The sequence below is a fragment of the Rhineura floridana genome, chromosome 7 (assembly GCF_030035675.1).
Source record: "Rhineura floridana isolate rRhiFlo1 chromosome 7, rRhiFlo1.hap2, whole genome shotgun sequence".
Taxonomy (NCBI): domain Eukaryota; kingdom Metazoa; phylum Chordata; class Lepidosauria; order Squamata; family Rhineuridae; genus Rhineura; species Rhineura floridana.
Genome location: NC_084486.1, coordinates 67,554,415 through 67,626,503, shown reverse-complemented (window position 1 = coordinate 67,626,503; position 72,089 = coordinate 67,554,415). Strand labels below are relative to the sequence as shown.

Below are 72,089 nucleotides of genomic sequence, written 5' to 3'. Positions count from 1 at the left end.
GCAAATTATAAAGCCTACAGAAATATGGACCTCCCCGCATTGCCCTTGGAATACCTAGCATTGAAGAGGGAATATAAGTTAATGATTAAGGCAAAAAAAAGGTCGGTACAGATCCAGCAATGGACCTCCTTAATCCAGGCATCCAGGGCTAATGATGTGGCCACCTTTTGGCAGCTTGTAGCAAAGGGCTGGCCAAAACCGCCCTCCAATATGGACTACCATATTTCTGTCCAATCTTGGGAGACGTATTTTTACAATATCTACTCGAGGGGACAGAAGTGAAGTAAACATACAGCAGATCTGCCAAGCGATCTTCCCAACTGGCCCCCGGTTTCAGTCAAGGAAATTTCATCTCTTATCACAAAGCTGAAATCGGGCAAATCACCAGGGCCGGATAACATCCCTCCCGAAACATTTAAGTTTAATATTGAGTGGTGGGCGCCAGTCCTTGCTGCACTCTTCACGAGTATTGACCACACGGCCCGTATCCTGGAGGACTGGGGTTTAGCTAACATCATTCCAATCTACAAGAAAGGCACCCGCTCCGATCCAGCCAACTATAGGCCAATCAGCTTACTAAACATCGTTAGTAATAATAATAATAATAATAATAATAATAATAATAATAATAATAAATCTTTATTTTTAACCCGCCCTTTTTCCAAAACTGGAACTCAGGGCAGCTTACAAATAAAAACTACACATAGGTAAAAAAACATAGAAAAATATACAATTAAAATAGAATTAAACTATTTGTGACATTAAAACCATGAAACATACACTTAAGATACTAAGACAATTTAAAACATTAAGAATAGGACCATAGAACAATACAACAGACCTTATGAGGCCCTATCTTAAACATCTTCTAGTCCAAAAGCCTGTCGGAATAAAAAAGTCTTCGCCTGCCGACGGAAGGATAGCAAGGAAGGGGCCATTCGTGCTTCCCTAGGAAGAGAGTTCCAGAACCTGGGGGCAGCCACCAAGAAGGCCCTATATCACGTCCCCACCAATCGCGCTTGCTATATGCTCGTTAAATTACAAACTTGGCTGGATCAGGATACCATTTTGGCAGAGGAACAAGCTGGGTTTAGAATGGAGCGCTCCACCTTGGACCATGTACTAGTTCTTCAACATCTGGTAGAGAAATATTCATCGAAAAAGGGGGGGCTTTACATGGCTTTTATAGATTTCAAAACAGCTTTTGATCTCATTCCCAGAGATAAGCTCTGGGAAAAATTCGAGACCACAAGTATTGACAGACACCTTCTAACCCTCATTCGTTGCCTTTACGAGAACACCAGATTATGTGTTAGGTGTAACAATGCCGGCCAATTGACCAAGCCAATCTCCACCTTTAACGGCGTCAAACAGGGCTGCGTCTTAGCCCCCACTCTATTCAACTTCTACATAAATTCCCTGGTAGGAGCGCTGGAGCAGGTTCTTTCCCATCCCCCTACTCTTGCCAATAGACCTCTATCCATATTACTCTATGCGGACGACACAGTCTTGCTCTCGCTAACAGGTATCAGTCTGCATCGCCTCCTCCAGGCACTTGATCACTGCTCTAGGGAATCACTAATCATCAACCACACCAAGACGAAGGTACTAGTGTTTACCAGGAAAAAGGAGGAACGTAGCTGGCACCTAAACGGACTTTCCCTCGAGCAGGTTTCTGCATATCGCTATCTGGGAGTGACTTTCCACTCTTCTGGTGCATGGCATTTGCATGCCAAGAATGCCGTCACCACCGCCTCAAGGAATTCGAAGGCCCTACTGTCATTCGTTTACAACAAGGGAGGGCAACATGTCCCTTCCGTCATCCAAGTCTTTGTGGCGAAAGTCATCTCACAAATGCTATATGGCTCCCAGGTGACGGTCTACTCCTGATCCTCTTCTTGAGAGGAAATTCTTGAGAGCCATACTGGGAATAATTCTTGAGAGCCATACTGGGAATTCTGACTTGTGTCTCCAATAATATTTCTCTGACACTTGAAGCAGGTTTACCTTCCATAGAGGCTTGCATTTGGTCGCTTAAAGCGAGGTTTTGGTTAAAATTATGGTTTTCCCCTGTGGGATTGGCCCCTCTTGTACTCTTTGATTCATACCAATCTACTTGGCATAAATTACTAATCAGGAAACTTTCTAGTCTAGGCTTCTCCCTTTCTGCCACCTCCCAGCTCGGCTTCCACAAAGTGAGCCAAGATATTCACCAACGAATCCTGGATGTAGAGCTCCAAAATCACCATGCCCTGGCAGCGACCGTTTCTGGCCCACCCCATTCCATCGGGGTTTTTGTCATGGCGCGATATCTAAGCTCTCTCATCTCCCCTAGGCTTAGAAAGGCATTCACCTTGGCGAAGTTTAACGTACTTCCATCAGCTCTCCTAGATGTCAGATACCACAAGACTCCCTTGGATGAGTGCCTTTGCCCCTGTGGTGCGGGCAGAGTGGAATCTGTTGCACACGTTCTTTTAGACTGCCCTTTTTACCAGGATCTTTGCCTTTTAATTATATCTCCGATCATCCAAACAATCCTGGGCAGGGATCCCGCATTTTATGCTACCTATCTTTTATCTGACCAACACCCCCAAACAACAAACAGGGTTGTGAGATTCGGCGCCGCAGCAATTGCCCACTGTAGAGCACTGCTAGCTCAATTGCCCGCACAACCTTGAGCGCTGGTATTTTAATTTTGTTTGATTTTACTCCTGCAAATGATTGTTGTTTTAAATTGTTTAGTATTAATTGTGTATTTTGTGGCTTTGTACTGGTCTCAGACCGTAAATAAATGAACTTTGAACTTTTATGTGGATTTGCCAGATTCCAGTATCGAGGGAATTCTGATAACTTCAAAGATGCAAAAAAATTCAGACACCAAGCAGCAAGTCCAAGCCATTGCTTGTACTGTAATACAAATGTTTTGTTTTGTTTTTTAAATCTCTTTTTGGTAGACACTTTAAATATCTCATATGGCGAAGAAATTCTGAGATAGAAATTTATTATAAATAAAATAACTCCATAGCTACTGGAATTCCAAAGCCACAAACTGTCCTCATCAGCTTACTGCAGCTTGGGTCTAGAGCCTTACATGCCACAGAGGAAGAAAAGAGAGAACAAACAAACTCCTGGAGACTAGGAGGGAAGCAGAGGGTAAAACAGCTTACAGTGCCAACAGAAGGTTTTTAGAATGCTAAATCAGCTTGCCAGCCAAAATCTGGCAAGTTTACAACCAAACAAGTTAACCCACCTTTTTCATTTACCCCAGTAATATTTGTTAGGATTTAGTATAATGTAACCTCTGTGTGTACCATAGCAGACACAGAGAAGGCACTACTAGACTGGGGCTTGCTTTTTTATTTTGTGCTTTTTTATTGCCTCTCAAAAAGCAAAATCTTGTTTCTCTCTTTCCTTTAATAATTTCCTTTCTTTCTAACATATGCACCAAATTATTTTCCTTACTCCAGCAAATATCTGTCAGTGCCACTGGTCTGTTTGTTTTGTTCTCTGTACCCATGGGATTTAACTATTTTCTCTTGTTCTGGGTATATAGTCAAACCCATATCTTATATGAGACAGTGCCTTACCCCTTACATACCAAGTATGCATTCTGCAGGAGAGTCTCTCCCTGAAGTTCCTAAAATATCAGAAGCCTGCTCCACAACAACTTGGAACAGGGCTTTCAATGTGGCTGCCCCCATCTTGTGGAACAGCCACTCTACTGAAGTATAACAGGCACTCATGGTTTGATATTTCTGTAAACAACTGATTTTTTTCCAGATGAAACAACAATTAGGTCTCTGCCTTGGGTGTTTATGTTTTATTGTACGGTTGTACATCACCTTGAAATTTATATGAAAGTGATTCATAAAAAATAATGAATTAATAATAGTTTCCCTTTACTTTCAAATATTTTATTTTTATAATAATCTGCAACTGCCTTTTGGCGTATTTTGTTTTAGCCAGCTGCCTGATCTCTCATTCAAGTTCTGCTCTGTTTTGGGTTACATTGTCCTGTAGTTTCCAGAGGATTTTTCTTTCCTTTCTCGATAGCATTAGCCTTGCAGAAGCAAGTTATTAATAGTGAAATAGCAAGGTCACAGCCTGCTGTCTTGGCAAAGGTGATGGCTAGTAAATTCAGTGTGCTCAGAATGGTCTTGAGAAGCTGGACTTCAAAGGGGCATGATTGTCAGAGATGTCTACAGCTCCATAAAGTATCTCCCATTCAATTTTTGTGTCTAAAAACAGAAGACATCTGGTTTAGATAGCAGGCACTTCTACAAGGCTGTTTTATCATTAATGAATGAGAGAAATAGGCATCCTCCAGAGCAAAGAGGTATGCTATTTTTTCCCCTTGAAAACACTTGGTGGAAAAAATACTATACTAGTTAATCACTGATTCACTCACATCATAAAAGCACTCAGTACTTTAAAAAAATCCTTTAAATTGTTGGCAGCTTCACATATTTTAAAAGCTTTGATGTAGATCACAAACCTACAGGTAGAAATATGAGCAAGTTTGTGTCTGCACTGTCTGTAAAAACAGTAACAATGTTGGCACAGTGGCTGCCAGTTTTTTCCTGACTGGCATATTATACAGCCACAAGAGTGGCTGTATACTATAGCCAGCATGGATTTTTCACATTCCGCAATGTTAAGTTGAAAATACCCCCATGCCATTCTGATGCTTCCAATAAGCTCATTTCAAATCAAAACCTTACAAAACTTATAGTCCTGAACTCAGAAATGCTTGCTTAACAACCCTCTAAATTTTCATGGCGATACACAAAACAGTCAGAGAGAATCGAGAGTTCAAAGTCTAAAAAGGGGGGGGGAAACCAGACCCCTTTTGGACTTTATTCTCTTTGAGAGTTCTCATAAATCTCTTGTAATTCATTAAAAATCAGCCATGTTCACAGAGTACCTGTAATCCTAATACTGACCTTGCCCCATACTCTGACCTTCATCTTCTGCAGTTTAAAAGTTTAAAAAATACCTGGCTGATTTTTAATTAATTTAAAAAATTTTGGCTGGAAGCCAATGATAATTTGGGCATGCTCAGTAAGAACCAACTGTCAGTGTTCTAAAAGCCTCACAGCTGCTGGGATTGGCTAATCAGGGGGCCCCACCCACACCAGACTTTGATTTCACTTTAGACAGTCATGGCTTCCCTCAGAGAATCCTGGGAAGTGTAGTTTGTGAAGGGTGCTGAGAGGAGACTCCTTTTCCACTGACAGAGTTCCAGTGGCCAGAGTGTTTTAACAGTCAGCTGAATGAAGGTCTGTGAGGGGAACAGGGTGTCTCCTAGAAACTCTCAGCACCCTTCACTAACTACACTTCCCAGGATCCTTTGAGAGAAGCCATGACTGTCCAAAGTGAACTAAAGGCCTGGTATGGATGTGGCAAGGGACAGCTTTGGTTTAAATTTGGGTGGGAGGCTACATGTGCCTGTTGTTGTAGAATAAAAAGGTGAGGGAAACGCTGAAAAGCAATGATACTGTTCACAATGTTTTCCTTTTGGAAAGGAAAGGGTCTTCCCCTCTGCCCAGTGCCCACCCACCCAATCTCCTCCCCTTCCCCTCCCCTCGGTCAGTGTTGGACTACAACCTGGGAGACCAGGGTTTGAATCCCCACACAGCCATGAAGCTCACTGGGTGACCTTGGGCCAGTCACTGCATCTCAGCCTCAGAGGAAGGCAATGGTAAAACCACCTCTGAATACCGTTTACCATGAAAACCCTACATAAGTTGGGATTGACTTGAAAGCAGTCCATTTCCATTTTTAAACATGATTGCACAGAAATAAATCCTATTGAACTAAAAATGTATGCAAATGATGAAACCTACCCTTCCTTCTCCTCTCTCCTATCCCCTCCCTCTTGCCCCTCCCCTGCCCCTTCCTTTGCCCCTTCCTACCCATCCTCCTCCCCTTCCAATCCCCTCCTTCCCCCTCTCCATGGAAAGGAAAGCTCACACATCACCCTCATCCACCTGACAACAATAAGGTTCACCCTCCACCCCAGTTATACTCAGTTGTACTCCTCCTGAATTCTGGTTTCACTCTAAGTATTTCATAGTGGCTGAAGGACAACCACCAGGCAAATCATCAGTATCATAGTCGGAGAACTGGACACTGTATCATCTCCAATGAAGGAGATGCATCTGCAAATGGGTCCTCCATCATACATGTTTCTTGGAGTTGAATAATTCAATCCAGGAAGCAGATAGATTGTCTTGAATAGCATCAAATGCCTGTTTGAGGGAAAAAGAGGCTGTCTTTCTGGTCAGTGCCCCTCCAAGGCAGCTTGCAACAAAACAACCAACATGTTGCATTACAAAATGCCAACAATGCATAGGCTTGTCAGAAGAAATATGTCTTTAAAGCCATCTGAAAAGCATCTGAAAAGCCATCTGAAAAGCATGAACCATGACAACCCATCACAGATCCATCAGCAGCTGCTGCTGTGGTTCCCTCTCAGGGTGTGCACCGCTATCGCTGTTGCTGTGGCTTTTGGTTGCTATTATCATCCCGTTAGAGACAGGTTGCTACTGCCGACGTTTTTGAACGCGGGCGTTGCTGCTGCTATTGCTACAGTTCCCGGCTGTTGCCATTATCCTGGCCTTATTACCATCTTGACCAAGCCGGCCACTGTTGTCCCGCCTGCCTGAGTGTTGAATGCTTTAACGTCTGCTGCTATTGTTTTAATTGTGACTGTGTTTAGTGTGAATGAGTTTGAGTTTTTATATGAATGTATTAGTCTCAATTTTTGTGTGGCTAATTTGTGGATTGTGTTTAGTGTGAATGAGATTGAGTGAGTATATTACATGAGCGCGAATTTATGTGTATTTTATCATGTGCCTGGGAGAGAGGGCTTTGCTCCGACCGGGGGGATTTTCAGGGCCCCCAATCAACGTAGTGACGGGTAATGGGAGGTATGGTGTTGTGAGAAGAACATGCCAGATAAGGGGAACTCGTCCCAGACAAGTCGTGTCTGTACCTTGTTCCGGTCCTTCTCACATCCGCAGGACTGTTGGTTGTCCTATCAGCCAGCTCTCAGATCTCCAGGTGCTGCTTTTAAACGCCAGGTCGGTACATAATAAGATCTCCCTCGTCCACGACTTAATTGTCGATGAGGGTGCCGACCTGGCATGCATAACCGAGACCTGGGTGGGTGATCAGGGAGGAGTTACTCTTTCCCAGCTTTGCCCACCTGGGTATACGGTTCAGCACTGTGGTAGATCCGAGGGCCGGGGAGGTGGGGTGGCTGTGGCCTATAGGAGCTCTCTCTCGCTCATCAAGCACCCTGTCCAGGTGACGACTGGCTTGGAATGCCTCCACCTTGTGCTGGGTCAAGGAGACAGATTGGGAATTCTGTTGGTGTACCGTCCACCCTGCTGCCCAACAGCTTCCCTAACTGAGCTGTCAGAGGTAGTCTCGGAGGTACTGTTGAAGTCCCCCAGACTATTAGTACTGGGAGACTTCAACATCCATGCCGAGGCTGCTTTATCTGGGGCGGCTCAGGACTTCATGGCCTCCATGGCAACCATGGGGCTGTCTCAATTTGCCACTGGCCCAACACGTGTCGGGGCACACTCTTGATTTGATCTTTGCCACTGGACATGGAGATGGTGATCTGGAGGTGGGGAGTTTTTTATCGACCCCATTGTCATGGACAGATCACCGCTTGCTGAAGTTTAGGCTTACAGCCACCCTTTCCCTCCACAAGGGTGGAGGACCTATTAAGCTGGTCTGACCTCGGAGACTAATGGATCCTCTGGGTTTCCAAAGGGCTCTGGGGGATTTTCCGGCTGATAAGACAGGTGCTCCTGTTGAAGCCCTGGTCGAACTGTGGAATACAGAAATGACCCAGACCGTGGACACGATCGCTTCTGCGTGCCCTATCCCATGCAGAGCTCATGCAGCCCCGTGGTATACCCCGGAGCTGAGAGCGATGAAGCAAGAGAGGAGAAGGCTTGAGTGCAGATGGAGGCATACTCCTGACGGATGCAATTATGCCTTGGTAAGTGCCTCCACTAACTTGTATACAGAAGCGGTGAGGGCAGCGAAAAAGCGATACTTCGCTGCCACCATTAAATCATCTCTCAACCGCCCAGCGGAGCTCTTTAAAATTGTCCAAGGGCTTTTACATTCTAGTCCTCAGGATATTATAGAACCTTCAGAAACCCGCTGTAATGAGTTCGCTGGGCACTTCCAAGATAAAATCTCATGCATCCGCCGGGACTTAGACTCCAGTATTATGGCAGTTAAACCTAATGAGGTATCCGGAGCACGGTCTTGTCCTCATTTATTGGATGAGTTTCAGTTGGTACAGCTTGAGGACGTTGACAAGGTGCTTGGACTGGTGCGTGCAACCACCTCTGTACTGGATGCTTGCCCCTCTTGGCTAGTGAAAGCTGGCAGGGTTGGAACAGCCGGCTGGGTCAGGGAAGTGATAAATGCCTCCTTGAGAGATGGAGTGGTCCCTAGTTGCTTAAAAGAGGCAGTAGTGAGACCACTCCTGAAGAAACCTTCCCTGGACCCAGATAATTTGAACAACTATATACTGGTAGTGAATGTTCCATTCCTGGGCAAGGTCTTAGAACGGGTGGTCGCCAGCCAGCTCCAGGTGCTCTTGGATGAAAACGATTATCTAGATCCATTTCAATCCAGTTTTAGGCCCGGTTTTGGCACTGAAACAGCCTTGGTCGCCCTGTACGATGACCTATGTCGGGAGAGGGACAAAGGGAGTGTTACTCTGTTGATTCTCCTTGATCTCTCAGCTGCTTTTGATACCATCGACCATGGTATCCTTCTGGGGAGACTCACGGAGTTGGGAGTTGGAGGTACTGCTTGGCAGTGGCTCCGCTCCTACTTGGTGGACTGTCTCCAGAGGGTAGGGCTTGGGGAGCATTGCTCGACACCCTGGAGTCTCCATTGTGGAGTCCCGCAGGGATCGGTCCTGTCCCCTATGCTTTTTAACATCTACATGAAGCCGCTGGGTGTGGTCATCAGGAGCTTTGGAGTGCGTTGTCACCAGTATGCTGATGACACGCAACTCTATTTCTCCTTTTCATCTTCTTCAGGTGAGGCTGTTAATGTGCTGAACCGTTGCCTGGCCGCGATAATGGACTGGATGAGAGCTAATAAACTGAGAATCAATCCTGACAAGACTGAGACCCTATTGGTGAGCGCCTTCTCTGACCAGATGGTGGATGTTCAACCTGTTCTAGATGGGGTTACACTCCCCCTGAAAGAACAGGTTCATAGCTTGGGGGTTCTTTTCGATCCATTCCTGTCTCTCGAGGCGCAGGTGGCCTCGGTGGCACGGAATGCATTCTACCACCTTCAGTTGGTAGCCCAGCTACTTCCCTATCTGGAAAGCGACGACCTCGCTTCAGTTGTGCATGCTCTGGTAACCTCTAGATTGGATTACTGCAATGCGCTCTACGTGGGGCTGCCTTTGAAGACAGTTCGGAAACTACAGCTAGTGCAAAACGCAGCAGCTAGACTGTTGACGAGGACTAGGCGGTCCGAACATATAACACCTGTTCTGGCTCGTTTGCACTGGCTACCTATCTGTTTCCGGGCCAAATTCAAAGTGCTAGTTTTGACTTATAAAGCCTTACACGGCGTGGGACCACAATACCTAGCGGAACGCCTCTCCCGATATGAACCTACCCGTTCACTACGTTCAACATCTAAGGCCCTCCTCCGAGTTCCGACTCACAGAGAAGCTCAGAGGGTCGTAACAAGATCTAGGGCCTTTTTGGTGGTTGTCCCCGAATTATGGAACAGTCTCTCCGATGAGGTGCGCCTGGCGCCTACACTTTTATCTTTTCGGCGCCAGGTTAAAACCTTTTTATTCTCCCAGGCATTTTAATTCTATCTTTTAGCTTTTAATGGTCGTTTAATTGTTTAATATGTATGCTTTTACTGTTTTTGTGATTCTATTGTATTTTATCCTATGTTGTGTACCGCCCTGAGAGCCTTCGGGCTGTGGGCGGTATAGAAATCGAATAAAATAAATAAATAAATAAATGGTCCGTTTTACCTATCTTAAGCATGATTGCATGGAAATACCATTAAGCATGCAATGATCAAACCTGCCCTCCCCTCCCCCTTCCTATGTCCCCCTCCAATACGCTCCTTCCCCTTCCCGCTCCCACTCCTCCTCCTCCATGGTCAGTTTTCCCTATCCTAACTATTATTGCATAGGAGTAAATCCCATTGAACTCAGTAAGCATGCAAATTATCAGACCTGCTTTTTCCCTTCCTCCTCCCCTCTTCCTTCTTCCTCCTCCCCTGCCCACTCCAGCCCTCCCCCCCCAGTCACTGTTATCTATCCTAAGCATGATTGCATAGGAGTAAATCGCACTGAATTCAATAAACATGCAAATGATCAAACCTGTCCTTCTCCCCCCCTCCTCCCTGCTCCCATCCCAGTCCTCCCCTCTGCATTTCCTCCCCTCCCTCTTCCTCCTCCTCCGCTCCCCATCCCATGGTCAGTTTCACCTATCCTAAGCATGATTGCAGGGGAGTAAATCCCACTGAACTCAATAAGCATGCAAATGATCAATCCATTCTCAGCAAACTTGCACAGGATCCCATTTCTTACCTCCCGGATTAAAAAGCAGGGAAATTTACTAATAGGCAAAAACCCTTGCTGTTTAAGAACGTACCTATAGCCCACAGATATTTCAATCAAACTTTAAAAAGCAAGCTACACAGCTACTGGACTGGACTGTGAAAGAACAACCCAAATTGTGTTTGCATTTTGACAAATTTGTAGGGCAGTACAATATCTCAGAGAGGAGGTCAGGTCTCCTGGTGCATTCACTATAGCTGTGCAATTTCCCTGCTTTTTAAAGTTTGATAGAAATATCTGTGGGCTAGAGGTACATTCTTAAACTGCAAGGTTTTTTTGCCTGTTAGTGAATTCTCTTGTAGGTAAGCATACATGCAGCATAGGCCAGTAAAGCTTCTATTAGTCTGTACTGTAATATGTATGATGGCATTAGAGGTGAAGCCTTTGGCACCAGTTCGCTAAAGTACTATGATTTCATGGAATTTTAATAAACAGCAGCCAAATTTTCTCCGTAGTCAAACAAGGAGAAAACTGATAGGTCAGATACTTGAGGAAAAGAATGCTCACATAGACAGAAGGGGCTGTGTGGAAAATATAGGTACTTACCTGGACGATATGTGAGAAAATCTTGAACCAGTGCTCTGACTGGTCACCAGTTAGCCATCAGTGCTTGAGTGGCCAAACTCTATGCATTCTAGACAGAAAGCAAAGAGGGCGGACTTGGTGAATGCATATCATGATGGGGTGGGCCATAGCTAATTTGTCAATTGTTCACATGTAACATCTGCATATATCCTTGAAAACAAAAGATGCCAAACTGTAGTTGAGGCATGTTACACTTCAAGTGATGATATACAATGAAAAATAAAGCACCTAAACTGGGATTTGTTCGCACTACTTACCTTTATTGAGCGAGCTCTTGTGTGCAGGGATATGGTGCTGTGAGAGTACCCACAATGAATCTCTGTACACAAACTGCCCATTACATAGAAGTAGCAACTACGGGGAGCTATTGACAGGGGGTGTAAGACATTTTTTTCTTGCTTTCTGTTCTTTAGTATCTTATTATCTCAGCAAATATAGAAACTAGTACCTCTTTTCAATTTTCAGTTGAATGTACTGAGGCCTTACGAAGTTGCACAATGTCACCCACTCCCATGCTTAACCTCCAAGCAAAAGCAAACATTTATAAAATACATTTTCACAGGAAGTTCTAATTAAGGCACACTCACTGGATGACTGAAACCTAGTATGTAGAATGTGGGCTTCTCCTTTGCATGACGTTCAGTCATTAAATAGATGACACTTTAAGAGCCCTTTCAAACATCTACAGTAAGGTTGAAATCAATTGGTAAATCAGGCAAAACTCCAAAGGTGTATAAAATACATGCTGTAGACATAAGCGCTATCACAGAAACCAGGAATTAGCTGCTGCATTATAAACAGGGCTTCCTTAGGAGTTTGCAGTAGCATGTTTGCTATTTAAACTACCATATGCATGATAGTAAACGCATGGTAGAAAAAAAGTCTAATCTATGAGAGATCCTCCATGGCGCAGAGTGGTAAGCAGCGGTAATGCAGCTGAAGCTCTGCTCACGGCCAGAGTTCGATTCCAATGGAAGGAGGAAGTCGAATCTCCAGTAAAAAGGGTTGAGGTCCACTCAGACTTCCATCCATCCGTGGTTGGTAAAATGAGTACTCAGCATATGCTGGGGGGTAAAGAAAGGCTGGGGAAGGAACAGGCAATCCCACCCCATAATACGGTCTGCCTAGTAAACGTCGCAAGACGTCACCCTAAGAGTCGGAAATGACTCGCACTATAAGTGCGGGGACACCTTTACCTTTATAAGAGCACTGCTTAGATCATCTTACAGAATGGTTATTATTTATTTCTTATAGAGAGCACCACAAAGTATTTGACTAGTAATATCGTCTAGTTTACAATCTATTACCAATACCCAAGTGTAGAAGGGATGGAGTAGGGTGAATGAAGTAAAACAAAACACGCACATGCTGCTACATCTGGAAGATCTATACACAGATCTTCTCTTGACAATTTGTTTGCTGTTCTTAGGAAAATTGCTGAAAGTACTTCAGCATCTTTCATTGCTTTATTAACTCAGTGCATATACTTTACAAAAAATAGAACACCTGATCCCAGTGCCATATTACAAACTGTTTTTGAAAAGACTGCATTTTAAAAACAGATTGTAACATGGTAAAGAATAGGGAGAGTTATTCAGAGAAATAAGTCTAAAGCCCTCTTGGGTTCATGTAAGAAGAGTCACAGCTGTTTGAATCCAAGATCACAATCTTTAACCTATATCTGAATACCAAATTTGCCAGATTAGTTCAGGTGGGCAACCATGTAATGACAAAGAACTGCACTAGATCTCAGTTTGTTTCAGGACTTAAGGCAAAATACTTAATGCAACACCTTAATCCCATGCTCTCATGCCTCCTCCCATGCTCTCAAAAAGGACACTATGTCACCACTTGAGAGCACAAAGGTCTTTTCTATTGTTGATCCAATAGTCTCTTCCTAGGTTACTTTGTCAAACTATTTGAGCTCAGGGTTCTCTTCTAGACTTCATCTGCCTTCTGTAGATCCCAACTCAGTCACCAACCACTTGCTTCATAGTAAAGGATGCAGATCTTCTATACAGACATAGGTATAGAATCTCCTGCTGAAGGGAACTGTGGATTGGGGCACTAACCTAACACTATTAGTAGAGGAATTCAAATGGAACACCTGCCATCCCCTCACACACAAGAAAAACACTTGTAAAAAACTGTAAAATACAGCAGCAATTAATTCTCCCCAAATTAGATTGGGATGTCAGGCAAGTATGAGAAGTAGTCATGCATGCAAATCCAAGGTAAATCAATGATTATACTCTTCTGGGACCATTCAGTCCATCTAGGTCTTGGGTTATGGCTGGAAAGCAATTTCATGTGTTTCATCATAGTCCTTTCCCTCATTGGAACTTTGCATCCCCTCTGCAGGTTTCACCTCACACTTTGAGATTTATTCATTGAGGACTTTTAAGAAGTGGGCAAAGTGCACAGTTATAAGATGGAGGATACTTGGCTCAGCAATACAACGATCTTGGGATTGTTGTTGATCACAAGCTGAATAGGAGCCAACAGTGCAATGTGGCTACAAAAACGGCAGATGCTGTGTTAGGTTGCATTAACAGAAGTATATTTCCAAATTGTGTGAAGTTCTAGTTCCCCTCTATTTGGTACTGGTTAGGCCTCATCTTGAGTAGTGCATCCAGTTCTAGACACTGCATTTTAAGAAGGTGGCATACAAACTGGAACGGGTTCAGAGGAGGGCAATAAAGATGATCAGGGGACTGGAAACAAAGCCCTATGAGGAGAGACTGAAAGAAGTGGGCATGTTTAGCCTTGAGAAGACTAAGGGGAGATAGGACAGTACTGTTCAAGTACTTGAAAGGTTGTCAGAGGAGGGCCAGGATCTCTTTTCAGTCATCCCAGAATGCAGGACATGGAATAAAGGCTCAAGTTGCAGGAAGTCAGATTTTGGCTGAACATCAAGAAAAACAGCCTGTTACAAGAGGTACGACAATGGAACCAATTACCTAAGGAGGTGGTGGGCTCTCCAACACTGAAGGCATTCCAGAGGCAGCTAGATAGCCACTTGTCAGGTATGCTTTAGGTTGGATTCCTGCATTGAGCAGGGGGTTGAACTTAATGGCCTTATAGGCCTCTTCCAACTCTATTATTCTACAATTCTACCAGAATAGTTCCAGTATCAGCTAAGGGGAGTTAAGTCTTGACAACTAAAGCTTTCATGGTAATTAGAAGTCTGCTGTAGCACTCAAACCAATGTTTAATGCCATTTTTTAATTCAGAAGTCTTGTATGTTCCTCCATTTAAGAAGATATATTCAAGTATGAAAACATTTCATTCTCAGTGCTAAGGCCTACATAGGTTAACAAACTTTTTCCAGAGGATCAGTGTCTTCCCACCTTTGCAAGCTATGACAAGGCAATGCCGTTAGCACGTTCCACATTAGACTGTTGCTGCAATGATTTTAGAAACTGGCTAGCCTATGAGGAAGTTGCAAGCCACAAAGTCCCTTACGTCCCAGACCACCTACCATTAAACGATGGCTACAGAAAGTACTAAGGTTGATGCAGCAACCTTTGTTAAAGCTAAGCAGATCTGGGCAGTGCCTCAGTGGGAATCCTGTGTATGTCACTTTGAGCTTCCTGGACTAAAAGCACAATCCAGTGTCCGGCTGTGGTTGCCGCTGTTGCTCTCACCTGCTTTAAGCTACCCAAGCATATAAAGAGAACTCAGAGAGGGTCTCTCTTGTCTCACATGAATAAACACACACTTCCTGCTCTCCGAGGCTTCTGACAGGAGAAGGCACTTTTGCTTTGAAATCATTCACAATATAGTTGTGCCAGGAAAAGTTTTCTGGTCACTAAAGGTAACTAGATTTGTGGAACTCAGTGTAATATATTAAAGTAAAATATAGCAGTTGTTCTATTTATTCTCCTGCTACTTGACTTTAGCTTTCAATATAGTGAAGGCAGCTGTTGCTTTATCCTGTTTTCTGCTTTATATTCAAGTGAGATCCTACACGTGTGGTGTGTGTGCATACACACATACATATTCTTCATGTTGCTTAGCTCTAGAGCAGTGATTCTTAACCTGGGGTGTGCAACACTTTTTCTAGGGGTGCAAGGCATTGTTCAAGAGATTTTAAAAATTCATTTATCTTAGCTTAGTTAGGCTAAAACGCACATTAAAATATATATATATTTTTTTTAAATGAAGAGTTATTTTTTCAGGGGTTGCGAGAGCATATTTCGGAAATCCAAGGGGTGCTGGCAGTGGAAAAGGTTAAGAACCACTGCTCTAGAGTATATCCAGAGTAAATGTATTGTTACCAATACAGCTTAGGTATCAGAAATATAACACTCACAGCTGCTGGTTTTAAAAATGTTTTCAAGCACATTGCAGAGTTGTTTTTTAAATAGGTAGAACCAGATTTAGTCTTGCTTAAAAACACCCACTGAAATCCATGGGAATTCAATTAGACATGACTAACTTAAATGCCACTGATTTCAATCAGTTTATTGTTCTAGATCAGGGGTTGTCAACCTGTTTGGACCAGGGAGCACATTTCAAATTCTGAGAGTCCTGAGATGTGAGTCACAAAACGGTTGTCATGGAGCGTAGCATAACACAAAATTAGAGAGTGAAGCCATTGCTGTTTCTCTCCCCCTCCCTTTGCATGCCCCCAGACAACTCATTTACTAGAAGTCAGTTATGACCTGCTGGTCCAGATCACGGAAATACAATTTTTAAAGGCACAAAAACCCTGCTTTCTCCAATGCCAATCATAAACCAAAGCCTAGGCTCCATACGCACTTACCTGGGAATAAGCCTCATTAAACACAGAGAGACTTACTTTGGAATTAGATGTGTATACCAGTATAGTTATGCCTGTATAACTATAACAGCAGATTCTTAATGAGTGCCTGGACATCAGCTCCTGCATAGCAGGAGAGATACCTAAGCCTCCTTGCAAAGTCTTCACACTTTTCATTTACTATTTCATGTGGAAGGATTATTTAACATCAACCCACACTTACTGTGCAGTGGTATTTGCAGAAAATAGCTTCTGGGGAGAGCCTGATCTCAGGCAAACCAACCGCAGGAAAGAAGCATCCTGGTTGCTAAAAAAAAAAGGAAGGGCAAACTGGAAATTCCAAGGACTACTAGAAAATAAGATAGATGTAGAAAAAGCACACTAATGGGGAGGGGGAAACAGCAGCTCTTTAGAACCCTAGGGATTCCTCTTGCCTGATGTCCAAAAAACTCACTTTGTCAATCACAGCTCTGACTTCACTCATTGACTAATTATTACACTGACAGGCAGGAGCAGGCAGGCTGGCTCATTTCACAGAAATCACTTAGAAAACTTCATAAGTTCCTCTCTGTGGCAGCTAGAGACTGACATTTTAAAAAAATGAAAGCTCAGAATCTGGAGGTCCCACACGAGGGCACCAAAGCAGGCTTTCACAGGCGCCAGCTTGGTGATCCCTGTTCTAGATCTAACCCAATATGATAAATATGGGAGCATAACAGCAAATAAGTCTCCCCAGATTTCCTGGTTTTGAGGTTTCTTTGTTTTCTTAGCCATTCCAAGGTTAAGGGAGTTTTTTCCATGTGGAGGTTAATAAATGTTAAATTGGTCAACCCAGAGTAGGTTTAATTGCAGCTTCAGTGTTTATATTTAAAATCCTCTTCATAGTTGCCTACAGCTGATGCCTTGCTCCAGAGGATTGGTGGAACAGTTTTTTGGGGCATGCAAGAAGCTGGTAGGTAGAGAATTGAAATGGAAAGCTCCATCACACAAGTGGATTTCTGTTGCCCAAGCAGGTGGACATCATTGGATGCTGTTCATAGTATGCAGGTTAGATCCTTTATCTTGAGCATCTCATCTTAGGTTAAGGCAGGGATAGGGCACCTATGTGCCCTCCAAATATTGTTGGAACCAAACGTCCATCAATCCTAGCCAGCATGGCCAATGGTCAAGGATGATGGGAGCCTTAGTCCTGTCCCAACTTTAATGCTGGGAGAGTTCAAAAAGAGGGTGGCAGGATGAAAAATAACTCTTCTGCACAAAGAAAAAAACAAATGCTTCCATTCTAACTAAGAAATGCTCTAGCAGAATGTATTAAATTCATCACTTTGAAATAGGACACACACATTTAAGAATGTTGCTGAAAATGTACATATGTGGCTCCAACATATTAAGAAGCAGTTCTGCATGGCTACATTGTTACAGGGAAAACGTGAGAATGCAACATAAACCATCAGATATTTTGCTTTACTGAAATGTTGATAAAACCTTGGCTCAGGTTATAGCATGCACTTTGGGCAGCATCATGCTTTTAATCAGGATTCGATATCCTAGTGGTGTGAGTTTGGTAGTGGTTGATCTCTGCAGCCTGAAACCAGGTGAGATTATAATACAATATGATCAGGAGGGAAATAATGTGGCATCAAAACTTTTTGCTGCCACCACCCCCAACTCTATTGAGCTGGTGAAATATTTAAGAAAGCAACAATTAGTTGTCAAAGAATAAAACTGTCACAAATCAAGTCTCCCTGGTCTACGATATAAAAAAGTAGTATCTTGTGGCTTGAATAAACTTGAAAAGAATTTAGTTCTGAAGAAAAATAGTTCCAAATAAAGTTTGTTCCATCTCAGTGGGTTAATCTAGGACTTGTATGTTTAGTGGTTTTCCCATCTTCTTCTCAGACAAATTCATGTGTGTGTTAAAAATTGTGTAAGGGCCTTGGTTGGTATCACAGAGTGAGGTATACTACTGAATCCAAGTACAAATCTGTTTTTTAATATGCATCACTTCTGAAAAATTAAGTTGCATTACCTTTCAGTTTATTGCTACACTCATATTGTAAAGCAGAACTAGAGAATACAACCCCTTTCAGGAGCAACTGTAGGTCTACCTATGTCATGGATTCAATGATGAACAAAATTTTCTTTAACGAGAGAGGCAATTTTATTCTATCTTCTTGGTAAATAGTTCATAAGTATTGTTTTCTGTCTTCCAATCCTTAACACAATTTAGAAATTCAGAACTTCTAAAGATTATTTCAGATAAAGCACAGGCTTTAAAGAACTGCCTGCTGCTAATACTAGAAGCACCTGCCTGAGTTGAAAAAAGTCTCATGTTCATTGTTACCCAAGTATCAAGGTGATATTAATTTAGCCAGAAGAAAAAACACTTAACTGTCTCAAGCAGAAAACACATGAAGCCCCTTTCAAATTGTTCTAGATCTGTAAATGCAAAACATTTGTCATAGTCACCTATTACTCAGCATTAATATTTAAGTTGCAGAGTTCCTCATATTTTTCTAGAACTGGGAGTCCACTAAAATGCAAGTCTATTTCTTTTATTCATTGGAATGGACTATTTAGCCAAGTGAATGGCTTCAGTATGTTCAAATTCAGAGATGAAGCATCTGCACCCCCTAGCTGTAGTAGGTAAGACAAACAGTTCTTGTATCTAACTTACATTCACTTTCAACTTAAAATTTATTGAGGCAGTTGTGTCAGTGTATCCATAAAGTAAGTGAGAAATAACCCAAGTATACCATTTGAACAACTTCATGATTTATCCCAATAATACTCAGTGCACAAACAACCCAGCCTCTGTACAGGTTTTGTCACATGCAAGCCACCCAAAAATACAAAAAACATTTTAACTAAGAATAAGCCACAGCTCAGTATACTTGTCTCAACTGCATTTCTGTTAACAAAATGGCACATTGAGGAATTTCTAAAATAAGGTATTTTAACAATCTGGTTAAAAAAATTCTTGGGCTAAATATTTCTAGACTTAAAAAAATCCCAAGGTTTTTTTTAAAACACTCAGATACTATACAACTTATAGGAACCTTCAAGGAGATATACAAGGTTGTCAACCAAGATATTTACATACTGAGTAACATAAAGCAAAATAATTCAGGTTTCTAATGACAGGAATTGAATTAAAGGTTTATGAATTTTAAAATTAAGGCTCTTTGTATAGCTATGTCACTTTACATTGTAGCCAACTTTGGAAGTGTCTATTTTGTACATTCTTGTCAATCTACTGCAAATGGAGCAGCAGAGCATATTAAGTATTACTTTGAATAATTACATTGCTACTTCTATGCCTGACCATGCTTTTGTAACATTGAAGTTAGGTACAAACTTTTATGTAAAAGAACAAGTATGAATGCTTAAGCACCATACTTTGAAAAAAATCGCTTATCTAAAATTAAATGAAATTTTGCACTTCAAGCAAACAAGATTTGAAAAGATTTAATATGCTCCTGAACGTGGATAACAAGTGTTTGCTCAAGTATTGCAGACAGCACTGTTTTTCAGCAAAGACTGAAACATTTATACCAGACTCCAGTTTCTTCAAAATTAATTTGCAAAAAAGCTATTTCCATGAGTATGTCTTCTGAATGATGGCTTTGTGGTTAATGTAGAAAACACTGTCTTCTTTGATGTAATGTTTGGTCCACAGCCAAAACGTCAGGATTTAATGTTCAACTAAAAGCATCTTTAATGTCATTTTTCTTAAAATCTGTGATGTAAAAGACTGAAGACAAAAAAAATGGAATGGTAATCTAAGAATCAGATTGTTAAATATTTCTTCCTAACATACCAACATTTGTAGTCAGAATTGTCTTTATTGACTTTATTTTAAATTTTGTACATAAAGAAAACATGTTCATATCCATCATGAACACAAAACTTAAAAAGGCATAACTAGAAGACATTTGTGTCCTTCACCAAAGCAAACGCTGTGCTAAAGGTTCCAAACATTTTCAATTTTCAAAATAAATATTCTCTCTCCTCCCCCACCCCACCCCAATGTCTATATTCCAGTCTTCAGAATAATCACTGGAAATTGAAACCTATCTTGAAATCACACTTCTAAATAGAGTCCCAGCTCACTGTGTTTGGTAACTTGCCATACCATATCCAGCCTGATTAGGTATTACAGGAGCAGCTTGTCCCTGGGCAGGCTGGGCACCAAATCCACTCATCCAGGCTGCAGATGGTGTTTGACTTTATTTTAAAATAAAAAAAGAAAAGAAAAGGGAATGAATTATTCAATGGGACAACTAAATAACTAGGTAGTTTCTGTCAGTGACACAGTATCTTTCAATCAATTAGCAGTTTTAATTCCAACAGCCACCTACAGAAGATGATGTTATAGGACATTGTTCTTTGACCTTAGGTCTCCAGATGTTGTTGGAGTACAACTCTCGGCATCCCTACCCATTAGCTAAGCTGTCTGGAACTCATGGGAGTTACAGTCCAGCAACACCTGGAGACCCAGTATAAGTTAACTTACATTGTTCTTCTCAGCCACAGTTCTACCTGTAGAAGCTTTGAAAGAGAAATTATTTCATCTGTGGCCTTTCTGGATATACCAACAGGTAAGGTATCCTGGTAAGCATCACTTGGATAAAATACATCAACAGCCTACTGTGATAAACTGCAAGTTTAAATGTATTTAATATTCCTGCATTTACTTCTATCAGCTGCATATTTAGTCAGTCTAAATCCATTTCATTAATTCAATGACACATCTAGAGCACAAAAAGTTAAGTTTCTCCTATGAGAACATAATTCTTGGAGATCAACCATAAAATAATTTTGGCAAGTGTATGTTTTGGTCACATCAACTGTAAAGCATTAATTTATCTGTATTCACTGTTCTGCTTACATATGTTCTAGTTTTAAACACCAACAGAAATATTCTACTCCCAGGCAATGGAAAATCTTTCAGTGTATTACTTTGATCACAGCATACATTATCTGTGAAGTTAAGTGTCTGAATTTTAGTTAATTGAGATGAATCCCAAAAGACTGGTAATACAGAAAAGCATTGTCCATCTTCTCCTTTCACTGCCTTCCACACGTTTTGTTGAGAATAATAAATGAAACCCAGTGTTTTGAACAGTGTCAACTTGGGTTCAAATCGCCAACCATTGCTATCTTTTATTCCACCCCATTTCAGAGGTATTTGATTAATTTTTAAAATATAATCACTCTCTTGGGTAAAAATCCAATGCTCTTGATCCAGTAGAGGCATCTGCTAACATAAGAGAACAGAAGGAGATTTTCTAAGATTTCCCCTTCTTGCTGTATCTTCCACACTGTCCTCTAGAACAGATCTGGGAGGGCAACAGGGGCCTGCAGAGGAAATCTGAGAAACCATCTCCCCTTCTCTTATGTTAGCTGTTGCTTCTGCTTGATCAAAACCTGTTCCACACAAGCAGAACAATAACACCAGATTCACCCCATGTATTATTCCATTCTTACAGTAAGAAAGAAATAAAACTGAAATTTTAAGAATTTGCTTAATTATAACAGTTCCAGGTATACAACAATACAGTCTGTAAACAGCTGGATAAATCTGTAGGAGGCTAGAATTTGGTGATCCTACTTTGCAACTGATATTTGACAATTTTCAACTTCTCTTCAAACAGCCACCTTAAAATTCTAAAATAATATGAATATAAAAAGAAAATGCTATTCCTACAAAGCATCTGATTCAGACTATGGCTGCATTCAGACCTAATGGCAAACCAACTAACAGCAGAAACAGTCAGGTTTGTATTCCTTTTCTACCTCCTGGTTTGTAGGCAAACCAAAGTTTGAACAAACCAAAGTTTGCTGCACTTGTATGCACTGGCAAACAATGTCCCTGAGAAGCCTGAAATTTTGGAATAAAACTGTGGCAGGGGGTTGAACCCAAGGCTCACAGCTGCTCATTTTCATAGCGCTACAGTCGTTAGTATTGAAGACTAACACATCAACACACACCCCGCCTACTTTCATGGAGATCGAAAATTAACATTGATATCACGTCTGAGAGACTAGTTTAGAGACAGAAAATTAAATATTTACCTTAACAAGAACAGCGATGCCAAATAAGACACAGAGAAAGATTACAGATCAGTGTTTACATCGCTTCAGAACAATGTATGCAAACAGTAGTTTGAGAATCGAACTACTTACTCTACACCAAATCCCTGTTGATTCCATGCTTGTCCATACATTCCATAAGATGGCACTTGCCACCCATTGGCTACATATTGCCCATACTGCTGAGGATTCCCATACACTTGACTCCAATGCCCCCACTGACTGTAATCCACCTAAGCGTTAAAAAAGGATTAAGATTTAAATAAACATGAAGCAATAGAGTGCATACTGAATATGTAAATAGAGGCAGACTATATCAATTAAATTACCAAAATTTTGCCAAGTAACAGAAAACCTGTACACAAGTTTGGCACACTGGCAAAAGTACACACACTGGGGAAGTAGAATTGTAACTTTCCACTTCTGTAAATAGTGCATTCACATCTAGATTCCATGCATTGACTACATTCATTTGGTCAGATACATGCAGAGACTGTAAGGAACACTACAAACAATCCAATTACCTGTTGGAAGTTTTTAGTTATATCTGGCGATTCTTTACCCCAATAGCATTTAACAACATGTCCTTCAATTGTAGTTCCGTTTACTGAAACGATAGCATGTGCTGCACTTTCATGAGTTGAAAACCTGAGAAATAACACGTGAATATGAAGTGAGATTTTGCCACCATATGTACAGGAATGGTGCAACTAACATACATCATTGTCTAGAGCAGTCTTCCCCAACCTGGTGTCCTCCAGATGTTTTAGAGAACAATTCCCATCAGCCACAGCAAGCACAGCCATGGTGTGGTGCAAAAATAAATGAAGGGCACCATGAAAGTTAAGAGAGAGTTCAGAGAACAACATAGGAAGGGCAAGCAACTCTTTTGCCCATTAATATGATAGACATAGCATCAATGTACATGGTATTTTGTAAGATAAACACAAACAAAACAAGCCCCTTTCTTGAGGAATTTACAAACTGAATTTCAACAGTGGAGGAGACAATTGCCCCAATTTATAGCTGACTGGCAGTAACAGCCCAGTGAAACATTAGGCAGAACCTGAATCATCAGCATTCAGGGATGTAATTCTGAGAGAAAAGGTGGGATATAAATTTAATAAATAAAAATAATTTAGTGGTTTAACTGTTCAAAACCCTCTTAGCACAGATATCCTAAACTCTAGAAGAAATACGAAAAGCATCTTCTACACCATTCAACATTGTATCACTTCTTTTGACTAAAGAAAGTTGCTTCTAAATGCTCCTTCATATCTTATTTTAAGAGGCTCAATTCCTCCTTCTCTTTAAGCACAGCAGATTTTGGGTAGCATTTTCCATATTTTATCCTGTAAATATCTTACCACATTATGCTCCAAACAAGTAATAACTATCTTACCTCACAAAGGAATAACCTTTTCCTGGAAAAGCTCTTGTTTCCATGATCTGTCCAAAAGGTGAAAACGTCTGTCTCATCAACTGATCTAAAAGTAGTAACATTTTCTGTTAGTAATGTTTGCGCTCAACAGCTTCAATAAGAATGTTACAAAGACAAATGTGATTCCTACCTGTTAATCCAGATGCAATTCCTCCACAGTAGACTGTACAGTTTTTGGGGCTTGACTGATTTACTACATCTTCAAATCTCAGTTGTTTTGTGCTATCTGAGAGACAAAACACACTTTCAATAACTGCTTTTCAGTTATTTTTGCAATCTACATTATCCAACACAGGTCTGAAATTTCACCCCAGCCAACCTCCATTAATTCACTTACTTTCTTGTGTACTTTTAGGGGCAGGTGGCTTTCGTGTTGCCCAGTTAGTTCTGATTTGACGACCTCCTAACCACTGGCCTCCCATGTGCACAATTGCATTTTCTGCATCCTGACAGGAAAAAACTCGGTTGTTTTCATAACATATAGAACATAAAACATAGCCTTGTGAGACTGAGCTGTGTTCAAATTAAAAATCTAAAGCCTATGTCCAGTGAGTTTATTTGCAGACTGTATTTTAATTATTTACAGAACCATAACATGGCCAATTATCTTATCCCATGACTGCTAAATTTTCTTAGGAAGTGGATATTGTTTAACGCAGGGTTGGCCAACCTGCAGGCCAAATCCTACTCACCAAGCCATAAGTGGCCTGCCAGTTGCAGCAGATTTATTGCCCAATCTGACTGGGTGATAAAGCTCTCTGTTCTGTAGAGAGTGATCTCAAAAGAGCAGACAGAGCTCTTTATCTTCTGATAAAAAGATAAAAGATCCCTCTTGCTGCCCTTTAGAAAGGATGTCTCAAAGGCAGCCAGAGGGATTTGTTATCTCTGATCTCAGTGCTACGCACCACAGCACCAAGACCAGAGAAAAATCCCACTGCAGTGTAAAAGGCAGCATTTTCTCCCACTCTAGGAATGAGTGGCTGGACACATTGCCTTTTACACTGCACAGAAGGATCTGTGCAAAGGAAAAGGCAGCATTTTCCAATCACCCCCATTCCAGTGCTGGAGTGGGGAAGCCTGGAATTGCTGGGTTTGTATGTGTGTGCTTATGCCTCTGCATGTGTGTCTGTGTGCAAGAATGTATGTATGAGTGCTGATATGTCTGCAAGTTTGCATGTCTGGTGAGTGTGTGTGCTATATGTGTTTGTTATGTGCTGTGTGTGGATAATGTGCATGCATAGAGAGAGAGAGTGTGTGCACGTGCGTGCGCGTGCATACATTGGCTACACCCACTGCTGGAATATTGCTCTCAGAGGGCTGGCAGATCATCAGTGTTGCTCTCAGACTAAAAAAAGGTTGGCCACTGCTGATTTAACAGATATTGTCAGATTATTTGTGAAAATTTAGGCATACAACATTTGCTATATACCCTTCCCTACATACCCGTAAGCAGCAGAATCATCATTAAAACACCTTGTGAAAAGAAATTATGCACAGCTACTTCACTCAAAAACCTTCATTTTTCTATCTAAGGACTGAAAAAAGTCTATACAGTCAGTAGTTACACTGCCTTGGGATAAAAATCCTGCATGAGGAAGTATTCTGTACACTCCATGAGTTCTCATCCTTCATTTTGAAAATAGCAAATTGGGTCATATGCAAAGGTATTCTCTCATTTGCTTTGTGTTTCTTCCAATAATGCTATTTTAGAGTCATTCTTTTCAGGAATTAAACTTGAAGTAACTATACGTATTTACCTTTACATATATTCTGGCCAGGTATCTCCAAAGCAAGCATGCTTTCTTGTTCCCCAAACAGCTCCTTGATCTACATTAGAAGTTGCTCCTGGAAAGCCCTACTACTTGTGGCAGCAGCTTTCTGAGCTGCATCAGATGTCACTTAGGAAAGAAGTGGCTCTCACAAGCCTCAAAGGCTGTCTATAAACAGTCCCTGAATCCAAAGCTCAGCACACACTTCTCTTATGTGCATTACACAGATGTGAATATAATGTATGAAGAAATGTGTCAGCTTCATTATTATATTATTACTTACTATGTTTTGTGGATTGGTTATTTTCTGGCATGGGTGTTACTGTAAGACACTATGGCCTTTTTTTTCCACAGAAGAGCAGGGCATACGATTACAAAATATATAATGCGAGTATCAAATTTGTTAGGTACTTCCAAACACCTAAAAACCTAATGCTCCAATATTTAAAGAAGTCTTATACTGGGCCATTTTGTTCCTACTTCACATATCGGTAGCAATCACTACCTATACCAATGGGTAGATGCTTGGGTGTCGCTCAGTGATGGGGATAGCAAAATTGCTGAATTATCTCCTCAACAGACAGAGCATTTCAATACTGTGCACAAGAAAACAAACTGAGCTGAGTTCCACTCATGAAATGAGGTTTTCCTGCCTCCCCACAACATAGTTTTCCTTATAGCAGCAGACGGAAGCTGCATCTCACCTCTCTACAAGAATACAAGGACTTGGAATTTTGCCATTCAATCACCAATGGGTTACAAAAGAGGGATCTGCAATGGTATCCAGGAAGTACTTGCCTTTGTAATATCATGCACATGCATTTTTATATTATTACTTCAAATTGACATAATGTCAACTAGTGTTTTTTGATTACTTACCAATTTATTATAAAATGATACAAAGCCATATCCTTTTGATTTTCCTGTTGCCATATCTTTAACTACCCGTGCATCCCTGGGAAGAGAAGCACAGTTATATGAGGAAAACTTGAAAGGTTTTCAAAATAAAAACTAAAAGGAACCACACACACTGTATTGTGAGCATAATTTCCCTATTATAAACTCAATACCCCTATAACTATAACCATTCCTAAACTCTCCCTAATGCTTCTTTACCTGTTAGAAAAAAGCAGTAGGACAAAAAATAACATGTAATAAACATGCAACCTATCATATAACCTGCACTTGCTATAACTAAGTTCAGATCTGAAATTTTTTAAAAGGAACGAAATTTCCTTTTCTAATATTCTATCAGCTAGGGTCCTCTAAGGTTCACTGTTCTATAAATTACTGTAACATTTCTAACTATTTTTACCATGCATTTTCTAAATAAATGCCCTCTGCCTAGTGATATAAAATATGAAATATTAAAAAATTGAAAAAGAGGAAAAAAATAGGAATTAAAAGGCATACATGGCCTGTTAACAGATTTCTTTATTTTTCTTGGTCAATTCTCTACCATCATTTTGGAGTTTGGGCAGCTGTAAATTTTGAAAAATTGACATTTTCAGAAATTTAAGAAAGGAGAATAAAACTAACAACAATGCTAAGCACACCAGTACGAAAACAACAAATTTTACACATAAATTTTAGTGAGTAAGTTAAAATGATTGGAAATATAGAACTGCACTGAATATAGAATGTTAAAATGTAAATACTTATATGTATATATAAATAATGTATAATAAGAATAAACAGAAATGAGAAAAAAATCTACAACTGAGTTCCAGTGTGCACAGTTCCTTGCAGTTAGCTTCAAGATCCTGTCCATTCTTATGAGCAATTCTGCAAAATAATCAGAATGCTATTACTTTTAATTGTGACTTGGACTTTAGAAAAACTGCAGGTGTCAGGTATAAATAAAGACTGAGAAACAGCAACCTATATTAAACCTTTTATATTGGCTCGCAAACAGTACTACTTACCACACTGAGATAAAAAGCAAAGTAAACAAAATAGACAAAATAAGATTTATGTTCATATTTTCAAATTATACAGAATGTATAGCGAAAATATTTTTAGCAGAAATATACTCCTGTAAAGTAACACAAGATGCTCAAGTTTTGTTTTGGTGTTGTTAAAAGGATAAAGAAAACAATAGACGAAAACCTCTGAAGAAGCTACATTATGCACCACAAAAGACAGACATGCTATAGCACTTACAGGAACATTTGCAATGTTTAAGATGTTCAGTTAAAAAGCTATTTTTTGAAATCTAATCCCAAATTTCTATTGTCTAGCTAGAGAGAAAAGGTAGTTTAGACAGGCACACACTTGTGCACCATTGTAAACAAAAGCTGCTGTACTTAAAAACTTACCAGAAGGTTTGGTTTAATTTCCAAATTCATGAACTCTAAATATGATACCACTTCTTTTCAAAAGGATACATGCACACAACTAGATTTTCATAGATTGCTACACTATCTTGTAAAATTTGCCTGCAGTTCAACACTACCTACATAATTATCAGATACATAGGATATCTTAATGCTTCTAACACACCGCTTTACATGAATCCCAAAAACCAAACGTTTTCTTGTTCAATTGCCAAGCAGAGACCTTGTTAATTTTTGTGTGAGATATTGTAATGCAAACACACACAAGAGAACTATACACAACCCACTGCCCATTATCAAGAAAACATTAAAGAAACAATCTGAGCAAAGTGAAAGACATTTACACTTTAAGAAAAGAACAACCTTGTATTATGACTTGTTCTGTATTAGTGATTTAAGATACAAACTATGGTACTTACGATATTTTGCCAAAAGGAGCAAATGCTGACTTGATGTCTTCTGTTGTTATTTCTGGACTTAAATCTCCCACAAACACATGAAAGTGATCTAGGGGGGGAAATAATCAAATATACTGCTGTTATCCAGTAATATAGCTCTTTTCTACTGTCAGAGTAAGAACAGGTATATGATTAAAACAATCTTATGTTTAAATTTACAAGTCACATCTGGAGAATTATAAAAATGATATAATTCAGCTAATATATAGGATAAAATGTTGTAAGTGCATATTAATATTTGATTTTGGTAGGATTATTTCAAAGCATTAGGCATTGCTTACTTGATGTATCTTTTTTCTGGCTACTTGGTGTTGTTGCCCAGTTAACCTTTACCTCCTGAAAATAAGAAAAATATCAGTACACACATAATTTTAGAACACATAAATTAATTTAATCAAGATATAGGCTCAATTTCAACAAAAAGGCTTGTTTCTCTTTATAGAAACATTAATTTTCAAGGCACTTTTAAGTAAGAACATGGTCAAAAATGTTTGCTATTAATAATAAGTTAACCTATTCACTTCATTTGCTACATGGCATTCTTTTTTTGATGCAACGTACCTTTCCCAAAATTTTTCTCCCATTCATAGCAGCTAATGCAGCAGCTGCATCCCTGTGTTCATAAAATTCCACAAAGCAATAAGGGTCATTGCTTGTATGCTGCAAAACAGAAAATCCAACAGAAGAGTTGACCCTTCTGCTATCGGGTTGCTGAGAAGAAAATCCAGGAAAATATATTACTTAAAGCTAGAAAAGGAAGTATTACTACCAATGCTTATAAAATAACCATAAGAATTGTTGTCCATCATGTCACACTAATTGTTTAAAAATCAGTATTCATGACATTGCACTTGTGACCTCCAAACTAGAGATCAACACATAGCAATGGACTGCAAATTCAGAGCTGCACATATTGATTTCTCTTCCCAACAGACAGCACTGTTGGCAGAAACATACTTGATCATCTGCTGAGGTGGAGGGAGGTGTAGATGAATCAGTCTGTGACCAGTCTTGTCAGAACTGATACTGCCAGCTAAAGAAAATCTTTTAATTGCTTTTAGTACTGAATTTTAGACTGATGTAACCTATCCTGGGACTTGTTGGTGAAGGGCAGGCAATAAATATAACAACAACATGATAGTGGGTACAAATGACACCAAGCCAACAAAATGGCAATGAGTGCACAGTACAGGATACTGGATATTGTGTTTATTACTTTTTTCACACATTACTAGATCCAGAAGAGACATGTGCACAAAAGTCTGTTCTGACACGAAAATCACCTTTACTAGATTGTGATATGAATGTATATGTTTTATGAATGTATATGTTTTACAATTGCTCATTCCTTCATATAATCTTTAAAAACAAAATTCTTAAACATGATAGTTATGAAAGAAAAAAGACCTGGTTGATATCTCAGACAATTTCCTTTAGGTAGCTAGGTAGGACCGGATATAAACACACACCACCTCAAGTAGTTGTCATTCCCAGAGTCCAGATTTTGGGTGGGTGGAGGGACAATCTTTCCTACCCTTTACAAGGCAACATTAAGAATCAGAATACAGACTAGAAGTTTGAACGTTCAGGTTTTACAGCGAAATAAACTAAATGAGCAATCTGCAGAAGGGGGAGAGATTCTGTGGTGCAGCAACCATCACATTCATCACTCTGCCTGCTCACTGCAGCAAGAACATGGAGACAGGTCCCCTCCCCCCATTTTCTCTCCCATTGACTTCATAGGGCTGGTACAATTTCACATCCTTTTTGAGGTTGTGTGAGGGGAACAAGAGCACCAAGGGTAGACCCATGCCCTCACCCAAAACCACCAATTGAAACCACTGGTGTGTGGGGACATCTACATTGCCAAAACTTTCCACAAGCGTACTAGGAGGCCTCCAATGGTACCATCCTGCTGGCAGGCTTCTCTCTGCCAGTGCAATGGAACTTATGCTGCCTTAGCTAGTCTTTGGCCAGCTGTAGGATTTCACCCTAAATTATTCAGATACATTTGCTTTGATATCTGCAACTTTAAATAAAAACAATCTTATGTCATTTATAATAATTCCTCATGTGCTAAATGAATGCTACCAGTTACCTACTAACAAGCAGCAGATGAACTAGCTACTAGGAAAGCAGCAGCAACAACCCCCAATATCCACTACAAAAAGATACATATAGTCTGCTCTCTAAGGCTACAACTCAGTATAGGGAAGTCACCTACATACCCATAATTTTTCAATTGTTGGTAGCATACAGAAAATCCATCATGAGCATTAAAGATTCTGGATTATGGTCCAAATTTCTAATGAACTTTAATGTTCCTGCCACTTAGCAATTAACTTGTTGACAACAGAATAAAAATTCAAAACAGGAATCCTTTTCTAATTGCCATTTAAAAAAATTAATCTGGAGTGGGGTCAAGAATAGTCCTGCTTATATCAATATATTATAGCAACAAATATTTGAAGTGTTAGTAAATGGAAGAAAAATCAATAAACCAAAGGGATTAACAGAAACTATATTGTTAAATTCTAGAAATAGATCACTTTATTTTGATTCTTTTAAATAAGCCTTAATACTGGGAGTAAAAGTACCGTCGGTTAAGGGGGAAAAATCGGAACAAGTTTCTGAAAAGAAAGGGATACTTGGACAGACATGTAATTTACTTAGCCACACAGAATTTGGAGAAAACCGTTTTTTTAAGGCAAGAGATATGAAACATGGATCTTTGTTTGGAATAATATTCCTCAATGTTTATTATGGGGAAGTTTTCTTAAAATTTCTGTCTCTCCCCATTCAATATTGGTAGTTCTAAACACCTTATAGGTTACAGAGGATATGTCAAATATATGGTGGATGTTAAAAATGTGACAACTTCCCCACATATGGCAATAATGTCCCTTAGAGGAAATCTGGAAGAAATAAAACCAAAGATATGACTAGTTATTGTATTACTAAGAAATTTCAGAGTACAAAATGAAATATAAAATTCATCAGAAGTGTAACTTTTATGCAAATTGCCATCACATTAACGTGCAGCACTAAATGATGAATAGCACATAGGTTGAACCAGAATGGAACCAGACTGCTGGCACTTAAAATTAAAAAGGTGGCAGAGCAGCTTTTAAACTGACTGAGGGGGGAAACCCGACAGGAGCTGAGAAAGGTCCGGTTCGGAATAAACCTCCCCCCTGGGATAAAAACCAAAGAAATGATGAAATTTTAAAAGGGGTAGGCCTAGAAGTAGGCATTGTGAGAGCAGGGGCACAGGATATAAATTCAGAAGAGCAAAATTACCACAGGCCTAACCACAAGTGCCAAAGACACTTGAAGAGAGACACTGCTTACAAGTGCCTGTACGCTAATGCTAGGAGCCTGCGAACCAAGATGGGAGAACTGGAGTGCTTGGTCTTAGAGGAGAGCATTGATATAGTGAGCATAACGGAGACCTGGTGGAATGGAGAAAACCAGTGGGATACGGTTATCCCTGGATATAAACTATATCGGAAGGACAGGGAAGGACGTATTGGTGGCGGAGTCGCTCTATACGTGAAAGAAGGCATTGAATCCAGCAAACTCAAAACCCCAAAAGAGGCGGACTCCTCCACAGAATCGTTGTGGTGGTGATACCATGCCCCAGGAGGGACTTAATACTGGGAACGATCTATCGTCCCCCTGATCAAAATGCTCAGGGAGACCTTGAGATGAGATATGAAATTGAGGAAGCATCCAAACTAGGAAATGTGGTAGTAATGGGTGACTTCAACTACCCGGACATAGACTGGCTGCATATGTGTTCCAGTCATGACAAAGAAGCAAAGTTTCTAGATATTCTAAATGACTATTCCCTAGACCAGTTGGTCATGGAACCGACCAGAGGGACGGCAACCCTGGACTTAATCCTCAGTGGGGACCGGGACCTGGTGCGAGATGTAAGTGTTGTTGAACCGATTGGGAGCAGTGACCATAGTGCTATTAAATTAAACATACATGTAACTGGCCAATTGCCAAGAAAATCCAACACGGTCACATTTGACTTCAAAAGAGGAAACTTCACAAAAATGAGGGGATTGGTAAAAAGAAAGCTGAAAAACAAAGTCCAGAGGGTCACATCACTCGAAAATGCTTGGAAGTTGTTTAAAAACACTATATTAGAAGCTCAACTGGAGTGCATACCGCAGATCAGAAAAGGTACCGCCAGGGCCAAGAAGATGCCAGCATGGTTAACGAGCAAAGTCAAGGAAGCTCTTAGAGGCAAAAAGTCTTCCTTCAGAAAATGGAAGTCTTGTCCGAATGAAGAAAATAAAAAAGAACACAAACTCTGGCAAAAGAAATGCAAGAAGACAATAAGGGATGCTAAAAAAGAATTTGAGGAGCACATTGCTAAGAACATAAAAACCAACAACAAAAAATTCTATAAATACATTCAAAGCAGGAGACCATCTAGGGAGACAATTGGACCCTTGGATGATAAGGGAGTCAAAGGTGTCCTAAAGAACGATAAGGAGATTGCAGAGAAGCTAAATGAATTCTTTGCATCTGTCTTCACAGTGGAAGATATAGGGCAGATCCCTGAACCTGAACTAACATTTGCAGGAAGGGATTCTGAGGAACTGAGACAAATAGTGGTAACGAGAGAGGAAGTTCTAAGCTTAATGGACAATATAAAAACTGACAAATCACCGGGCCCGGATGGCATCCACCCGAGAGTTCTCAAAGAACTCAAAGGTGAAATTGTTGATCTGCTAACTAAAATATGTAACTTGTCCCTTGGGTCCTCCTCCGTGCCTGAGGACTGGAAAGTGGCAAATGTAACACCAATCTTCAAAAAGGGATCCAGAGGGGATCCCGGAAATTACAGGCCAGTTAGCTTAACTTCTGTCCCTGGAAAACTGGTAGAAAGTATGATTAAAGCTAGATTAACTAAGCACATAGAAGAACAAGCCTTGCTGAAGCAGAGCCAGCATGGCTTCTGCAAGGGAAAGTCCTGTCTCAGTAACCTATTAGAATTCTTTGAGAGTGTCAACAAGCATATAGATAGAGGTGATCCAGTGGACATAGGGTACTTAGACTTTCAAAAAGCGTTTGACAAGGTACCTCACCAAAGGCTTCTGAGGAAGCTTAGCAGTCATGGAATAAGAGGAGAGGTCCTCTTGTGGATAAGAAATTGGTTAAGAAGCAGAAAGCAAAGAGTAGGAATAAACAGACAGTTCTCCCAATGGAGGGCTGTAGAAAGTGGAGTCCCTCAAGGATCGGTATTGGGACCTGTACTTTTCAACTTGTTCATTAATGACCTAGAATTAGGAGTGAGCAGTGAAGTGGCCAAGTTTGCTGACGACACTAAATTGTTCAGGGTTGTTAAAACAAAAAGGGATTGCGAAGAGCTCCAAAAAGACCTCTCCAAACTGAGTGAATGGGCAGAAAAATGGCAAATGCAATTCAATATAAACAAGTGTAAAATTATGCATATTGGAGCAAAAAATCTTAATTTCACATATACGCTCATGGGGTCTGAACTGGCGGTGACCGACCAGGAGAGAGACCTCGGGGTTGTAGTGGACAGCACGATGAAAATGTCGACCCAGTGTGCGGCAGCTGTAAAAAAGGCAAATTCCATGCTAGCGATAATTAGGAAAGGTATTGAAAATAAAACAGCCGATATCATAATGCCGTTGTATAAATCTATGGTGCGGCCGCATTTGGAATACTGTGTACAGTTCTGGTCGCCTCATCTCAAAAAGGATATTATAGAGTTGGAAAAGGTTCAGAAGAGGGCAACCAGAATGATCAAGGGGATGGAGCGACTCCCTTACGAGGAAAGGTTGCAGCATTTGGGGCTTTTTAGTTTAGAGAAAAGGTGGGTCAGAGGAGACATGATAGAAGTGTATAAAATTATGCATGGCATTGAGAAAGTGGATAGAGAAAAGTTCTTCTCCCTCTCTCATAATACTAGAACTCGTGGACATTCAAAGAAGCTGAATGTTGGAAGATTCAGGACAGACAAAAGGAAGTACTTCTTTACTCAGCGCATAGTTAAACTATGGAATTTGCTCCCACAAGATGCAGTAATGGCCACCAGCTTGGGCGGCTTTAAAAGAAGATTAGACAAATTCATGGAGGACAGGGCTATCAATGGCTACTAGCCATGATGGCTGTGCTCTGCCACCCTAGTCAGAGGCAGCATGCTTCTGAAAACCAGTTGCCGGAAGCCTCAGGAGGGGAGAGTGTTCTTGCACTCGGGTCCTGCTTGCGGGCTTCCCCCAGGCACCTGGTTGGCCACTGTGAGAACAGGATGCTGGACTAGATGGGCCACTGGCCTGATCCAGCAGGCTCTTATGTTCTTATGTTTGGGAATGTAGAGCTAAGGATGAAGCTGATAAGATTTGAGTTCTGGAGAAGTGATGGCAAATGTGCAATGCCTCAGTCTCTGGCATTAACAACTAGAGAACAAATAGGAGAAAGTAATTCCACAGTGCTTGGAGCATCTCAAACAAATGCAGGTCTCAAAAATAATGTATGTTTCAGAGGAACAGTAAATTAAAGTAGAGCTCTCACATTACTCACAGAGGTAAAGCTCACTGACACTGAATAATCAGTCACACAACTGGTACTATCTAGGAAATGTTGATCAAGACTAATTCCCATTCCATTGTTTTCAGTATTTGCTAGATTGTACTAATCGTAGTTTCAAGTTGCTTATTAATAAACAAACAGTCTAGAATGATTATTTGGAAAAATAAAATGGTTCATTAAAATGCAAAAAGTTATGTTTTGCCATGTTTAAGGCAAGCCTTTCCCTGCAGTTAAATTTAAGCCAGAAACGAAGATATAAAATAGGAATCTCTTGTAGTCCCTAGCTTTCGGAGCCCTGCTTTCTTGGCTCATTCAAAGGAGCCCGGCTTTGATCCCTCCTTCTTTTCAAATGGTCTTTTAGTGGAAAAAAAGATCAATATTCAGCAGTGGGAGAAAGCGGGGTGGTGGTGGAGAGAGTGAGAATCAGCAGAACATTTAAGAACAAAAACTGGTATTTTATAGAAGTGTTTGCATGATAAGACCTTAAAATCCTGATCTTATTCTTCTTTTCACAGCATCACTCAGGGAAAGAGATCTTTCTCATTTTAAGATCAGAGATTTTGGACAAAAAACATAACTTGCTCAAAGCCACCCAATGAATCCTAGGGCAGATAAAGCTCAATATTCTGTTTCTGCTCATGACATCACTGAAGAGAAGTATTTTGCTTATGCTGTTGAAACCAAGATAGCCATGTGTGTCAATAAGATACATCATGAAGCTCAGACATAAGGATGTTCAGGAATCATATCTGCAATGCAATTACTATTCTAGACAATGACTAACATCTGTGGTTTCCAATACCATTTGCCGAGTTCCATTAAGTTTCTTCTATCAGAGAAATATTGGTAACACCTGATCCAATTGAAGAAGTTTTAGTTATCAATTGTGTGCTTAAACTGATTAAATATGAATTCATTTGCACATAACAATTGTTTTGCAAAAAAGAAAATACATACTTTGTTTTTAGATGATGTACGTATGTCACAACAGACACCTTCTTAAAAGAGGCATTCCCTTCTGTGCAGAAGAAAAGGGGAAATTGTGCATCTACCTGCAGTTTTTTAAGTACTTATATTTTTTTTCAAAAAAACAACATTTTAAAAGATGTGTGTTTTAAGAGGCACCTTTTTAGTTGGTTAAAAGATTTTTTTATTAGATTAATCAATCACTCATTAACTGTTGCAGGCTTCACAGAAATGTTTTATGTAGCAGGACCAATAATTATTTTTTTTAAATGAATCTATATTTGATATAAACTAGACTGAAAGTCTTACCTCTGTTATCATTTTACAGCTTTTGCAGGGTCCAATTTGGCTGAACAACTGAAGTATAAGCACTTCAGTCACATCTCTGGAAAGATTTCCTACATAGCTAGACAGACAAAAGAACAGATAACATTAATCCCATCATTCATCTCAAAGGATATTCTATGTAATTTATTGAAATATCAGCTATCAATTTTACTAACGGAAAATATATCACCTGCTAATGAACTTCATGGACACATTAAATAATCCATAGCATTTTAAATTTTACAATGTATTTATCAAATGCTAGTAAATACTAATATTTTTGTCAGTGAAGTATCACAAGTAATTAGTTATCTGATCAATTGCTTATAAATTAGAAGTTGTTTTTCACTAAGTTGTTAAATAAACCCTAACCAGGGGTAGGGAACCTGTGGCCCTCCAGATGAGGTTAGACTCCAGCTCCAATCAGCCTTGGGCCATGGTCAAAGATAATGTGAGTTGGGGTCAAACAACATCTGGCTGGCCACAGGTTCGCCACCCCGTATTAATCCTTGAGAAGCATAGGAAGTCTAGGCCACATTTCAAAGGTGAACATGTGCACATCCTATGGATGCTACCAATATTTTCTTAAATTTCCTTTTCAGAAAATGCCTCCACAGAATCCAGTAAACTGGCCTTTAAAGTCCAATATTGAAAAAGCAGTTTGGATATTTGGCACAACAATTTTTTAACTGGAGAGGAAAGTAATGCATGCACACTGGTGCCATATCCATTTCAAAAAGTCCTTGCATGCATCAAATTCTGTAACTTTTTTTCCCCAGGGAAATTTTAGTATGAGTTCTGTCTGGGCACCTTTCAAAGGGGAAATATTTAACAATTTGGATATATGCCTGGATGATGCACATACATTCCCTACAGCTCAGATTACACCCCATCATATGTATATAAATATTGGGGGGGGGGAGAAATGTCAGTCAGAATGTACTCTTAGATCCCTGGAGAATTGATAAGGAATTCGAATCAATATATACTTTACGCACATCTAGGAAATATTGTGAAGGATTTCTGAAAACTCCATCCAATGGCTCTTTTATCATTTACACATCAATACTAAATTCCAAATTTAGATTAGTACAAATCTCAAGTGAAAAAATATACGAAAAATGTAGAAAATCAATGAAGCTCCAAAAGCAGACTGATACAGCATGGTAGAGATAGGCACTGCTCCTTGCACCCATCTTATTAGCTGATGATAAATTCTTGAGCCTTCCTAACGGAGCTCACCAGATTGCAAAGAATATTTTTTCAAAAATAATTTTAGCAAAATAAAACTGGAAACTTTTAAAATTATTTTCTATTTCAGAATCCGACATTAAATATCCAATATATACAGTACATCTTGTGATGTAACTTTAAGCTGTAATACAGAACTTAATACATCATAGATATGTTTGCTTTTAATGTAACTAGGTAGAGTAACTAAAATTTGAACAGCCAATTCGTTTTCTATATGTAAACATCCTCTTAAGTCTGTAGGGACAAAAAAGAACCATAAAATCATCAATTATTTCTTGTGAACCTACAGTATCAGCTGCATCACACTGCAGCCCTGAACTGACAACAGCTACTGTGACTGTCAGAATGCATGTGTAAGTGTAACTTAAATGTGAAAAAACCCCACAAAAGCCTATAACCCTACATATCTGGGAGTAAAAACCATTGAATTCAATGAGACTTACTTCTGAATAGACATAGACTGCATTGTAAGTTATGATGGCTTTTGTATGTATTGAACTAAATGATACTCAGAGTAGTCCCAATGGAAACAATGCACATAGTTATGAATAAGGACTACAGCCCCTTAGGGAAACCTCGGTTGCCATCTTGGTTAATGGCAGTCCTGCACATGCAAGAGCAAAAGACAGGAGAGACGGGTAGGTGGAGCCAGCGAACGGGTGGGTGGAAGAAGCTTTCCCTGCAATCCATGAAAAGGAGCACTACTACTCCCCCACCCTATCGAGAGGCCCCTCAGGGGGCTCTGTGGCTCCAGGGGCCCTCAGCCAGAGCCTTACCTGGCCGCCCTTTGGGACCGGCCCTGCATTTACCCATACAAAACCATAATACTTTCTTTCTACATTGAAAGAGTAATCCTAGCTCCAGCTGGGCAGCAGCAGAGCATGACAGAGTGGTGTAGCCGCCATTGCATCTGCAGCCCCACTATCCACGGTGGCTGGGGCGGAAAGACCTGCTCCATGATACACCGGCCTCAAGTTGGAAGAGCGATCAGGCCCAATGCCATCAAGTGACAGCAGTGAAGCTGGCAGTGGTTCGAATGGATCACAGATCAGTTTAACTCCTTCTTTTGGGGGCTTTCTTCAGGCTACCACTGGTAGGAATCCTGCTGGCAGTACTTCTGTCCACCCACACTTTTGGTGAAGGGAATGGGGAGCTCTGTGCCGGAGGATGACACTGTCGCCACTCTAAAGGTGGAGGCCATGGGGTACTGTGGGTTGGATGGAGGGACACCTTCATCCTCCAGGCCCCACCACCACCACACACAGCAGACTGGGGTTTTGCATTGTAGTCTTAGGTACTTCTGTAATCCCCCAGACTTAAAGCAGATCTGAGCTTGTAGCAGTCCAATACTAACATCTAGAAACTGGAAATATTTTGTCTAGTCTATATATCTTGATGTTTTGCAGTTGCCAGTTCTTTACTCTCTTGGAATATACAGAATAGTAAGAGCATGCTATGCAAAAAGTGACTTGCTTTATTAAACTTAGAAGCATTTCAGACTTAGCTGGAATTGCAATATTTTCCCCCTATTGTTAAAAGATTCCTCTAAGATTCTCTAATACCTGGGGCAAGATCCAACTAAGCCATGTTCAGAAGAGACCCACTGAAATAAATGGACAAGATCATTAATTTCAATAGATCTACCCTGAGTATGACTAACATTTGATATTACTCATGGTGATTTTAAAGTTATTTTAGCAACAAACAGAATGACATATGAGATTTGAAAACACAGATTAAACTAGTTAGAGAACTAAATATCACAAAGGCTTCATCACTGTAATGTTATAGAAATATTTCATATTCCACTTATTAGTTGGTCAACTTTTTTTTACTGGTCAAAGGCCTAGCCCTAATCTAGCAAGGTGGCCCCATTTGAAATAGGCAAAATTCTTTTACAAAACTAGGATTTATTGAAGTTTCCAGGCCTGTTCTCTGGGCAAGGCTACAAGATTTGCATGGAAACCATGAACTGGACTCTTAACAAGGGAGCTGAGCCAACGTAGGTTAAAAAGGTGTTAGTTCAGTTTGTGCTGTGTCTCTGCCCACTGGTACATGATGGTTCTGATCCTATCTCACTCACATATTCAATAAACTGTATTCAATAAGCCAGACAAGCAATGTCTCTTCATAGGGTTGTTGCATATTATTTATTTATTTGATTTATATCCTGCTGTTCCTCCCAGTAGGAGCCCAGGGTGGCAACAAAATCCTTAAAAAACACTCTAAAACATCATAAAAACAGACTTCAGAATACATTAAAACAAAAAAACAAAAACAACTTTAAAAACATTTTTTTAAAAATGCTTTAAAAACATTATTAAAAAGCAATTCCAACACAGACACAGACTGGGATAAGGTCTCTACGAAGAGGAAGGTCTTCAGCAGGCACTGACAAGATAACCGAGATGGCGCCTGACTAATATATAAGGGGAGGGAATTCCTCAAAAGGGTAGGTACCACCACACTAAAGGTCTGCTTCCTATGTTGTATGGAACGGACCCCCTGATAAGATGGCATCTGGAGGAGGCCCTCACCTGCAGAGCGCAGTGATCGACTGTGTATAAAAGGGGTAAGATGGTCTTTCAGGTATTCTGGTCCCAAGCTGTATAGGGCTTTGTACACCAAAACCAGAACTTTGAACTTAGTCTGGTAGCTAATACGTGGCAAGGGCAATTCTTTCAGCAGTGGGATGACATATTGGCAATACCCTGCCCCAGTGAGCAGTCTCATCGCCACATTTTGCACCAGCTGCAGCTTCCGGATCAACCTCAAGGGCAGCCCCACATAGAGCTCATTACAGTAATCCAGCCTGGAGGTTACCAGAGAATGGACAACAGTGGTCAGGCTATCCCAGTCCAAAAATGGCCACAGCTATCTTAACAGCAGAAGCTGGTAAAAAGCACTCCTAGCCACTGTGGTCACCTTGGCTTCTAGCGACAAAGACGGATCCAGGAGCACCCCCAGACTACAGACCTGCTCTTTCAGACAAACCCCATCCAAAGTAGGCAACTGACCAATTATCTTATCTCGGGAACTAGCAACCCACAGCACCTTTGTCTTGCTAGGATTCAGTTGAAGGTGAGCCCTGCCCTATGCGTCGGGCTAGTGAAAACATGAGATACCCCCATGGTCGTCATGGAGGTCATGAAGTCCCGAGCTGGAACACTAGAGGCAGCTTCAGCATGGACACTGAAATCACCCCGGACTATCATTCTGGACTCCTCCAATACCACAGCTGAGACAGCCTTTGCCAACTCAGTCAGGGAAGCTGCCAGGCAGCAGGGTAAATGGTACGCTAGCAGCAACCCTAGTTTACTGTCTCCTTGGCCCAACACCAGGTACAGGCCCTCACAGCCAGCTCTAAGACAGGGTGGTTTCCTGGTGACAAAGATGGAAGTTCTGTAGAACACAGCAACCCCTCCTCACCGTCCCTGCAGCCTGTGCTGGTGTTGCACCGAGTATCCAGGTGGGCAAAGTTGGATCAGATCAATTCCTCCCAGCTCACCCACCCAGGTCTCAGTAAGCCACACCAAATCAGCACTCATCCATGATCAGTTCATAGCTGACTGTGGTCTTATTGTGTACTGGTCTGGCATTAAACAACAGCACAGCAGATGAGCAATGAGGAACCCATCCATGAGAGGAGGAGTGGGAAAGAGGAACAAGGCTTACATAGCCTTGTCCTTGTCTTCTATGGTAGTTCACCACCTCCCCATGGCCATACCTCCCTCTACCCATGATCACGGAAATTGGGGTGGTATCACTCATGTTCCTCCTTACTAAGACTCCTCTGAACACCTGATCTGGACCCAACAAGAGCCCACCAACAAAACCTACCTGAACCAGTTATCTCAGCCTCTGAGAGAGTTGGGAACAACCAGACCCACTCAATAACTTTCACACAGGGCACATCTACTCCCCCCCTGTCTCACACCCAGGGAGTGCCAGTCTTCTGCCAGCTGCATACTCTCACTCTGAAGGCATCTGGGGATTTTCTCCTATCACACAGTTCACTGCACAGGCTCTCACCCACACATCAGCCTTACGCCCTCCCCACTACCATCCTCTTCTAGACTTTTTTTAAAAAAATATAAGGGGGTAGCACCCTCGCCCTCAGGACTCCATAAGGGAATCCCCAAGGGGTGACCCCACCGGCGGCAGACCCGCCATCCAAGGGCAGCCAGGCTTTTATGCCCCGAGCCAGCCAGGAGCTGTTGCAAGAGGCTGCAAGATTGACTGTGGCCTTTCCCTGGAGAGACCCAAATGTTATGGACTCCAGAGACAGAACACGGGAGACATCCTGGGGCTGGTGAGGAAATACCATAGGGTGCACATAGCAGCAGCTTGAGATAGAGAGAAACCTGCTGTTCCCTGAACCTGGATATTAATCCTGTGGTGACTGTATATGTTACCACTTCTTTAAAGAGGAGATGCTCTCAGCTTCTAGTCCTGGTAGGTAGACTGATAGGGAGGGTTATTTTAGGCAGGTGTCATCGGGACCCTACCTCAACTATGCACTGACTCTTGGCATGAGCTGAGAATTCATGAGGACAGTAAAATACCACCTTTTTGAGGGCCACTCCACAATGAAGTACACAAACTTTCAATTTATATAGAACGTTTTAGCTTCAGTGCACAAGAAAAAGCTTTTTATGGGGAAACACAGGGCTGATGCTTGGGTACAGCTTAAGGATAAGGGCTAATACTTGTTGCTTGGGAGCGTACTCTGAATGGACAGCTGAGAGGAGATCCTCTGCAACACCACAGAAGTGCTATGAGACTGGTTTAAATATAGCTACATCATGATTTCAGTAAAAGCCTTAAGCAAGTCACAACAGCTTGGCTGTTATTTGTCATACAGGATCATAACACTAGCTTACCTTGTAGAGTTCTTGTAAAGATTACAGAGAATATCAGAAACATTTTGATCATTTGGGGGACAAGCTTTTTATAATCAGTATACATATTAACTTTTTAAAAAATAAAATAAAAATCACACACTCATGAGAAAGTGAAAGGAAAGTATTTGGAAAACAAATAGAAAAACCAACGATATATTCAACACAGACTAATTTGTAAGTCTTATCCATGAAATTACATATCAGCATTTGAACCAATCGATTTCAACTGAAAAAAAACAGCAGTAACATGAAGCCAGCCTAGAGGCTCAAGATTTGTTCTGATGTTTAAATTGTTTTTCCTTTTCTTTTGAAGGCCACACTTAGCAACTGAGGAAATGTTAATTCTGAATGAATATCTTAATCTTAAGGAACACTACAATATAATATTTGAAGCAAACTAAATATTTATATAAAATACCATGATTTTTCATTCTATTTCCTATAAGAATACATAATTAACTTGGCAAGACAATAATGAAATAAAGGCATATACTATACCTCTATAGGCTGTCTCCCTAATTCATGAGACATCACTTATGCTGCATTGACAGGCATAGTATAGAAACCTAGATAGATAACAGGAGTAGTTTATATTCTGACATATATAGGTTCCAATACTAGGTACTGTTGCTGCATGTAAAACAAAACATTTATATATGATCCATAAAACAGAAAGGAAAAATAATTCAACCTATAAAACTAATTAAGACTACAATCATAAGCACACTTACCTCATCTTGGAGCAAGTTCTATTGGATTCAGTGAGATTTACTTCAAGTGAATACTGTTAGGATCTGATACTGTACCCAAAAAACTCTGTGTAGCTGGCATAATGAATTTTGTGCACTAGTGGTACATGATACTCATTATACTCACAACCTGACTTACAATTTATAACCAGCAAAAAGAACCTTGGGTATTACTTTTAATACATTAACTATTAATCTACATTATATCAGAAAATATAGAAGATCTTGTTGGTATACAATATGGAAATTACTAAGAAGTCTGGCAAATATTTTGTTTGAAGAGTAACTTCAGTATGTATAAACAACAGCAGATAAATCTTAGAGTCTACACCAGGGTTGGACAGACTTCAGGCTTACAGGACTTCTTGTTTTTTACTAGATCCTCGAAGCTCCACTAACGAGAGTGTAGTTCAAAAAACATAGGATTGGATCCAGACGTCAGCAAAATCCAAACTCCCACCTCCTGCCAACGGAACTTTGCAGAGTGGTGGAGCCACTGCTGCATCTAAAGTCCTGTCACTCATGGCAGTCACAGTGGAAAGGAGGGGGATGATCCAAACCTGCAGTCTGGATTCTGGGCCAGCAGCCTCAGAAGTTAACCATAATTAAGTGGAATATCTGCTGGCTGGGGAAGGGTATTGCCAGTTGGTCTCTCAGCCCCCTATACTTTCAGTGAGCAGCCAGCACAGCCTGGAGAGCTGGGTGGTCACCTCTGCCTAACCGAAACCCAGTCCAGTCCAGCATAAAGAGTGGTCGTGGTAGATTGCTCTGTAAATTAGTTGAAATTAGATCCCATGGAAATCAATGGGACAAGTTAATCAACTTCTGGTTACCCTAAGCTTTCTTTATTTCAGCAGTATAATTTAGGACAGAGAAGACATTTTGTTGCCGCTATTGTCAAAAAACTAGGAGTTAGAAATCCTTGCCAATCTACTGCAAATCAACCAAAGATCTACCAGTAGATCCAGCTGCAGCTTCTGCCCACCCTGGTTGACACTATCCTCCCAGTGGAAAATTACACACAATGAAAAACAATTTAAGAACTTGGTTAGAAAACCAGGATTTCTTCAGCTGCTCTTGTCTCATTGTCCTATTAATAATATCCCAAGCTTCTAGAACAGGGGTGGCTATCCTGTGGCTCTCCAAATGCTGCTGGATCATTGGCCATCGACTGATGGAATATGTTGCCCAACAACATCTGGAGGCCACAAGTTAGCCACTCCTAACCTAGAACCTTGTATACCTCTTGCTGTCGTGCAATGGACAGCTCTTTAAATCCTGTACTGTTAGGAGCTGCAGCCTTCAACCTTGCCCCTCCCCAGATATTGTTCAACTACAACTCTCATCATCCCTGACCATCAGCTAAGCTGGCTGAAGAGGATGGAAGTTACAGTCCAACAACATCTGGGGGCCCAAGGTTGAAAAACTTGTGACTGCCTGACTCTGGGCCACTGAAGTTTTATAATATTATACAGAAGTGATCAAAACACCAGGTTGTCCCTAAGTAGACCAAATGTTACACGGCAATTTTCTATCTTTAATAATTTTCATAAGATGACAAAATATTTCAAAACCTCATGCATAAGCATAAATCTTTTAGATAACCACACAACCAGATGTTTCATATTTGTCCAGCCCTGTTTCTCAGAAATTTGGATCCATTGGAAATTGTCCTTTACAGGGCAAAAAGCAAAGATTTCACTATGAGCACTGCACATCAAAATAGTTTGTGTCATTATAGCTCAGATTATAACTATTATGCTTTCAGAACATGTATGCTTTCAGAGCAGTTGACAAAATTGTGTCAATGTTGAGACACAAAATAACTCATTCAGATTGTTTTGTTTTTAAAAACTTCCTCTTGCATCACACATAGAAATCCTAACTTTACCGCAGAATGGAATTTGAACATGGCTTATATACCAGCTACAGTGCCTTGCAAAAGTAATCAGATACCTGACCAATGCTCTAATATTACTGAATTACAAATGGTACATTGTAATTTCATTCTGCATGATATTTTATTTTGAACCACTGAAACTCAAAATCAGTTGTTGTAAGGTGACATTGGTTTTATGTTGGAAAATGTTTGTAAGGAACATAAAAAAACTGAAACATGTTGCTTGCATAAGCATTCAACCCCTATGCTGTGGAAGCTCCCAGTTTACACAGATGAAAGGAAATGCCCTATCGAGGACACAATTACCTTACTATAGGCCTCCACCTGTGAACCATTTAAGTTGCTGTCACATGGTCAGGATAAAACCCCCACCACTGAAGGATCATTGGTCAGGCTGTGGATCTGAAGGAAAATGAACACCAAAGAGCATTCTACAGAAGTGAGGAATAATGTAATACAAATGCATTGATTAGGAAAAGGGTACAAACTAATATCCAAGTGTTTGGCTATCCCAGTGAGCAAGTTGGATCAATAATCAGGAAGTGGAAGCTGCATCATACCACCCAGGCACTGCCAAGAAAAGGCTGTCTCTCAAAACGTAGCACTCAAACAAGAAGGAGACTTGTGAGAGAAGCCACAGAGAGGTCAACAATCACTTGGAAGGAGCTACAGAGTTCAGTGGCTGGGAGTGGAGTAATGGTGTACCAGTCAACCATATCAAGAGATCTGCATAACACTGACCTGTATGGGAGGGTGGCAAGAAAAAAACCATTTCACCACTCAAAAAGTACCATCTGAAAGCATGTCTGGAGTTTGCCAGAAAGCATGAGTGCCCCAGCTGCGATGTGGGAAAAGGTTTTGTGGTCAAATGAGACCAAGAGAGAGATTTTTGGCCAAAACTCAAAGCGCTATGTGTGGCGCAAACGTAACACTGCCCATGCCTCAAGACATACCAACCCTATAGTGAAGTATGGTGTTGACAGCATCATGCTGTGGGGATGCTTCTCATAAGCAGGGACTGTTAAAATTGAAGGAAGAATGGATGGAGCAAAATACAGGGAAATACTGCAAGAAAACCTGCTTCAGTCCAAATTCACTTTTCAGCAGGACATTGATCCCAAGCACAAGGCCAGAGCAACACTTGAGAATCTCAAGAACAAAAAGGTGAATGTCCTACAGTGGCCCAGTCAAAGTCCTGATCTCAATCCCATGGAGAATCTGTGGAGCTATTTTAAAATTGCTGTCTACAAGCAACGTCCAGCCAACCTGAAAGACCTGGAGCGAATCTGCTAAGAAGAATAGGCCAAAATCTCTCCAACACTGTGTGCAAAGCTGCTACATGGGGGTCTTATTAGATCCGCTCCTGTCACTGGAGGCTCAAGTAGCCTCGGTGGCACGGAATGCGTTCTACCAGCTTCGGCTGGTAGCCCAACTACGACCCTATCTGGATAGGGAGAACCTTGCCACAGTTATCCATGCTCTGGTAACCTCTAGATTGGACTACTGTAATGCACTCTACGTAGGGTTACCTCTGAAGACGGTTCGGAAACTTCAGCTGGTGCAGAATGCTGCGGCCAGAGTTCTTACTGGGACAAAAAAATTTGATCATATAACACCTGTCCTGGCCCAGCTGCACTGGCTACCAATATGTTTCCGGGCCAGATTCAAAGTGTTGGTTCTTACCTATAAAGCCCTTAACGGCATCGGACCGCAATACCTGGCGGAACGCCTCTCCCGCTATGTACCTACCCGGTCACTGCGCTCGACGTCGAAGGCCCTTCTCTGTGTCCCAACGCATAGGGAGGCACGGAGAACGATAACTAGAGCTAGGGCCTTCTCAGTGGTGGCCCCCGAACTATGGAACGCCCTCCCTGATGAGATACGCCTGGCGCCTTCTTTGCTATCTTTTCGGCACCAGGTAAAGACCTACCTCTTCGCCCAGGCATTTAAAAAAATTTAAAATTTGAATTTAAAATTGAAAATTTTTAATTATGTTTTATTGTGTTTTTGTATTTTAACCTGTTTTATTATGCTGTACACCGCCCTGGGAGCTTATTGCTATAGGGCGGTCTAAAAATGTAATAAAATAAATAAATAAATAAATAAATAAATACCTATCCCAAAATACTTAATGCTGTTAATGCTGTGAAAGGTGGCTCTACCAAATATTAATGTGTGGGGGTTAAATACTTATGCAAGCCACATGTTTTGGTTTTTTATGTTTCTTACAAACATTTCCCAATATAAAACCAATGTCACCTTACAATAATTGAGTTTGAGTTTCAGTGTTTCAAAATAAAATGTACAGAATGAAATTACAATGTACCATTTGTAATTCGGTAATATGAGAGCATTGGTCAGGGGTCTGATTACTTTTGCAAGGCACTGTATATCATATCACAGTACTTTCCTGCAAGTATGTTCAACTTCCATCCCTTTACAATTGGAACCAGCCAACGTTACAGTGTTCAGAGAACAGTACAAGGGTGACTGCACGTTTCTGGCCTTAAGGAGAGAGAAGAGAGAATGTGAGCTGAACATCAGACAGCTAACATAGGGGTGCATTCCATTTTCTTAACAAAGTAAACTTTGGCAGCTATGCACACACTCTTCTGGCACATAAATCAGAGCAGAGACTGGTAGACTGTATAGTGCTGATGCATGCTTCCAAGACACTATAGCAGCTACCAGAGAGGAGAGCAAGCAAGCATCTCTGCCTACCCTCTTACAATGTGGTTTAAGCATGTTTACTGAGAAGTTCCACAGAATTCCACTGTATTCAGTGAACCACACTCCAAGTGAAGTTGCATAGGATGGAGATAACACCAACTGCACTTAGGTTCTAGGTACTTTTCAAGCCGGGTTTTCAGATATTTCAATACATTAGAAATAATCCCTACATAGCAAAAAGCAGTGCTGTCACTGGGAGTTCTGCAAGTAAATTTGGTAAGCTTTTAAATGAATTCAGTTTCGCTCAACCTGCTACTTGTCCTCACTGACAAAAATATAATCAACTTGCAGACAAAAAGAAAAAACACACCAAGCATCTGTTTATGCTTTAGCTCCGTAAGTATTTAGGGGCCATGTCTGCATACTGTAATGCGCTCTACGTGGGGATACCCTTGAAAACTGTCCGGAAATTACAACTGATACAAAATGCGGCGGCTCGACTACTTACGAATAGTCGCCGCCGAGATCACATCACACCAGTGTTGTTCGACCTACACTGGCTACCAGTTGTTTTCCGAGCCCAATTCAAGGTGTTGGTATTGATCTTTAAATCCCTACACGGTTCCGGCCCAGTTTATCTCACGGAGCGCCTTCAACGCCACCAATTATGCCGCCCGACAAGATCGGCCACACAGGGCCTTCTCTCAATCCCGCCAACAAAAACAGCCAGATTGGCGGGTACAAGAGAGAGGGCATTCTCAGTGGCGGCCCCCACTCTTTGGAACTCCCTCCCACAAGATCTCCGGCACGCCTCTTCTTTAAATGTGTTTCGGAAAGCCTTAAAGACCTGGCTCTTTCAGCAGGTCTTCGGGGTATCTGGGGAGGGTTAATTGTTATAACTGAAATGCCTCCTGCCCAGTTTTAATATTGTTGCTGCAGATGTGTTGTTTTTATATTGTATTACTGTATTTTATCAATTGTATTTTAACAATTTTGTAAGTCGCCTAGAGTGGCCATTGGCCAGATAGGCGACGAAGAAATTAAATTTATTATTATTATTATTATATAATCTTCTGGCATGCAAAACCTTTTAATTCTAGCACTTCAAAGGGTTATTCAGCTTTTTAAAAAAAGACAACTGAATTGATATTTGTCAGTTGCATGCTAGTTATATTTAACACACACACACCCTGGCATATCCTATCATTTCTCTTTTCCACTTTGCCAAAAAAGTGACATTCCTAACTCAGGCTCTCGAGTTAAGATCATTCCCTAAAGATTCAGAGTAACCAGAGTTGCTTTCAGGCATACAATCCAAGCAGAAACAAAGTGGCCAAGAAAATAATGTTTAAATGATTTATTAACTTTTGTGGACTGGGGAAGGAATGGAAGACAGACTTCCAAAACTATTCTGAATGAACCACAGAAACTGAGCCATCATTTCAGAACAGAAAGATTATATTCCCATATCATTCTGACGGAAACACAATCTGCTTAATTACAAATAACATTTTGAAGCTAGTTTTAAAAGCAGGCCATGAGAGCTACTCACAACAAAAGTACTCTTCCACATTCAAGGACACAGTGCAAGACAAGTGGGGAACATGCATCTACTTTCTCTGGGGCACTCATATTTAGCCTATATGCTCTATAATAATCCTGAGAATTCCAACCTTGTTTAAAAATGTTTTTTCCAGTAATCATGGTAAAACGTTTTACAATATTATAGCAAAAATGCTAAATGACTGGACAAGAATCTCAAATTAATTGTCCATTATCTATGATTTTTGCAACATATAGCATCAAATATTTGTCAAGAGCAACTAGATTCCTCACAGTAGAAGATAAATATTTTTATAAGCGCTGAAGAATAGCTAAATTGTTCACTATTTTCACACCTATGTTCAGTAGGGAGATACAAGTTATGTATACTGTTAGTTTGCAAATTTTATTTTCTTTATTCTTCTGCATCATGATGCTTCCAACATGACCAATAGCACTCAACAAATTGCCAGCCCCTGAGCTTACTATCTCAAAATTTAAGCAGCATTCAACAAACAGCCTCTGCTTCATCAATAACTTACTTAAAATGTCTGACATGTTTATTTGTATTAGGGAGAGTGCCAGTGGCCTCATTTATAAACTGATTGCTCAAAAAGACCCCACTACCAATGTTCCCTAGTTACCACATCCTTCTCTCCTCTCAAACATGAGGGGTGGGACATGAGAGCTAGAAAGAAAACTGATCATTTAGCCAATCACAATCGAAATACAACCAACATTTTGTCTGGAATAATTCTTCTGTAGGAAGGAGGAAGAGAACGTTTGGTGTGCACTAGTATATAGTAAGCATATGGTACAGATGCCTTCTAGTACAGTGAGCATGTTTCATATAAAACACTTCTCTCCATTTCCAGAATCCAGCGAAAACCTTATCTTTCACTGAACATATATTTTATCTCTTACTCTTGTTTTTGGATCTTGTTAGGAACTATAAACACCTTCCAAACGTCACCTTACTATTATCTGATGACTCAGGCTTGCTTTCTGAATTCAGAATGCCCCACAATATTTTATCCAATAGGTCTCCCCAGAATTAGATTATCCATATCTGCATTCACATATTTCCTCCACTGGCCTTTCTGCAATTTTTACTGTACTCCCTAGGGTTTCTGGCATTGAAACATCACTTACTGAAGGTTTTTCATATGCCTCACGGAACTCCAAACTCATAAAACATATGTAAAACCCTGCCTATTGGCAGATAACAGTGGCCCTAATGTTAAAGTTCCCACAGAAGACAGTCATTTTATGGAACATAGGAGTTTTACTATGTTCTGAATTACATTTTCTTCCAATTCCCCTCACCAGAAAATCCGTGGACCTTGCAGGGCAAAACACGCACATCCCCCTATACTGACATGTTTTGACAGAAACCAGAGATCTTGTGTTATAAATCTACAGAACTAAAAACGATAACGTTTAATCACCCTCCAGAGGTACAAGGGCTCCCACAAGCCAACTCTTATCTTCACATACCACAGCTCAGGACCCTCCAGCTCTAGAGTGTGTCACAAAGAGACATTAGAAAACCATCTTGTGTTAAGAGCTTGTGAACCTCAGACTCCAATCGACTGTCGTTCCTTCGTCCCTCTATAATCTCCCCTAAATAACATGCTTCTTTCCCTAAATCTCTCCGTTCCCCCCTCTGACCTCAATATACTAACTCTTTTCCAATCAGCGTGATCCATTTGATCACCTCATGATTACCTACATTTTTCTCTCAATGCGACGACTCCCCACTACCCCTAACTCTACCTCTTTCTCCTTCTCTACCCTCAGACCGTATGCTCTTCCATAGTCACCACCCTGTGGATCCTCCCTCTGCCTCCGAGGGCTTTCCCGCCTGTCAAAGCCCCCTTATGCCCACCTGCCCAGGTGGTCACCCCACCCCACTCACAGTGTCTTGGGCTGCCCGTCGTCTTCCATCGCGGTGAAGCAGGGCCGCGCACAGACGAACCCAAAACACCGCACGGAGAAAGAAACTACAGGGAGGCTCCGACTGGCGGTGAAGATACGTGAGAGGTTCGGGGTCTTTCGTTTCGTCCAGGCCCCGGCAAAAGCAAGACTAGGACCAAAAGAGGGAGGGGGAGGAACCAAAGATCCACAAAATGGCCGCGGCCGCCAACCACTCAGGAAGCCGTGTAATACGCAAGCGTAGCACAATTCTCTCCCTCTTACCCCCTCCTGTACGACCATAGAGAGAGAACTGCTGTAGCAACACACGCAAATTTACTTCCGGTTTGAAGCCGGGACGGGGTGCCGCCTCCATTTTACACTTAAAGTGGGGCGAGCAGGGGGAGTTTGTGTGCAAGTGAATTGAGCAGACGGGATCTGTTTTTAATTGAGTTGTAGTTTAGAGGGTTTTTTTTTTTACCAGGATCCAATTATTGCTTTTTTATTGATTGTATTTATCAGTCATCCAATAACCGTGTTCTCTTGACAACATAAAGTTTCTTATAACATTTTAAAACACAGCTTCCAAAAAGACAAATGATATATAACAACATAATAATACGAAGCAACATTTTATCACAGCGACCATCAATTTAGGCAAGGCCTTAAACAGTCGCACGAAATTAATAGCCAGGCAAAAATCATAGCATAGTCTCAAAGACTAGAAATACCTACAGAGCAGCACTCAAGAGATGTAGGTCTCAATTTAATTAGATTGACCTTTGCTGCATCGTGAAACATGTTCTGTGTAGGATTTCTTTTGCTGTAATGTATGTTTTGAGCATGGCTGTGATTTAAGGTGAAGACAGACATTCTAAAAAAAAGTGCAGTAGAAGTGGCTTAAACATTCCAAGTGGCATTCCAAGGTGATCTGAGGGCAGAAAATGTATGGCCAAAGTACCTCCACAACACTAACACGGAATCTTACGAAAGTTTACTCAAAAGAAATTCCTATCCTGTTCAATAGGACTTACTCCAGTGTGACCACCACACTAATATAAAATCCTATGAAAGTTTACTCTGAATAAATTCCCAGCTTGTTCAGTTGGACTGTCTTCATAGTGTATTTATTGCAGCACTGGAACATCCATCTGTCTTTACCCTTAGATATGTAGGGTACTTCCACATGGGGTTGCCAGGTCGGAACCATCCGAAAACCTGAGAAAGCAGGGGCAGGCCCTAGTGACATCATGGGGGCGGGCCCTAGTGATATCATTAAGCATGATACATTAAGTATCAACCACAGTTGCTTGAAGCATACCATTCAAAAAAATTTCTCTGACTGGAAATTAAGATAGAAATCTTACCTAAAAGAGGGTGTTCCCAGGTCCAGCTGAAGTGACAAGGTCATTCCTTCTCACAAGCTTAGGGGGCATGGATGCAAAATGGAAATGGACTGCCTTCAAGTCGATCCCGACTTATGACGACCCTATGAATAGGGTTTTCATGGTAAGCAGTATTCAGAGGGGGTTTACCATTTCCTTCCTCTGAGGCTCAGGCAGTGAATGGGCCAAGGTCACCCAGTGAGCTTCACGGCTGTGGGGATTCGAACCCTGGTCTTCCAGGTCGTAGTCCAACTCCTTCACCACTACACCACACTGGCTCTCCAGGCTTCAGTAACAGAGGGTATTAACGCTTAGAAATACTGGCAAAAAACAGCTGGCCAGATGAACACTGCCTTGCCATGCATCCATTATTGCTACCATTCTGCATGAACATAAGAACATAAGAAGAGCCTGCTGGATCAGGCCAGTGGCCCATCTAGTCCAGCATCCTGTTCTCACAGTGGCCAACCAGGTGCCTGGGGGAAGCCTGCAAGCAGGACCCGAGTGCAAGAACACTCTCCCTTCCTGAGGCTTCTGGCAACTGGTTTTCAGAAGCATGCTGCCTCTGACTAGGGTGGCACAGCACAGCCATCATGGCTAGTAGCCATTGATAGCCCTGTCCTCCATGAATTTGTCTAATCTTCTTTTAAAGCCATCCAAGCTGGTGGCCATTACTGCATCTTGTGGGAGCAAATTCCATAGTTTAACTATGCGCTGAGTAAAGAAGTACTTCCTTTTGTCTGTCCTGAATCTTCCAACATTCAGCTTCTTTGAATGTCCACGAGTTCTAGTATTATGAGAGAGGGAGAAGAACTTTTCTCTATCCACTTTCTCAATGCCATGCATAATTTTATACACTTCTATCATGTCTCCTCTGACCCGCCTTTTCTCTAAACTAAAAAGCCCCAAATGCTGCAACCTTTCCTCGTAAGGGAGTCGCTCCATCCCCTTGATCATTCTGGTTGCCCTCTTCTGAACCTTTTCCAACTCTAGAATATCCTTTTTGAGATGAGGCGACCAGAACTGTACACAGTATTCCAAATGCGGCCGCACCATAGATTTATACAACGGCATTATGATATCGGCTGTTTTATTTTCAATACCTTTCCTAATTATCGCTAGCATGGAATTTGCCTTTTTCACAGCTGCCGCACACTGGGTCGACATTTTCATCGTGCTGTCCACTACAACCCCGAGGTCTCTCTCCTGGTCGGTCACCGCCAGTTCAGACCCCATGAGCGTATATGTGAAATTAAGATTGTTTGCTCCAATATGCATAATTTTACACTTGTTTATATTGAATTGCATTTGCCATTTTTCCGCCCATTCACTCAGTTTGGAGAGGTCTTTTTGGAGCTCTTTGCAATCCCTTTTTGTTTTAACAACCCTGAACAATTTAGTGTCGTCAGCAAACTTGGCCACTTCACTGCTCACTCCTAATTCTAGGTCATTAATGAACAAGTTGAAAAGTACAGGTCCCAATACGGATCCTTGAGGGACTCCACTTTCTACAGCCCTCCGTTGGGAGAACTGTCCGTTTATTCCTACTCTCTGCTTTCTGCTTCTTAACCAATTCCTTATCCACAAGAGGACCTCTTGGCTTCTGCTTATACTCGGAGCCAATTTAAACATCAAAACAGATATACAAGGGCTGCTGAAAAGCACTTGCCTATGTACTAGGTGCTCTACAAAGCCCATGGCATGTTTAACAAGTGACAATCCACATACATTTACACCATCTGCACACCAGCACAACATCTGGCTGAGGCTAGTCAGTGCATTCCAGTGGCCATTTGGTGTAATTCTTTTTAAGGTCTTGGTTTGGCTGGGCCATAGACTGCTTCTGTAAAAATGCTACACATTGATGCCAGCAGCCTTCCAAACACAACACCTGTCCATAAGGAATGTCTACATGGATAAAGGCTTTTGGGCAGCCTCCCTCTCATTATAATTAAGTGTCTAGGCCTTTGAATGGTTAAAGCAGGGGTGTAGTTGCCCAGGGTTGGGGGGGTGTCGTAGACCTGTTACTATTTTAGGAGCAGGGTCCCAGCCAGGTCCCTATTTCTGAGCCAATCAGCATGAAAGGGGAGCATGTCAGCCAATGAGGAGAGTCCTTGTCCTTTCGTGGTGGTTGGAGCCAATCAGAGTGAAAGGAGGTGAGTCTGCCACTGAAGACTCTTCTCAGCAGCTAACACACAGCCTCTCCTTTCATGCTGATTGGCTGCTAGGGAGATCCATTGTAGTAGAGCATGGACTTGTGAGACAACAGGGAGAGCAATGGAGAAGAGGGAAAGTGGAAAAGGCGGCATGGCTGTGATGGGGTGTGATGTGACTATCATGAAGGGACTCTGCACTTCTGAATTTGCCACTACGCTATTGGGTTAAAGAGTGCACATGGTGGGTTTTAATTCCACTTTTGTAAGGAAGGAACCTAGGCAGGTACTTTGGGTTAAGTCACATGTGATATGCAAGGTATAGTCTTGTGGACGCCAGGGAAGATTGTGTGTACAAAATGATGTTCAAGGATTCTTGGCTTTTCATTTTAAGGGCGAAGCTATTTGTCTTAAAACGGGTGGCTAACCTTGTAGCACTCCAGATGTTGTTGAACTATAACTCCCATCAGCCCCAGCCAGCCTGGCTAACAGTGAAGGATGATGGAAGTTGTAATTCTGCAATATCTAGAGGGTTAAAGGTTGATCACCCTGTCTTAAAGGAATCATGCCCCAAATATCTGGCTAAGCACGAATATGTTTAGTCACGGATTTTGGGAGCTGTCGGCCAGTAAGGTCTAAAGGGACACAGATTTGCCAACCCTGAGTTAATTTCTAAAAGGAGAGGTTCAAGGCCTCCAGATTCTTTGGGAAGCCAACACAGTCAATCCTTTGATGACCTGAAAGCCCCAATTCTTAAAATTCTGCCCTCTATATCCGCATGCTCTGCTGGGGCAGAAACGGGACTTTTCACATGCCCTCGGCAGCCCTTTCCCTGTTTCTTGCGACTGCACACAACAGACAGATGGCTTCAGTCCTTGCATGCAAATCAAAGCAGCTTCTGGAGCCCTGGCAACCATGGCGCCATCTGGCCAAGCACCCATGGGGAGGCAGTCTCTCCTTTTGCCGCTTGGCTGGACTGTAGGGTGGGGCTTGAGGTGGTGGTGCTAAGGGCAGGGAGGCCGAGGTACTGCGTGGCGCAGGAAGGGGCCAGGTCAAGTTTGAGCCGTGACTCACGAGGAGCGTGATCTGGCTCCGCATTGAAAGTTGGGCACCCGCACTGCATTGTGCGCTCTTGGGTGGCTCTCACCTTTAGCAATAAACAAACAAACAAACAAATAAACAGATGAAGAAATCAAAGGGGGAGAGGAGAAAAGGGGGTGAACTAGTGGAGAGAGGATGCCTCTAAATGCGGGGGGGGGAGATGGGACACTATCCTGGGCGAGCTGGAGAAGAGGAGATCTGGTCCCTGCCGAGCAGGCAGCAGCACCCGATGTGTCACCCACTTATTGCCTGCACTGGGCGGACGTCTCCTACTGCTCCGCCCTTCGTACACCACTGCTCCCCGGCTACAGCTCATCAGCTGAAGAGAAGCTACAGCTCCCTGGCTACTGTAAAATCCCCAAAGCTGGGGGCTTTCCCAGCGCTCCAGCCAGCCAGCCAGCCAACTCACCCCCTACTTGCTCCAAGTTCCTCCCTCACTTCCTCTCTCTGATTGGTGTTGCTGCTGCTGATGCCGAGGAAGCCTGGGCTCTCATTGGGCCTCAGGGGCAGCCAATGAGAATGCAGGGTGGTGCTTGTTGGGAAGACGAATGGAGTCCTTCCCCTGCACATGCGTGCCTGCGTGCAAAGGAGAGAGAGAGAGAGGCAAAGGAAGGAGGCGTCGAAGCAAGTAGAAGCAAGGGGAAAATTGGCGTATGCTTGTCTGGAAGCTAGGACACGCATGCGTGGCTGGGTGGGAGTCCACAAAAGCCAGAGATTCAGGAACATGGGGGTGAGTCTGACCGGAGGTCAGGACAGCAAGCGCTATGCCGGATTCTCCGGTAGGATGCCGGAGAACTGGTAACGCTAAAGACAAAGAAACTGCCCTCTTCAACAGTCCAGTAAAATTTAAACTTGTTTGACACCTTAATTAGAAAAGTATAACACTGCAGCATGTACACTTTAAAAAACTACTATTCAAAAATTATTTGAAAGACAAAATATATATGCCATATTTTTGCAAGTAATTAAAAAACCTGCATGCACACTTTTATTATAACTAAAATTGTTTACTGTGTATGCCCACAAAGATCCTGCTGTGATCTTCTGTTGTAGTGCAATCCTATGCATGTTTACTCAGAAGTGTTAGAATGGAAAATTTTGAATTGATTTGTTCCATGTGAAATAGATCTTTAGTAAAAGCCAATGTTAAGTTGTCTGACATGCAAGGGTTAAGGGATGAAGGCCGACACTGGAACAACAAGTAAGACTTACATATTTTGTATCATTTTGTGGTACTGTGCGACTATGCCAGGCCAAGACTCCCAAGACTCCCACCTGTGTGCTTTGTGCAATCTGCCTAGTGATAGAAGAATATATCTATGCTTGTGAGAACTGTAACTTTAGACCTCACTGGACTGGCAAGAGCTGTCTGTGAGTCTCCGTTTGCAAACGTAATAAAGCTTTGGTTTGAAACCTTGAGTCTCACGTTGTTTGAGTATTGGGATCTCATCCAGTGGTACGAACCTTGGAATTGAGTGTAACAACTTGGCGAAGCCAGGCAGGAGTTTCCTCTGGTGACCCGTCGGCTCCTTGGGCCACGCCGGAGAGCCAGGGGTAGAGCGCTCCAGGTCGTTTTGGCCTGCCCTGGGGCCGGGCAGATCGGAGAGCAAGTAGCACGACGGTATCAATTGAGGACTCCCTTTTAGAGACTCGAGCAAACCAACGCCCATCCAGATGCGGATTCCTCTTCCTGACAAAACCTGGTAAGCATTGCGGGAATCTAAGGAGAGGTGGGAGGATGAGAGCCTACTGAAAAGCCCAGGGATCCTGTGGGAGGTGGAATCCCCATCTGACCCGGTGCGTGCGTGTGACTGAGATGCAAAAGTGTTTGCGAAGTGAGTCTGGAGTCTGGATTCACGGTTCCGTCTGTCCCGCGAGGGAAGTGGCTGGAGAAGGACGAAGCGAGAGAAGTGGTGTGTGCCAGTTGGGTCAGGGTTGTGAAGCAACCAGGTGAAAACCCCAAGAATGGGAGTAGGGGCATCCAAATGAAAAGGAGGGACACCCCTTAGTTTAGTGTTAAAACATAAAAACCGGTTTTTGGGGAGATATGGGGAGGGGATAGTGTCTAACAAGGGAATGAAAATGTGTTGCCAGAAGGTGTGGCCAAGCTGGGGAGTAGGCTGGCCAGAGGGAGGAACGTTTGATTTAAATGTTATTCAAGCTGTTTGTAAACAAACCAAGACAGATGGGTATGCAGATTCAGCACCATATGCCGAAGTGTGGAAAGCCGTGGTGGAGGCTAGACCACAATGGCTTGTTGAATATGAATGTATAAAACTTGGTAAAATAATGTTGGTAGCTAGATCCGGAGGTCAGAAGCCCAAGGACCCCTGCCCTATCCTCCCCGTTGAGGAGGATTTTTTATTGGATAGCTCTATAGTTCGACCCCCACCCTATAACCCACAGCCGGCACTCGTTCATCCCCCAGCAACGCCAGCCCCCGGTATACCTCCACCCCCACAGACGATGCGGCAGACTAGTGAGGAAATAATGAAGGACCTTTGTAAACAGAGCGAGAGAAGGCTACAGAATATACAAAGGGAAATTGATATTATGCAGAACCAGTTTGAGCAAGATATGAAAGAGGCAAGTGAAAGAAGATATACTGGACCAGTAACTAGGTCCAGGGCCCGAGAGCAAGAAGATAGTTTCGGGGAACTCCAATGCCCCATGAGAGAGGTGGCAGATTCCACAGCGCTTGCTGGGGCCCCAAGAGCATATGTATATGTTCCTTTCACAACCTCCGACTTGTTCAATTGGAAAAATCAAACCCCTACTCTGAGGGAGGATTCTTCAAAAATGACCACCCTATTCCAGTCCATTTTCCTGAGCCATAACCCAACATGGGAGATATACAAACTTTGTTGCAAACCTTATTGGGACCTGAGGAAAGGTCCATGGTTTTAAGTCAAGCAAGGAGACAGGCTGAGTTAAAAGCTGGCCAACAAGGAGGGTTGCCTGTGGGACAAACTTTCCCTGACCAGGACCCAGGATGGAATTGCAGGGCAGGAATACCTCAAGCTCTGCAAAATTATAAGTGTCTAATCCTCCATGGTCTAGGGAATGCTATCCCAAAGACTGTGAATGTAAATAAATTATATGAGGTCCGGCAAGGACCCACAGAGGACCCACTGTCCTTCCTAAATAGACTTTATATTGCTTTCCGGCAGTATAGTGAGATGGACCCAATGACCCCCGATAATGCCCGACTGGTGGCCACAATGTTTATTGGGCAGGCCGCCCCAGACATAAGAAGGAAGCTTCAGAAATTTCCAGGGGCACAGGCCCTGCCAATAGCTCAACTGATGGAGGTGGCTTACAAGGTGTATGTGAATCGGAACCAAGTTGACAGAAAGGAGGGGGAGAAACGATGGAAAAAGGAACGTGCGGTATTGGCTGTAGCCATGGGAGCACGACCAAAGGAGGGAGAGAGACCCCGGAGGAGATTAGAGAAAGATGAATGTGCAAAATGTCACCGCCGAGGCCACTGGGCAGGGGATTGTACCCAGAAGGTAGATAGCGAAAAGGGATGGCAAAAGAAGGGCAACCGAAGGTCTGAGGAAGAAAAGAAGGAATGTACGATTTTTGGAAGGGCAGGGAAACAGTTAGAGGACTCAGATTGAAGAGGGTCAGGCTCACCCCGGGGAAGTCAAGAACCAACTATCCCCATTGAAGTGAAGGGGCGAAGATATGAAGCTCTTGTGGATACAGGAGCTACATTTTCTGTTTTACCGGGGGCAAAGCCTGACATAATAAGCCCCCATAAGACGCAGATTGAAGGGATAGGAGGCGTTAAGTGGAGACTCTATTTTACTTGGCCACAATTGACAAAAGTGGGGGAAGAAATAATTGAGCACCAGTTCCTTGTGTTCCCTCAGTGCACAATAGCGCTTCTGGGATGAAACATTCTGACAAAACTGCAAGCCGAAATTAGCTTTGAAGGAGATCAAATGAGAGTCAGAATCCCCAAGTGCTATACTTCCAAGTACCAAATGTTGTTGCTAAAGGAACCAGGGGAAAATAATCGAGAAAAGGGGCAGCTTCCAGAAGAAATACCCTCTAAAGTATGGGCATCTTTAGGGAATCCGGCACGAGCTAAATATGCCGACCCTGTGCAAGTGAGATTGAAGCCAGGAAGTCAGCCCCAATCTACCCGACAGTATACATTGTGTAAAGAAGTTAGAGAAGGATTGCAACCCCTGATATGTCAGTTTTTTTTTTTTTTTTTCAATAATTTTTATTCAGATTTTCATAAAACATACAAGACAAAATCATAAAACATTCAAAGACAAAAAACAAAATCAAAAATAGTTAAACAAAAAGAAAAAAAGAAAAAAAAAAACAAAAATAAAAAATAAAAAGTAAAATATTGACTTCCCATTTGTCAAAGATCAAATCAGTTATAAGTCTATAATATATAACAATCCTGTCTCTTAAGTCATATTATAAAATCACTTTCCTCCAGTAGTTATCTTACTTAATCATCAAATCTCATAAACATTACTTTATTCTTTCCACAAAAAGTCAAAGAGAGGTTTCAATTCTTTAAGAAATATATCTATCAATTTTTTTTTCCAGATAAGCATATCGATTAATCCATCTCATTACTAATTATGATAATCTTATTGTCATAACCATAGTCAAAATAAACATTTCAATTAATCCATCACATCAGAATCTGTTAGGTTCAATAATTTCAGTAGCCATTGTTCTATTATCTCTATTAGTTCCATTTTCCATCTTCCATCTTCAGTAGTCCTGTTAAGTCCAGTAATTTCAATATCCAATCTTCCATTATCAGTATTCCATAATAATCTTGCTGTCAAAGCCATAGTCATATAGTAAGAGTCTGATGGGGATTACCTCTATCCCAAATATTTTCTTGCCATCCATTCTGAATAGGTTGCTGAAATACTGCTGTAAAATCATATCTCTGTTCTTTTTTTCAAAATACACTGGGTCATCTCTTAAAAGTTTTTCCATTGTCACATGGCTGCAGATAATTCCATAGATTTTCTCTATATTGGGCTCCATCACATCATTCCAGTCCAGAAGATTATCCATGCCATTGATAACTTTATCTCTAGAGTCTTCATTCATTTCTTCAGAGATAACATTGAGTTCCAAACAATAGATTTTATTTCTAAAGTCCATAGACTCCAAATCTTGTTCCTGTTCCACGTTGGTTCCAATCTCCGGGATCTCCTCTCTCACAGGGACCCCTATTCCAGTCTCCAGGGTCGCCTCTCTCACAGGGACCCCTGTTCCAATCTCCGGGGTCTCCTCTCTCACAGGGACCCCTTCCAGGGTCACCTCTCTCACAGGGACCCTTATATCTTTAATCTCCTGCTTCATTTTACTCAATTCAATTTTCATTATCTCAATCTCATCCATTATTTTCTGAAACATAGTTATTTCCAGATTTTCAGCCACTTTCTTAATTGCCATTTTAAAAGAAAAATATAGGAAAACCACTTCTTATTTCAGCAACAATTGGGTTAATACTCCAAACTTGGTGACATCACAGTATAAACAGAGCAGACAGCCTTATCTCTCCAATAGTTAAGTAAACAAAATGCAGTTCCCAGGATCGAAACAATTAATGGCAATCGTCAAGAAACAGATTCGTCAAAATAAAATAGACCAAAAAGAGAGTAGTCTCAAAACAGTATAGTATTTTTCAAAATAAAAATCTGGAATAGAAATCCCTCTTCTGTGTATATCTTTAGAATGCAAATCCAGGACAGCTTTTTGCAACAAAAACAGAGATAAGCTATTAATTAGTGCGTAGCAGAGAGAAGTTATGGCTCCCCAGTGAGATGTCAAAAACTGATCAATCTGGCAAATCTCTTTTAAACAGCAACAATTTAAGTCAAGTAGAAGAAAAATATAGAAAGAAGGGTGCTCGCCTGTTAATGCGTTCTCTCTTAGAAGATAAGGTGAACGTTCGCTTTATCAGATAGAGCTTGCTGTTAAAAATCCGTCCCACTTTCGTCGGCTGGACCTCGTCCCATAAATTAATGAGATCTGGTCGTCCCAACAAAAATAGGCTTTGAGGTTAATCTCTTCGTTTCTCCCTACCCGGGAGAAGTTTAATCAGTCAAAAAAAAAAGAAAAAACTGACTGATATATCTGAATAAGCTTCTTTTGAGGCAGGAGCCCGTCTCAAAAGCAGGCACAGGCTAAGTCACCCTTCCCGGAAGTCCTGATATGTCAGTTTTTAAAGGACGGATGGCTAAGAGAAACCATGTCCCCTTTTAATACCCCAATAATGGGGGACCCTAAAGCTAACAGACCTGGCCAATATCGCTTGGTGTAGGATTTGAGAATTGTAAATAATGTAGTTCAAGGAGACCACCCAGTGGTGCCAAATCCCCACACTATCTTAACACAGATACCCCCGACCGCGAAATACTTTACGGTCTTGGATTTAAAAGACGCCTTCTTTTCAATCCCTCTCCACCCAAATAGCCAGGACTTATTTGCCTTCCAGTGGGAAAACCCACAAACAGGAAGGGTGTGTCAAATGACTTGGACAGTTTTGCCACAAGGATATTTGGGGTCCCCATCAGAATTTACGAGAGCCCTTCTCAAAGATTTGGAGGAATGGAGAAATGGGCACAGAAATAGCCCCCTTTTGGTTTATGTGGATGATACCCTTGTGTGTGCTGATACACGGGCAGCGTGTGAGATAGCTTCAATTTCACTGCTCGAGGAATTAGGCGAAAGGGGATACAGGGTCTCTAAGGACAAAGTTCAATGGTGTCAACCTGAAGTGACGTTCTTGGGATATCAGATCCAGTATGGATCAAGAGCCTTGAGTAATAAAAGAAGGGAGGCCATTATGAGAGTGCCCCAACCAAAAACACCAAAAGAGCTAAGAGCCTTCTTAGGGCTAACAGGATTTTGCCGACAATGGATCCCCGAGTACGGAAACAAGGCTAAAGCCCTTTATGAGTAATTAACAAAGGACGGTTTGAAAGACTGGAAATGGAGGGGCAATATGAAAAAAGCATTTAGAGAATTAAAATCAGCGCTGAGTCAACCCCCAGTGCTTGCCTTGCCTAACGACCAGAAGCCCTATAGACTCTATGTCACTGAAAAGAACGGAGTGGCTTCAGGGGTGTTGGCTCAACAGTGGGGCGACGGGTGGAGACCCTTGGGATTTTACTCGAAGATTCTGGACCCAGTAGCAAAAGGCTGGCCGTCTTGTTTACGTGCAGTAGCAGCAGCAGCAGCAGTATTGCTGAAAAAGGCTGAGAAAATTGTTTTGGGAGCCCCCTTAAACATTCAGGGACCCCACGATGTTGCAAAAATTCTGGGATCAAAGGCAGATAAAGTATTGAATCCTTCCAGGCAAACAGCATACGAGCAAACCTTGACAGGAAGGCAAGGTTTGACACTTTCGGTTTGTAACACTCTGAATCCAGCCACACTTATGCCAGAGCCTGGTGATCTCCTACATGACTGTTTAGAAGTCTTGGAGCAGGATATTTCCATTAGACCAGGGCTGTCAGACGTTCCACTATTAGAAGCTGACCAAGTGTTTGTAGACGGGTCAAGCCGCATCTATGCTGGAAAACGCCTTACAGGAGCGGCAGTAGTAAAAGCAAATTCGGTAGTTTGGACAGGAAAACTTCCTGGAAACTGGTCCGCCCAGCAAGCAGAACTATTTGCAGCAACGAAAGCCTTGAAATTATGGAGAGGGAGGAGAATAAATTTATACACTGACTCTAAATATGTGTTCAGGACAGCCCATGCGTTTGGAGTTTTGTGGAAAGAACGTGGCTTTTTAGGGAGTGATGGTAAGCCCATTCAAAATGGAGAGCAGATTCGGAACTTTTTAATGTCCCTATTATTGCCAAAAGAAGTATCAGTGATGCATGTACCAGCCCATGGGCGCTGCAAGGACCCTATCTTGAGACAGGGTAATAAGTTGGCCGATGAGGCTTCTAAAGAAGCAGCCCTAGGAGGAGAGATGGATCCTCCCCTGGAGGGGGCTCTGCTACCTAGTTTGCCCTTAGCTGAGTTGAAACCCATTTATTCTCCTAAAGAAGAGGAAACAGCACTAGAGGCAAAAGCGAAGAAAAGGGCTGACGGATGGTGGCAAGTACCCAGTGGACATATTATAATACCCAGACCATTGTTAAGACATTTGGTGATTGCAGCACACAAAGCTACACACTTGGGAAGAAGCGCTTTGGGGGATTTGCTAATGCGACGATTAATTGCACCAGGACTATATGTAGAAACCCAAAGAGCGGCAACTCAATGCCCCATATGTGCAGCACAGAACCCAGCCGGCACTAAACCTCCACACCCAATGGGAGGCAGACCTTGGGCATTTTATCCATTTCAACGTCTTCAAATTGACTTTGCAGAATTGCCCAGAACAAATGGGTATAGATATTTGCTAGTAATCATTGATCAGCTTACAGGATGGCCAGAAGCGTATCCTTGCAGAAATAACACAGCTGCAACGGTAGCTAAAGTATTGTTGAAAGAAATCATTCCACATTTTATGCTACCAGAAGTAATTGAATCTGATCAAGGACCACATTTTGTCTCAAAGATTGAACAGGGTGTTGCAACCGCTTTGGGAATACAATGGAAGTTACACACTCCCTGGAGGCCCCAATCCTCTGGCCAGATTGAGAGATGTAATCGTTCTTTGAAATTGATTGTGGTAAAGATCTGTAGAGAAACTAAGTTAAAATGGCCTGAGGCTTTGCCATTAGCTTTGACTCGACTACGATCTACGCCAAGGGGTGAGACTAACTTAACACCTTATGAGATGTTGTATGGCAGACCTCCTGATCTGGGTATAAGGAAGGGGCAAGGAGTATCTTTGATAATAGGGGAAACACAGTTACGAGAATATGTAATTGCTCTGCAGTCTGTTTTACATTATCTCCATAGGTACGCCAGAGAATTCCAGAGGTTGCCATTGGAAGGTCCAATCCACCAGTTCCAGCCAGGTGACTGGGTCCGTGTTAAGAACTGGCAGAAGGATTCCCTAACTGACAATTGGGGACCACCACAACAAGTCTTGTTGACAACCCATGCCGCAATCAAAGTCAGCGGGAACCCGAAGTGGATCCATACAGATCGGGTCAAATCTTCTTCCCAAGCAGTGGAACCAGGCAAGGAGGTAGCCAAGGACCTCCCACCAGCTGAGGGACGGAAGAAGAGTCCAGAAGAAAATTGGCTTTCGGAAACAGTGCCCGGTTTCGGCCTGAAAATTAAATTGCGGAGAATGCAGTGACTTTTGATATCTTCCAGCACCATCTAGTGGGCATCTGTAGAATTATTTGGTTATTGTTTTAAGCACCTTTATATTATATCTTAGGTATAAGTTGTTTAGATAAGAATATGTTTTTTACCATTGTACTGTTGCTACAGGAGCAGAGGGAGGTATCGTGGAATTAACCAGAAATATTTCTAAAACGTTTAACCTGACCAATTGCTGGATATGTACCCCACTAGTAATACAGCAGGGACAAATACCTTTATACCCACTCCCTCTAACAGCTTTGGAATTAGCAGTGGATTATAGAAACAATCAAACCTGGGAAAAGGAGGATACTGTACAAGTTACACCTAGGAAAGGCCTTTGGTGCTGGGAAAATTATGAAGGTACAGGTCCATTTGTAGGACATTCCCCCTGTGTGAACACTCGTAAATGGACCACAGTACCTGTTTGGCCCAATGGGATTGTGTGTAATAGTTCAGTTCATAACGATACGCACATCAAGGGCCACGAGTGTACATGTAACTCTTGGGATTCCTTGGTCAAAGAGTGTTACAACCAATCAAATTCAGGTTGCCAGTGCCACCAATGTAAGACTCATCCAGATTCGTTCTTTTCATCCTGGATATGCCGACATTTAAATTTCAGTGGTACTTACAAAGATGTTACACGAAGAGTACGATGGGTAAATCAATCAGGTCACGTACAAGTGTGGAATAGCTCACTAGCCCACCGAGATTCATGGTATGGAAAACACTCCTTATCGTGTAAGGCAGGCACCAATAAAAATCTGCCTTCTTAATATGTAATCACACTTCCCAAAATAGTATCTCATATAGACCTTTTTATGGTTCATGGTATTCTACCCTTCAAGAGGGAGGTTTATCAGAATTTAATGGTTCCTTGACAAAGACTCAGACATCCATTTGGGCAGATGGAAAGAAAGCTCTCGAACACCATTGGTTTGTATGTGGGACAACTGCATATACTTCCCTACCAAAGGGATGGACAGGTTCTTGTTATATGGCTTATTTAATTCCACATGTACACATACAGCCCAAGGGAGACCATATATATCGACCCCTGTATACAAACAACAAAAGGAAAAGGGGGAGCATATTACACCAAGGGAATCATCAATGGGGAAGTAAAGTATGGACCCCCCAAGATTTAATAGATTATTATGAACCGTTGACCTGGTCAGCAATCGGATTACAAACATCCAGGCATTTGACAAATGGAGTGCTTAGGTTACAAGCAGTGGTCGAAATTGTAGCAAATGCAACTGGGGATGCCATAAAACTCTTGACACAAGAAATAACTCAGATTCGGAATAAGGTAATTTTACATCAAGAAGGACTGGATTTACTATTAGCAAATTCTGGAGGACTATGCGCAGTCTTAAATACTAGTAAAGATTGCTGCATAGAAATAGATGATAAATCTGAAATTGTTAATCAGCTAGTGGACCATGCCAAAAGGATAGCATATGTTGGGGATCAACACTGGAATGGAGTGAATATCAGCTGGTTGTGGAACTGGCTCCCAAATTGGGGTTGGATAAGGCATATGTTTGTGATTTTTTGTATAATACTGTTAATTTTGTTGCTTCTTCCATGTATTTTGCCATGTGTCAGATGTATGATGGAAAATGCGATGAAGAATTTAGTGCAAAGACAAATGATGGTCAGGTATCAAATACTAAACCTAGAGGATTGCATGATTTAATTCTCTAAACGCTTTTGAGGGAGGATTGTTAGAATGGAAAATTTTGAATTGATTTGTTCCATGTGAAATAGATCTTTAGTAAAAGCCAGTGTTAAGTTGTCTGACATGCAAGGGTTAAGGGATGAAGGCCGACACTGGAACAACAAGTAAGACTTACATATTTTGTATCATTTTGTGGTACTGTGCGACTATGCCAGGCCAAGACTCCCAAGACTCCCACCTGTGTGCTTTGTGCAATCTGCCTAGTGATAGAAGAATATATCTATGCTTGTGAGAACTATAACTTTAGACCTCACTGGACTGGCAAGAGCTGTCTGTGAGTCTCCGTTTGCAAACGTAATAAAGCTTTGGTTTGAAACCTTGAGTCTCACGTTGTTTGAGTATTGGGATCTCATCCAGCGGTACGAACCTTGGAATTGAGTGTAACAGAAGCAAGTCCCAATCCTGTACAGAATAAGTACTCTATGCTGCTGAATGCTATAAATTTACTGAATTCCTGATATGAGACAAGCAGGAAAATGAAACTGTTCTCAGAACTTGAAATGGGGTTTAGGTATTGCCGGGGTCAACAAATATTGTCAATCACAACCCTGACTTCACTTATTGGGTAAAAATCTGAAAGGGCAGGGATTAGAGCTGCTGGTGATAACAGAAGTTGCAGAGGGGGGTCGGCTGACATTTTGGTTAATATATTTTGAACCAGACCACCTAGAAACTTACTTTTTAAAAAAATGAAAGTTAAGAGTCCAGAGATTAAGGTGCCTCACCTGGAGATGCAGAGAGGACCCTCAAAAACCAGAGTCTCCAGGCAAAAACTGGACACCTGGCAACCTGATATCCAATAAACTCTGAAGTCTGCACATGGATCTAGGAAAGCCTTGGCACACAAAGACAGTGCAGCCAACCTATCACCAATTGTTTTGGGGGAACAGGTTCTAGCCCTTTAAAAAACAGCAGCAGAGTACCTCAATATGTCAGGGGGGCTTTAGATGGACCGTTCAGGTAATGCCCCCTTGTTGCTGCTGGAACTTGTGGGTACCTGGCACATGTGGTGTGTGTGGATGGGGCCAGAGATAACCAAATAGCCCCATCCACTTCTAACTGTCAAGGTTCCAGATTTCCTGACATACTTGCACTAGGTCCTTGGTGGCTTCAGGTGCTAGATCTCAGAACCTGTAGAATTGAAAATGAGACACTGAAAATGTTCTCTACAAAAAAACTTAAAAAAAATTGCTTTAAAGAAAAACAGAGAAGGAAAGAATGTGAAAGTGCCATAAAATGGTGGCAGGTCTTTCCAAGGGTAGACTAACTAGTGGTTTTATTCTGGTTTTGCTATAAGCACTACATAAGCAATCTCCCATTTCAGTGATACAGTGGAGGAGGGGTATAAAGTTTAAAAAAAACAACACACAATTTTTTTACAATGCTCACAAAATGGTGCAGGAATTGGAGGAGAGAGGGAAATGTGTTGCTTGTATTTTGTGATGTCACAAGCAGTACCCAATAGATACACAATCACATTCCAAACATCCCTCCGAATTTCAGTAGAAACACTAGTTGAAGGATTAATAATTTTTACAGGAACAAGAGGACAGGAGAACATGTCTGCAAGCAAGAGAAACTTTTATTTAGGAAAAAGTGTATTGAATTTCAGTAAAGCTACATAAGACACACATATCTATGTGCTAAAATTTTTGGCCCATGTTCAGTTTGCCGAAAGAAGAGTCATAGTATTTCAGCAGCAGTGCTAAAAATTGGATAGGTGTCTGCTTAGGTCACTCTGTGAAGAAATGATGTTTCATTAGTTTAAATAAGACATAAAGGGACCATAATTCTTTTGTCATCTAAAACCATGTTTAACTGTCAACTAACTAACTAACAAAACAACTGTTTGCAAGATCCAGTAGCCTCTTTTTTTTTGTCAACATGAAGGCAGCAAATATATTTGTCTATTAATATACTTCGCTGACTAGTTTTTGGCAGAACACATGTTGGTTCTGTTAATGCCATGGGAAAGTATCCAGTGAGTGTCTTGATTTATACTGTGATTAAATAGGGACACCAGCATAATATCCAATGTTTATTTTTGCATTTTAGGTGGTTGGGAATGAAAGTATTGTCAGGGGCAGCATTTCTTTAAACTGACAAGAATGCTGTGTTTATGTTCCAGTGACTGTCTTATGTGTAAAGATCCTAGATGTTTCCTGATTTAGGCTACAATCCAGTCCATGTCTACACAGAAGTAAGTGCCACTGGATTCAATGAGATTCACTCCCAGGTAGGGATGGGTGAGAATTTCCATTCTGTTCACATTTCAAGCAGAATTTATCAAATTCGCAATTTCCAAAACAATATGCGAACTGAAACACACCCATCCTTCGAAATTCACATTTATTAGAATTTTGAGCTGCATTTTGCCAACTAAACAACATTTACAAAACTGCATATATTAGGGGAAAGTGTGCATAAAAATGAATACATGGATTAAAAATATGCAAAAAGGCATGAAATTATGAGAAATGGCTTGCAAAACGTGTACTTTTGTCAAAACTGACAACAAAATGTGTTTATTTGGAGAAATTCACACTAAAATGGTGAATTTTCATGAGGATTTTTTTTTAAAAAAATTGCAGATTGCTGTAGAAATGTAGAGAACTTAATTTAACATTGGAAAAATGAGAAACTGAGAGAACCGAAGTAGACAGATCATTCCATCCCTACTCCCAGGAAAGCGTGTACTGGATTGCAGCCTAAATTGTACTACTAATCAAATAACTAGCTTAGTGATGAGGAAAAGGTGCTGAAATAACAGACTTTCTAATATTTTAATGCATGGGTGGGGGGGAGAATGGATACTTTAAACAAATGGGGGGAAATCACCCACCATTTTATCTTTGAACTTTCAGTATTCTTTTTATATGGCCTGATGGATTAAAAGAAACCAAAGTGATGGCAAATAGTTTGCGATTTTCACCAGCGATGAATAAAAATTTGTTTTCAAGTTGCAAGAGTGCAGAGATTTCTATATGCACACAACTCTATCCAGGCATGTAAGAAGCATTATCACAGGCGAGGGACACATTCCAGCCAGGCAAAAGCACTCAAGGAGGGCCAGCGAGGGAAGGGGCATGGCATGGGGAGAGACCTGAAGGGCTGCATTTGTTCCCCGGGTCTGAGGTTCCTCACCTCTGCACTAGATGGAAACCATCTGACTTGTAAAAAGGATACAAAATGTAAGCAGATATGCAGATAACTTTACATTACATTAAAAACCCACTTACGATTTTTATTACACAGTCTTTTTTTTTTTTTGCATAGTACACTCTCATTATCATGAGTCTGAAAGCAAGAATGAAGTATCTTAGAGGGCAATTCTCTGAGCCAGCCTAATATTGCACAGTAGCATGAGTCAGAATTTGTGCAGTTTATTCAGAAAAATGTGTCTTCAGCCAGACACTTGCAGAAAAAGCCTCACTACATGAAACTACATCTGCACAGTGATATAGCACAAACAATAATGAGTCAATATAGCCCTTTGATGGGATCTTAGCAAAACAAGCATCTTCTGTGTGTAAGTAAGTCAATAAAATACTTGGGATAATCCCCCCTTTTTTACCTGGATATAAACTTGAACTTTATCCTTTACTTTGGTTTCCCATGTGGCTCTGCTAAAGCTAAAATCCATCCTAACCACAAGAAATGTTCCGACCTACAGTACAGTATAAAAGCCACACATTTCATAGAAAAGGTCAGGTTCAGGTTCCAAAACCTGAAATTATGGACCACTTCTAGGCATGCTGGGTTTTGTAGTTATGATGGATAGCTAGGATGTGTTCATTTTTTTTTTTACTTCAGTAGCCAAGAACTACAATTACCAAAATTCAATAAGTAACATGTCACCATCAGCTTTCCATGTAGAGGGGGGAAAGTGACAGAGTGTAGGCACAGTTCATTTGTCTACAGCTTGGATTTCCAGTTTACTTTTGGTAGCATGATGAACTCCTGTTAAGAGTGGTAAATGTGACAGCAGCCTACAGGAGGCAAAGGGAAATTAGTGACTTGGCAGTAGCATGCCTTTCTTCCCCACCCGCATCTAAAAGAAAAAGCAAAGATATAAGTTAATTTACTTCCAATTCAAGTCTTGTTTGGAAAAAATATGTTTTTTATTTCTTATAAATGAAAAAGGTTGTCATGAAAATACTTCCTAGGTAAGGATGATAGAAATAAACGTATATAATTGTTGCCATATTGCAGATGAATGTGTCTGGGAGGGAGTGGCAGAAAGATATTATGTCCATATTGAAGGGAGGGAGAGGGGGTTGAGGCTGAGAGGGAGTAGCTTACAACATCTACAACAGTAGTTCCCAACCTTTATGAGTATGGGCCCCCCTTTGTAAGTTCAAAAAATTTAATGACCTCCCTCCCCACTAATTGTAATTTTAGCCTTTGTTAAGTGAAAAAATAGTGTGTGGCAAAATCACATCTCCAAATATCCCTTTTAATAAAAAGCTCCCTGCAGACAGGGAGGTGTTGCTTTCTTTTCTTAATGCAAAGGTCCAATCAAATTGGTATCCCCCCCTCAGTCTGAACATGTACAGTCCTGTCTCCCAACACTAGTGGGTTACAGTGTTGGACTAAGCACAAGGTTCAAATGCCCACCCAGCCATGAAGCCCAGTGGATGACCTTGGACCAAACACAGTCTCTCAGCCTGACCTATCTCACAGGGCTGGTGTAAGGATAAAATGGAAGGGGGGAGGGAACATGTGCACCACCTTGAGCAACTTGGAGGAAAGGTGGGATATAAATGCAATAATAATTAATTATATAAACACATTTCAGCTGCAGTATGAAGACCCCAGCCTCAGCCAACCTGCTGAGATTTTTAATAATAATAATCAGGAAGCAGCAATGTGGTAGTGGTGGGGATGCTAGACTGTGAAGACAAAAGGGTGGATAGATTGAGGAGGGGGGTTAGTGCTTTTAGGCCTTGAGATGGTAATCAGAACTGAAGACTTGGTTAGCGTGCACTTGGGGAATGAGAGTGGAGCAGAAGACAGATCAGTTTACGCATGCACACAAACACACCTGCCCCTCCTGCAAGCATCTGGAAGCATGCATACATTTGGACACATGGGAGGGGGGAAGCCCTCACTGCTTCATCTTGGAGTGAGAAATTGGGGGGACGGAGTGTAGGTGAAAGAAAGGGGGATGCTGGCACACACACTTAGTCTCAGAGATGGGAGGTGAGCAAGTCCTAAGCTTCCTCACTGCTCCTTGGTTCCATCTGGGCTGAAGGCGAGATCTGGGCAGCCTTGCAAACAAGAATAATTTTTAAAGAGAGGTGGCAGCGAAGCAGGAGCCAAAAAAAAGCAGTCTGGCTGGCTGCCAGGAAGGAAGGGGGAAAGCAGCTTTTCCTAGCAACCTTGCTTCTTTTTGCTTCACAAAAAGCCCTCACCTCTCATTCTGAGTAAGGACATCAGCAGCAGCGGCAGTGCGAGGAGACAGGAGTCAGCAATAGTTAGGGTTACCAGGTCTCCGGATTTTGGCCAGAGTCTCTGGTTTTTGGGTGTCCTC

General features: G+C 41.6%; 1 protein-coding gene across 2 annotated transcripts; it reads right to left on the bottom strand.

Annotated features, from left to right (window-relative positions):
• Positions 1–18,022: 18,022 nt before the first annotated feature.
• TIAL1 (TIA1 cytotoxic granule associated RNA binding protein like 1) lies at positions 18,023–51,169 on the bottom strand. 2 transcript variants are annotated; one of them, XM_061635836.1, is made up of 14 exons: positions 50,902–51,169; positions 42,621–42,688; positions 35,947–36,043; positions 28,657–28,806; positions 28,377–28,431; positions 28,057–28,144; positions 26,181–26,256; positions 23,870–23,978; positions 23,663–23,758; positions 23,494–23,578; positions 22,616–22,739; positions 22,185–22,324; positions 20,131–20,222; positions 18,023–19,749 (listed from the first exon to the last, which is right to left on the bottom strand). In XM_061635836.1, exons 3-14 carry the CDS (start codon positions 35,956–35,958, stop codon positions 19,697–19,699), a joined length of 1,080 nt encoding a protein of 359 aa, XP_061491820.1. In that variant the 5' UTR covers positions 35,959–36,043; positions 42,621–42,688; positions 50,902–51,169; the 3' UTR covers positions 18,023–19,696. The 2 variants fall into 2 exon arrangements, with proteins under 2 accessions (XP_061491820.1, XP_061491819.1); XM_061635835.1 differs by lacking the exon at positions 42,621–42,688.
• Positions 51,170–72,089: the final 20,920 nt, after the last annotated feature.

What these genes read in the sequence shown, in the direction of transcription:
- TIAL1 (XM_061635835.1), bottom strand. Translation starts at nt 50,930, where the DNA reads ATGGAAGACGACGGGCAGCCCAAGACACT. An exon ending in GCTGTAAAATGATAACAGAG is followed by an intron (nt 28,807 to 35,946) that starts GTAAGACTTTCA and finishes TTTTCTTCTCAG; the next exon opens with CAACCCGATAGCAGAAGGGT. An exon ending in CCAGAAAAAAGATACATCAA is followed by an intron (nt 28,145 to 28,376) that starts GTAAGCAATGCC and finishes TTCCCCCCCTAG; the next exon opens with ATCACTTTCATGTGTTTGTG.